This window comes from Marmota monax, unplaced genomic scaffold (genome assembly GCF_021218885.2).
Source record: "Marmota monax isolate L192 unplaced genomic scaffold, Marmota_monax_Labrador192_F-V1.1 WCK01_AAM20220418_F8-fsc00127, whole genome shotgun sequence".
In the NCBI taxonomy this organism is placed as follows: Eukaryota; Metazoa; Chordata; class Mammalia; order Rodentia; family Sciuridae; genus Marmota; species Marmota monax.
Genome location: NW_026692894.1, coordinates 950217 through 1019700, shown reverse-complemented (window position 1 = coordinate 1019700; position 69484 = coordinate 950217). Strand labels below are relative to the sequence as shown.

Below are 69484 nucleotides of genomic sequence, written 5' to 3'. Positions count from 1 at the left end.
AGGGAGGAGAGAGTGTGTGGGTGGGAGGGGATGTGAGACTGAGCCAAGTGTGAGACTGCAAATGTGCAGGGCTGTGAGCATGACCTCCCCGGGGTGGCCTCTGAGTGTGGCCACAGGGACGCAGGGGGCGGGGAGCCTAGGGGCTCATGCAGGGCTGTGTGTAAGACTAGGAGACTTTGGGATTGGGCGTGGGTGATCCTGGTAGCATCTCTGGGTAAGTGTGAGCTTGTGCTTATGGGAATGTGGAAGTTTGTAGATGGGCATCACTGTGGGAATACTGTATTGTGCATGTGAGGTTTCATGACCAATTTAACCACAGGGTTGAATTTCATTCCCTCCCCCAAAAATTTTTTTAAAAAATGAAGTCCTATTGCCCAGCACCTCAGAATACAATCTTATTTGGGAAAAGGAACAAGCAGATGTCATTGGTTAGGAGTTGGTACTGCAGTAGTGTGGCCCAGATACAGGAGGACTGGTGTGCTTATAAGACGTCCTTAAGCGCCTGGGGCTGTGGCGCACGACTGTAATCCCAGCTACTGGAGAGGCTGAGGCAGGAGGGTCGAAGGATCGAGGCCAGCCTGGCCAACTTAGCAAAACACTGTCTCAAAGTGAAAAAAGAAAAGAAAAAAAAATGTTCATGTGAAGACACAGAGGTGACTAGAGAACACTGGGAAAGATTGGAAGCCAAGGAGCCCCTGGGGCTACCGGAAGCTGGAAGAGAAAAGATCCTCCCCTACAGGTCTCAAGAGAAACCTTGAACTTGAATTCCTAGCCTCCAAAACCGTAAGACAGTGTCTGTTGTCTGATGCGACCCTGTATGTGGTACTTTGTTAGAGCAACCCCAGGAAATGAACGCAGGTGCAGATGAACATGTCGTGTGAGTTTCGGGGTGCAAATAAGTTTGAGAAACCATGGAGCATGCATGTGTGTGTAGGTGAGAATCCTGGTGAAGATAGGTGTGACCATGGGAGTGTACGAATATGGGTGCGAGACGGGGAATGTGTGAATGAGCACACACGTGCTCACCATCCTGGAGGGGAACCCGGCATCCATCCTCCATGTCTGTGTGCCTCTGCCCATCCCCAGAGTTCTTCTCTGACCTTGGGCAGCCCTGTCGGAGGCCAGGGAAGCTCTGCCCCCAGCCTGGCCAACAGGACCCAGGAATGTTCCTCAGAGGTCCAGATGAGGCCAGGCCTGCAGTCTGGAGGCAGCAAGGTGAGGGGTCAGGGTCTTTATGTGTGGTTCTGGGCATTCTTGCCTAAAGCCTGGTTTCCTTGTAGCTCTAGGCTGCTGTGCTGGTATTACCTGTCCTGCATGGGGCAGTTACGAGTAGGAGAGGCAGGCCTAGGTGCTAAGATTCTTCTTTTCTTTTTGTTACTGGGATTGAACTCATGGGCATTCTACCACTGAACTACATCTCTGGCCCTATTTATTTATCTTTAGACAGGGTTCTAAAGATAAATAAGTTCTGAGGCTGGCCTCAAATTTGTGATCCTCCTGTCTCAGTCTCATGAGTAGCTAGGGTTACAGGACTGTACCAGTATGCCCAGCCAGAAATTTTTTTAAAAATACTTTTTAGTTACCAATGGACCTTTATTTTATTTATTTATATGCAGTGTTGAGAATCGAACCCAGTGCCTCACACATGCCAGGCAACCACTGAGCCACAACCCCAGCCCAGCCAAAGATTCAGATAGATAGATAAATAGAGATAGATGATAGATATAGATAGATAGATAGATAGTTGTTGATAGAGCTTTATTTTATTTATTTATATGTGGCGCTAAGAATCAAACCCAGTGCCTCACACATGCCAGGCAAGTGTGCTACTGCTGAGCCCCAGCCCCAGCCCAGCCAGAGATTCTTGAAGCAACAGTGAGCTCTTGAGCAGCTGTGTCGACCAGACTCATCCCTGTAGACCACCGGTGACACATAGCCATCTGGAGAAGTAGCCTCCCAAGCCATTATCCAACCAGCCTGGATCTCTCTCTCTGCCTCTGCGCCCCCAGCCAGGGGCCATCACACCTGTTCAGTGAACCAACAAGGCATGTTTTATGAGACCGATGCCTTAGAATATTCAAAGGTGTCCCAGAGAAACCTTGCCATGAAACCTTGGACAAGTCACTTCTCCCTGAGCTTCTGTTTTCCTTCTGAAAAGAACACAGCCACCCTTACCCTGCCTACATATAGGGATATTGTCAGGATGAAGGGGCCAAATGGACATGAACTTGTCTTATAAAGAAATACCTTTTAAAATGCCTGCCACACTCAGTGACTGAAAGTGGCTAGGGATGTAGCTCCATGGTAGAGCACCATGGGTTCAAGCTCCAGCTCGAATAATAAAATAAATAATTTTATTTATTAATAAAAATAAAAATAAAATAAAATGCCTGCCATACCCTGAATCTGTCAACAGCACATCACAAAGATAACCCCATTCACTAAGACTGTGGCATCTATATCGTCTCTACCACCAGAGTGGATTGTCATTGTCTTTTCCAGCTCCATAGCTTCCTCCCTGGGGTTTGATTCCTATAATAGTTTGATTTAATTCAGGGGTCTGTGAACTATGGCCTGCAGACCAAATCCTGCCTGCTTTTGTATTTCAGACTATATGATTGTTTTATTGTTTTGTTTTGGGCTGTGCTGAGGATCCCACCTAGTGTTTTTTCTCATGCTAGGCAGGTGCTCTACTACTGAGTTACATCATGACCAGCAAGAATGGTTTTAATAGATAATTATTTGTCATCAATCTGATGATAGGGAGCATTGATTTTAACCCCAATTAAGTAAAATGTTACCTCTTTGCCCTAAATTCCATTCTTCTCATTAGCAGACATATATATGCTGTATTCAATTATTATTGTAATTTCATCAATAAAAATGACATGGAAATTTGTTCTCTCTCTCTCTCTCTCTCTCTCTCTCTCTCTCTCTCTCTCTCTATCCCCCTTCATTTTGTACCTTGTCCTCAACACCTGAAATATTTACTGTCTCTGAGCAGCAAGCCTGCTGTCCTCTGCCCCTACTCTTCAACTCTGGCACTGGCATAAAAATAGCCTGGAACTATGCATAAACAAATGGGCGTGGCTGTGTTACAACACAACTTTATTTACAGAAACAAGCGCTAGGCAGGATTCAGCCATAGTTTGCCAACCCCTGGAGCAGAACGCTGTAAGCCTTCGGCCATTTTGATCGGTGTGGAAAGGGGCAAGTAAATCCTAAGTGAGATCCAGAGGAGCCCGTGTTTCCTTGAATGACTCACTGCACTGGATTGGGCAAGATGTGAGTCTGAAGTGATGCGATGCCCTCCAAGGACTCTGAGAAGGAAGCCCACCCAGAGAAAGGCAGAGCTAAGCAATGGGAGGACCCAGGGGCATCGTTTTAAGCCCCTGGATCACACATCATCTGCAGCAAGCCCTACCCCTTGATTTTTCAGTTCCAGGAGCCAATCAATTTCCATTGTTATTTAAGCCTGTTTGAAGTGGATTTTCTGATGCTTGCACTGATATAACAGCACAAAAGAAGGGTGTCTAATCCAGCCTGAGGCATTCAGGGAAGACTTCCAAGAGGAGGCACCATCTGAGCTGGGTCTTAGCATGAGCAGCAAAAACAAATGGAAGAAAAGGGACACCAAGCACAGGCAGGGCATGAGAGGAAGCCCAGCTGCCTGAAAGAGCACAGCACACACCACAAGTCCCAGGAGGCAGAGCTGAGAGTGGCCAGGGATGAATCAGAGGTTCAAGAAAGGGTAGCTTTTGCTCTGTGCACCAGGCCAAGGTGCTTGGATCTGGAATGGGTCTTGGATAGAGCATGACAAGTCCAGGTTGTCACTTTACTTTATGATGCTGGGGATTAAACCCACAGGCTCCTAGATGCTAAGCCCAAGTGTTGCTAGAGGTTGGCACTTGGGACCTCTGTGGAGAAGACACTAGATGGGGGCACTGGGAGGGCATCGGGCCAAAAGTGGGGACCTCAGTTCATAGGCCACAGGAATACATCAGGTAGAAAATAATGAGAGTCCCGACCAATGGCAGGGGGAGGGGTGGGTGAAGAAGAGGGGATGACCCTGGGAAGCAGTTTGGAAGACAGGGAGAATCAAGGAATGATTCCAGATTCTAGAAGGACTGGGTAGATACGGTACCACCAATGGGAAGAGAATGAAGAGGCGGGGCATGCTTTAGATAAGGATGATTGAACTGGGGACATGTCTATATGCTGTCACCGGAGACCCGCAGACGTGGGCATAGGATCAAAATCTGAAACAGGGATGGTACTGGGAGCCTCAACTCACCAGGAGAGTGGGTGGGCTTATCCAAGAGGAGGCAGAACAAAGGGGCAGTGGGTCTCAGCCTTGAGAACGCCAAGGGTTTCTGAGAGGGGACAGTGGGACACAGATGAGTCCATGAGGTTCATAAAAAGGCAGAAGTGCAGGAAGAAGCTGGAGGGCAGAGTGCAGTAGGCGCTGGCACCCTGCCCACGTCTCTCGGCACTTGTCTCTGGATGCAGGAGGCTGCCGACTGCCAACACCTGCTCTGGGCCTGAGGGGGTTTTTCTGGCCATGGAAACACCCTTGGCTCCAGCCCAGGGCAAGACGGAAGTGCTGGAGAGTGAATTCACCTGCCAGCAGGCCTCAAGCAGGGCGAGGGGGCTGCTGAATAAATGGGCATGAGATGGGCACCCGGCCCTGGCCCCGTGCAGGGGTAACTGGAGGTGTGCCCCACACAGCTCCAAGGGTTCCCAGGGGGACTCTGCTCCTCTTGCTCAGCGTGGTAACTGGCGCAGTCTCCCTGTATGGGCTGCCTTCCCTTCCTCCCCATGACCCTACTCACTACTGGTATTTCTGGGACCATATCCTAAATAAGCCACTTGTGCTTGAATCCTTGTCCCGGAGTTTGCCTCTGGGGGAACCTAAAACCAAAAGGAAGGTTTTGTGAAATCCAAACAAGTAGAAAATGTCATATTCTGTCCAGATCAGGTCATCCCTGCACCCATCTCCAAGTCCATTGGCAGACCAATTTCTCCCAGAGTCCTCAGGGTCTCAGCAGGGCTCATCCCACATTCCTAGGATGAACAAACTTCACCATCAAGAAATCCTCTCTGCAGGGCACGGTGGCACATGCCTGAAATACCAGCAACTCCGGAGGCTGTGGCCAGGAGGATCCCAAGTTCAAGGCCAGTCTCAGAAACTTAGCGAGACCCTGTCTCAAAACTAAAAATTAAAAAGGACTGAAGATGTAGCTTAGTGGTAAATCACTCCTGGGTTTAATCACCACTGCCAAAAAGAAAGAAAGACGGAAAGTCAAATAGGGGCTGGAGATGTAGCTCAATGGCAGAGCACCACTGAGTTCAATCCCCAGTACCACCAAAAAAAAAAAAAAGAAAAATAAATCCTTTCCTAGTCTGGGGTTATAGCTCCGTGGAGAGTGCTTGCCTGGGGCACTGGGTTCAATCCCCAGTATGGCAAAAAAACCCCAAATCTCTCATATCCCCTCTTTTGAAGACACACACTGCTGCAAAATGCAAAGGCTCGGAAGGATTCCTCAGTTCCTGTCCCTGCGCCTGCCTTTCCCTGTACCCCTGGTACAGCCCTCTTCTGTTCTGGCCTCCAAGTGGCTTTCACTTTTTTTTTCTTCATTTGTCACATCTCCAGCCCTGTAGGTATTCACCCCTTCTCTTTCTGTCTGCCTTCTGGGGACTGGTCGTGACTGTTGGCCAGTGGCCCACAGGAGCTATGGGAGGCTGAGCAGCCTGGGAATCCTCCCTGCCTTCAGTGGGTGTCAGCCTGACTAGTCTGCTTCTCGCCTCCTACCACCCAGGGAGGAAGCCAGTGGGATGGGGTGGAGAAGGTCTTGAACCTCCTAAGGGGGAAAAGGTCCTCAAGAAGCCACACAGGGGAGAGATGAAGGGTCAGCTCTGCTTTGCAACAAGCCCCGGTGTGAATACAGGCACTCACTAGGAGATGTCATCGTGGAACCGTGTGTGAGTTAGTCGTGGAACCGCGGGTGAGTTTCAGCTCTGCTGCGCTGTGGTCTTGTCATTGGCAGAATAAGGATGATCATAGTCCCCACCTGACTTAGTCTGGGTTCCTACAGAAGTGGCCCTCATGCATACAAGCAAATGCTCTACCACTGACCTGCATTCCCAGCCCTTGTTTTGTTTTTTGTTTTTTTATGGTCCTGGGAATGAAACCAGGGCCTCATGCATGCTAGGAGATGCTCGATCACTGAGCAACACCCCAGCCCAGAACAGGGGTATTTTATACCAATTCCCATTGATCATGGGTGGAGAGCTCCCCCGGGGTGTTACCCAACCCCAGCAATCCTGGTCTCCCACACAGTGGCAGTGTGGGCTCCAATGGCCAGAGGGAGCCAGCCCCCATGGAAGAAAAAAGCAGGTCCTGGTGACTGGAGCCTCAGGCCATAAGTGGTCAGGATGAAGGCACCAACAGCATGGTCTCAGTGAGCTGACGGGAGGAAAAACGAGGTCATCGGTGCCATGTGTAGCACCTGTGTGGTCACAGGAGGTTCTTTTCCATCAAGATGCAGCCTCACTTCAGTTTCCGGCTCCTGGCTCTAGGACTTCCTGGTGAGAAAGGTCTTATGGGCTAGAGGGCCCAGGGTCAAGAGCAAAGGGGATTGGGGGAGAGAGGAACCTGAGTGATACAGGGAAGGCCACGAAAAAAAGCAGATGCCAGAGGCCCAGGCCTGGCATAGAATATGGTTCAGATCAGTGTATGGAAAACGTACACCTCTCCCCAAGGGGCCCAGGGAGATGCCACGCTTAATAGGGATGAACGAAGTCTCTCTCTTACTTTACCTTATATCCATCCTACCTTATTTCTGTCATTTGGAGATCTGCTTTCTCTTAAAAAAAAAAAAATCTGAGGCCATTGTGGGGATCCAAGATATATCTAAAAAGTTCCTAGTGAACAGTAGAGATGATCAGCATGTGGCAGCTATTTCCATAAGCCTACCCAGACTTTGGTTTCCCTCCTTCACATCCTACTTCCCTTTCCCAGGGCCAATGACTAAGACCCCAAGCCCCAGGCCTTTAAGGTTCCAAGGAAAAGAATGATTCCCTTGCTGAGCAGGGAGTTCTGAAGGCAGAAAGGGATCGAGGAGGGGCAATGCAAAGAACAGAGAGCACTACCTTCAGGTAGGAAAGGATGGCTCTGAGGGATGGAGGGTACTGCCTTGTCCCATCTTCTATCCAAGTCACCCCATCCTTGACCACCAACTCTTTTCTTGCAGCAGTGAAGACTCTGGCTGGGTATGGTGGCACATGCCTGATATCCCTGCAGCTTGGGAGGCTGAGTCAGGAGGATGGGGAGTTCAAAGCAGTCTCAGCAACTTAGCCAGGTCCTACGAAATTCGTTGAGACACTGTCTCTAAATAAAATATTTAAAAGAGGGCTGGGGATGTGGCTCAATGGTTAAGTACTCCTGGGTTCAATCCTTGGTGTGTGTGTGTGTGTGTGTGTATCTCAACAATAACAACAACAACAACAAAATAAAAGTAGTGAAGACTCTGTTACTGCATACATTCTACAAACCCCAGCTGATACCTGCAGGTCCCCAACTTGTCCTAAGGTGTCAGACTATTTTTTTCAAGCAATGCTTTAAAGTATCACATCATAATCAGTTCAAATCAACATGCATTTACTGTGTACCTACTATGTAAAAACACTGAACTGAATGCAATGGGCAATCCCCAATTGACTAGAATCCAGGGCCCCTAACCTCAGCACTTTATTATAAATTTGGAGAAATGAGGCATACATGGCAAACAGTTTACAATGTGTTTAAAGTTACTAGGCACTTCTGACATAAAAGCTAGCCAACAACACATTGTAACATCAATGACACCTAAGTGCTAAAGGGGGGGGGGGGAGGTGGGAGTGGCCGGGTAATCCAGAGATCCTGCCAGGAGCTACAGTCTATCCAGTGCCTTCTGGGAGAGGAGCTCTGCACCAGCCCTGCTTCTCCTACCAACTCTCTGCTGGGCTCTCATGCAGTGGAGGAAACTGAGGTCCAGCCTCGTGCTTCAGGATTTCAGGCTAGGAAATGACAGAATTAGGATTGAAATCCAAGATTCTTCATAAGGGAGGAAGATGTGGGGTAGTTCTTTAAAACTGAGGAAGAACTAAGCAAGACTTGTAGTACACCTTAAGTCCCAGCCACTTGGGGGGGGGGGTGCTGAGGCAGAAGGATCCCTTGAGTCTGAGTGTTTGAAACACTGTGTTGAAAAGGGGAGGAATGTAAATAAAGGGAGAAGGGGTTCCTTCTGTTTCTTTTCTTGCAGTGCTGAGGACTGAACCCACAGTATGCTTGGCAGGTGTGCTACCATTGAGCTATACCCCCAGGGGCTTCTTTTCTCAGGTGTCTGCACCTTGGCCTTTCCCTGCCCCCATGCTGTCCCACTCCACCTCCCAACCCCATGAATGACAAAGGGGAAAGTTAAGGTGTGGGGTCTGCTTTCCTGATTCTTCCTACATATGTCTTACTCTCCCTACGTGGACATCCCATGGAGGGATCTCATTTGACCCGAAGATACTGTGTTCTAATTAATGGAAAATTGCTCACTGCTTGTCAAATTATGTTCATTTCCTGATCTTTAATGACTGATTTTCTACCCATCAGCCCAAAGTCTCCATGCCCACCACTATGAAAAAAAAAAAAAAACCGAGTCTCTGAGTCTTGAAAAGTGATCACAAGGGTTTCTGCAAACATCTCCCAGTACCCAGGCACCTGGTCAGCCTGGTACCCAGAGGAGCAATGGAACCTCCTCCTCCCCCTAGGGACCTTCTCCTCACAGCTCCAGGGGCAGATCCCCATACTACTACCATGGTCTTCTAACTTGGGTCAATGTGATGAACTGATAAATCTCCCCCAGAGGTGGGAGCCCCACTGAAAAGAGGGCCTTGAAGGAGTCTAAAGAGTGTCTTGACAGCTGCTGGCACAGTTCATTAAGACATCCACCCTTAGTGAAATAATTCTTTGTTTAAATTGTCATTTATGATGGGGAACAGTGTCCTTTCTGGAAAAGGAAAGGACTACCCTGTGCATCGTTCCCCTACCTCCACCAGGCACAGTCCTGGGTCTTGCAGAATCAGAAAGATCGGGAAGCACAATAGATAGGGAGGGGAGAAGATTTCAGAAAGAAGGAACTTGGAGGAGCAGGGGAAACCTGCTGAGCAGGAAGCAAAGGGGGGTCCCAGAAGGAAGCCCACTGCAGAGGGTGCACAGTGGCCTACTGTGGATACAATCTAACTGTCCACCAACGGGAAGGTGGGTGAAGAAACACAGGAGCTTGATAGGGTGGAATGCTCTCTGGAAGCCTCTTAAAATAAATGACCTAGAGATACATGTAACAAACCTGAATTCATCTTGACAACATGAAATTGAGTAAAATCCAACAAATAAAAGCAAGGAATTAAAAAAAAAAAAACACCTTTCACTTAACAGAGCTGGGTAGTACTAAATGATTGAGTATAAAACTTGGGCCAGGCACTGTGGCACATGCCTGTAATCCCAGAGGCTTGGGAGGCTGAGGCAGGAGGATCACGAGTTCAAAGCCAGCCTCAGCAAAAGTGAAGCGCTAAGCAACTCAGTGAGACCCTGTCTCTAAATAAAATAAAATAAAAAAAAATAGGGCTGGGGATGTGGCTCAGTGGTCAAGTGCCCCTGAGTTCACTCCCAGCCAAAAAAAAAGAAAGAAAGAAAATTCCTGGATCCCCAGAAACCCCCTTGCACCTCCTCTCAGTTGCTTCCCTGCCTGAAGAGGCCACTCTCTAGACTCCTAACACCATCAATCCATTGGACCAGTTTTAAAATTTCAGATGAATGGAATCAAACTATATGTTTTGTTGTCTGTTTTTGGTTTTCACTCTTGACACTATGTTTGTGAGATTTGTTGTATGTGGCAATGGTTTGATTATTCTTGTTGCCAGGTCCTAGCCCCTGTATGACACCCGGATCCACTGATCTATTCTACTTTTGGTGGCTATTATGAGTAGTTGGCATATACTAATAGGTGACGTAGCATTTTTAGTGTATGCCTTTTGGTGAACATATTTAGGTATGCATGTCTGTTGACATATACTTAGAAGTGCAGTTCTTATGTTTTGTTAATAAAGTCTTATTCCTTAAGAATCAGAAAAAGAATATTTGAGCCAGGTGCAGGGGTGCATATCTATAATTCCAGCAATTCCAGGAGGCTGAGGCAGGAGGATCACAAGTTTGAGGCCAGACTCAGCAACTTAGTAAGACTTTGTCTCAAAATAAAAACAACAAAAAATAAACAATGGCTGGGAATGTGGCTCAATGGTAAAGTGCCCTTGGGTTCAGTACCTAAAAAACAAAACAAAAACAAAAACAAATAAACAACTTTTAGAGGCAAAAAGGTAAGATTCAAATAGTCAGATAAATGGAATGATAAGATATCTGGGCCTAGGTGTTGGGACTATGGGAATAAAAGACTGTAGATACACTTCCACCACTACCACCATCTCCTTCCAAGTGGTGTCAAGCTGGATACTAAGAAACAGTTCATCTGTTAGCCAATTTCATACCCATGACAGGGAGGCAGCTGACCCAGGAGCCAGTCCTTGATGAATTACCTTCTAGCTGTGTGACCTGAGGCAAGTTTCCTGACCTCTCTGAGTTTCAGCTGTAAAATGGGGAAGAGAGCCACCCTAGTTGGGGTTTTGAAGCTAAACAGTCTGTTCATCAAGTGCCTGGCACACGGCAGGCACTTAGTAAGTGGCAACTCATGATTCACAACTTTCTGAAGTCAGTGTTCTTCATTTTTAAGTGAGGAAATGGGCTCACAAAAGGAAAAGTAAACATTTATGGAAAACCCTTGAGGAACAGGTTACCAAGCTTGAAGCTCCACCCATGCCTTTTCATGCTATCTTCCCAGCTTCCTGAGGAGGTATTCTCCCAATTTGATAGGTGAAAGAACTGAGGCTCAGACATCATGTCACTTGCCCAGGTCATACACTAGTAAGTGAACAGAGGCTGAAGATCAACTCACCACTTCCTGGCTCTGGCCCCTGTGTTCCCAACCTGGCCTCCCTAGTAGGATCAGGCTCTGAGTCCTGGTTCCTGCCACCCCCTGAGCATACGCACCTGTCCTGAATCCTATGAAGGGACAGTTGGTTGTCTCTCTTGCCTGGTCCTATTGCTCTCCACCAGGAGCAGAGGATTACTCTCAAAACTCATGAAGCCCCTGCACCAGGAAGAAGGCTCCCAACAGGATTCTAAGATTTGGAGGCATCTGTTCTGTGCCCGCCTTTGGAGAGGCTTCCACTCTCCCTAAAATGCCCAGTAGGTGAGGACAAGACAGGGCCTCCTGACTCCCTTGGGCCCTCCAGTGAGACTCCCAGGGTGCTGAGAACTGAGCTGGCCTGGAGGTCTAAACTGAAATGAGAGCCAAAGCATTTCCCAGTGACCCCACGTGAGTGGTGTGGAAGGCCGATGCAGGCATGTGGTGGGATGAGGTCTCTGGGGTATAAGAATAGCCCACTGGAAGTCACTCCATCCTCCCTATAGAAATCCTCTCTTTTGTATCCAAAGTCCCTAATTCTCACTTCACCCTTAGCCTTTGTTATATAAGGGATGGGAAGGGGACTCAGCTGTGCTGACACAGGACCTGCCACTACAGGCTGGGTCCAGGGTTGTTTGCACAGCATGACATCCACAGAGCTGGCTCGCCACAGAAGATAAACTGGATGGCGCTACAAGGGCTTTGCTCTTCCCCAAACACTCTCCTGGGCGGGGAACCCTACTTAAAGGTTCCCAGGGGCATCTTCACTGTCCTTGCCAACTGGATCTGGTTAAAATCCTGTTGAATCTCTTCAGCCTGGGCAAGTGACAAGGTCTCTTTGTGCCTCAGTTTCCTCCTTTAAAAAACAAAACAGAACTATCTGCTCATAGGGCCACTGTAAGATTCATTCAATCAATGTGCCCATGGTGTGGCATGACTCAAACATTAGCTGTCATTTGATGCCTTAATGCTAGCTTTATTGTTGCACTGGAAAGGTCACTCTGATGACCAAATAAATGGCACTGGGCTGGGGATGGAGTTCAGTGGTACATTATGTGTTTAGCATTCCTGAGGCCCCGTGTTCAATCCCCAGCACCACAATAAATAAATAAGTTAAATAAATGGCACAGAGTGTTCTCCCCCAACTTCACAACTACCTTTCAGAAAGGCTCTGGAAGGACCTACGTATGCCTGTCACCCCTGCCCAATAGGGCTTGTACAGTGTCCCTGCACAGAAAAAGGACAGCTTCCTCTCTGAGACCCCTTTCTCTCAAGCTCTATTGGAAGAGGCTTCTCCAGGAGCCTTTCTCCTCAGCAACTAGGCGTTCATTCTTGCCACAGCCCACCCTCCACAGACCATCATGTTTCTGCTCCTGGTCCACCTGCCTCAGGTGACTCGGGGCCAGGAGGCCTTCGGGAGCCATTATTGCTTTCCTGCCCTCATTCTACAGCAAGATCCTCCCTTAGTCTTGGGGACCTGGCATGGGGGGGGGGGGTTGCGGGTGGAGGGCACTCGTTGAAGATCTCTGAGGCCTTCTTCTCCTCTCCACTCCCTCAATACAGACGTGTGGAGAAGGAGGTGTGAAGATTTATTCGGATCCCCACGGATCTCAGAATGGGGCGTCTTCCACCCACCGGAGCCCTCCCCCCTTGGATAGTGGGCCTTTCCTCGCCCGGATGTCCCCCTCCCCACCCAAACACGCACCACGGCCACCAGTACAATCCCTCCAATGGGGCAGAAACAGTAGGCAGAGACGCTGAGTTTTGTTTACAATCTAATTTGTCCAGATAATTGCCTCGACTTTGCTCTTCGCTGTGCCCTCGTGGATCCAGTCTTGGGCGCCTTCTTCACTGGTTCTCAGAGCACTTTACGGGAAATTCCCCTTCCGCGAGGGAGGCATCGCGCGGCGGAGCGGCGGGGTGGGGGGTGACTGTTCACAACACCCAGAAGGAGCCTCCCCACCCCCACTCTGGTTCAAAAGCCCACCCCAGCCCCCACGCACTGGAGAGTCGGAGGGAGGCAAGGCAGGCGGGGGCCGGACGCGGGCTCTGGACTGGGGGCCCCGGCCACTCCCCGCGCCAGGCGCAGCCCGCGGGGAACCAGTGAACCGTGTGGGAGCAGGACTTGGCCGCACCTCCAGACTCCAGGGAAAGGCCGGAGTTTACAAAGCGCACCGTGGGATTGGTCCGAGGCCAGGGCGAATCTCTAGGGTCTCTCTGCCTATCGCCTTTTTAAATCTGTAGCCCCAAGTCCTCTCTCCACGTCCCCATTTCTCCTCCCCTAAAGTTTGGTCCACGTGGTCTCTCTCGCTCGCGGCAGGCTGCCTCGCGGGGTGAAAGTTGCTGCACCTGCTTTAGGCGAATTATGGTAGCACTAGAAGTTGGTCGCTCCTTCCTCCGCCTCTCGCTCGCTCGTTCCCTCCTCCCGGGCGCTCCGCGCGCTCCCTCGTTCCCCTCCGCCCCTCCCGTCCCCCGTCCCCTCCCGCCCCGCCCGCGCGCCGCCCGCTCGCAGCCGCTCGCAGCCACTCGCAGCCCGGGCTCAGTCGCAGCCCCTCGGAGTCCGGAGCCGGCCACCCCTGCGGACCGGACAGTGCGGCCGGCGGCCGGGACAGAGCCCCCAGCCCGCGAGGAGGGCGCGGCGCAGGCGGCGGCGGCGCGGCGGGGAGGAGCCCGGGCCGGAACCAGGGCTGGGCCGGGGGCGGGGACGCCGGGGTCCCGGAGCCCGGGAGCCGGAGCGATCTAACGAACGTCGCGGGAGGACAGAGAAGGAGGAGCAGAGCCGGAGCGAGCCGAGCTCCCCACAAAGTGCGATGCCCCGGCGGGGCTAAGGCGCGCGGCGGTCGGCGCGGCGCGCAGGGAGGACGCCCGAGAGCTGCGCGGCGCGGGGCGGCGCGGAGGAGCAGCCCCGGCGGGCGGCGGCGGGCCCGGGCTGCGACCCGAGCGAGCCCCATGCCCTGCGCGGGCTGACGGGCCGGAGCCCGCACGGAGCGGCCGGGCCGGACAGGTAGGTGGCGGGTCCGGCCCGGGGAAGCGGGTGGGGGCTGGGCCGGTGACCAGACCAACTCCCTAGCTCGCGCACTCTCTCGCCTGCTCACTGGCTCACTTTGTGTTTGCAAACTGCCCGCCGGAGACGCGCCGGGCGCCGGGAGGAGTCGGGCCCTGGCCGGCGCACTTTGTTCAAGCCGGGGCCGGCCGTAGTGCACTGACCCGGGGAGCCGCGAGACCCCGCCCCCGGCTCGGGCCCCAGCGGGCCGGAGCTGCCTTGGGAACAGGTGGGGGCTACTGCGCGGTGGCGGGGGGGGGGGTTTGCGGTGGCGGGCAGCGGGGGCCGGCCAGGGGTGGGTGGCTGGAGAGGCCACTGAGGCCCGCCCCTCCCCCAGGATTCTGGGCTCCGCCCCCTCCGGGCCTCGCCGCTGGGAATGGGGTGTTAGGGGGCGCGACCCCCCCTCCCCGAGTCAGACAAAGAATACTTCCCGGCCCGGACTTTCCTGAGCTGGGAAGGGAAGTAGTGAAGTGGGCTCCCCCATTTCCAGTCTCGGGACTCTCCAAGATAGGCCAGAGGCAGAGGGACTGGGGCGGGGGGTACTACAGTCCCACACGCCGCGTCGCCCTGGGTGAAGGGGAACTTGTCTTGCTTAGGTCGCACCTCGGAAGTTCTGAGACCAATCAACCCTCTTTCCCCCATCCCTCATTGAGCTCAGAGACAGAGCGGAAAACTTCTTGGGGACTTGAGAGCGTCTGGAAATGGCCTCTGTGATTTTTGTGCGCCTGAGCCACAGGGTGGGGGACCGATCTGGCGGATACCTCTATTCACCCGCTTTGGGGAAGCTATCACCCCACCACGTAGTGGGGTGGGGGGAAGCCCACCAGGGAAGAGGGTCCTAGAGTGACCAAGCAGGACCATGCCTCCCAGACTGAGGACTCTTATGTCCCCCATGAACAACCCCTTTCCTTCCCCCAACACCTCTCTGACCTGCGGCCACCCCGGCGGCGCTCCAGCATCGCGCTCCGCTTCAACGCCAAACAAACTTCCTTGGGCTGCGCCAGAGCAGAGCCTTGGGGTCTCGGTGGCCACCTGAGTAAAGGATCGTGTAATTTCGCGGGATGCGGATTCTGAGGCAGAGCCCTGACGGCGGTGGATTACCTCTCTTCCCCCAACTGGGGCGACCTCGTGAACACACCCACATCCCATCCCAACGTTATAGGCTGGGAGGAAAAGGGTATGGGGCCCTGAGCTAAGAGATCGCCCCGCTCCTCCTTTTGCACCCCCGACCTCTCGTGCCAACCCCGCCTGGATATTTCCTCGCTTACTCGGCACCTGGGATTGAAGGCATCTGGAGATCATCGCATGAGAAGCACCCCAGCACTTCTGGGTCTCCCCTCTGGCAGACCGCGGCGCCCTGAGCTGGGGAGAGGGGAGGGGGACCCAGAGGCGCAAACCCCAAACTGAAGCTACAGTTCCGGAGAAAGCCCAGGAGTGTTTGGCCAATGCGGGATTTTATCTGAACTTCAGCATCTTCACCCTGCCTCAGAGCACTCGCCTGGATTTGTCCCAGACCCAAATGTTAGGTGTTGAGGGCCTCGGGGAGCGCAATTTGAGGGGCAATTGCGGTGGTTAAATCAAGGGCCCCCTTCTGTGTCCCCGAAGGAGGAGCAGCGGAATGATCTGTACGGTCGTCGGTGGCTGTGGGAGGGTCTGAGCGGTCTCACCGCCCAGCTTTCCGGACCCCAAGCTCACTTTCCGGAGAGAACCAGGGCAGATCGGCCCCTTGGCCTCTGTGCCTTGGGTCACAGGCATTTGGAGCCCCCTTCCTCTGCTCCTCCAACACAACCCGAACTGAGAGGAGCTGTCTGAAGGGGAGCCACCGGCCTCAGACAACCTCTGCTCGCCCCCGCGGAAAACCGCTGTGGGGAAGTCTAAAGCCTTTTTTTTTTTTTTTTTTTTTTAACTTGAGAAACTTTTTTTGCCCCTTGGGGTTCTGAGGTTATTTGTCACCTGGTGGCTGCAGGGAGGGCACAAGGACTTTGTGGTGGGCACCTAGATGGCTTGCTGGCTCCCGCGGTGCCTTTAGATCTGAGTTGCTCTAAGGACAGTGCACAGGGGAGATCCCTATGTAGTGTGATTTCCACTCTAGTCAATGCAAGATGGCATGGGGAGGAGGTGGTGCTATCGGTGCCCCCTCCCCAGTCTCCCAATCTGTACTCCTGGTTCCTTAGACACTCACCGTATCCTTGGTGCTAAGGTGGGGAGACCACTGGAACCTTCTGTTCTAGCAGCCTAACCCTGGGCCCCTGGCGGGGAGTTTTCTGTTCTCCCAGGCCTGGGCAGGGTTCTCAGGAGTTCTGGAGTTGGGAAGCCCCTGAGCCCTGGGAAGGGAAAGGCCTGACACCAGAGCTGAAGAATAGCTGAGGCTGGGCTCAACTTGCAAAGAGACCTGCCCCTCTTCCTTCTACCTAGACACCCCCACCCCCCTTTCTCTGCCTTTGGCCAGAAGCCTCCTTTCTGGCAGTCGGCAGGTAGGTCCCTTCTTGCCTGGAATGTGTGTATCCTGCTGGGCCCCTACTCCAAACACACCTCTTCCCGAGGGGAGGGAAGCAGGACAACTTGGGGGGGTGTTCTTTTATCCAGTAATTCCCCAATATTTGCTGTGCCCCTACTCTGTTTGGGTAGGTCCCAGGCTGGGTATTGGGGTACCTACGTGATAAAGGCTGGGGTCTGCTCTCTGGACCTCACAGTGTTGGGACAGGAGATTCTGATAGATGGGAGCAGTGGGTGTTTCAGAGAAGGAGTTTGAGATGCGAGGGGAGGGAAGGGACAGGGGCGGGACATCTCCAGAAGCCTTCCCTGCTCCACAGCTGCCCTCTCCTCCCTACATCTTAACCCTTAGCCTTCCCACTAAGAGCTGGGACTTGGCGGTTTCCTGTCACTACCGCTGGGGCAGTACAACCCCTACACCCTCCTCCCAAGCAGGTGCAATGTCTTTACCTTTCCTATAGATAGAACTATGTGAAATAATTATTTCTTTCCAAAAAAAAAGAAGGGTTTTTCCCAGTTTCCCTTCCCTGGATCTTGCCCCATCCCAGTTGCCCAGGCCAAGGCAGCCTCAGGACTATTTTGGTCAGGACTCTGGGCTCCATGGGCTGGGATGACTTCCTCAGACTTAGTTCCAGAACTCTGGAACCCAGAGCAAGGAACACGGGCCTCCCCAGGGCAGAACATGTGTCAGAGTGGAACTTGGCAATAGAGATGGGACTCTGGAGAACTTAATTAAGCTCCTCGAACCTCAATTTTCTTAGGTTGTAAAGTAGGTCAGTAATACCCAATGTAGAGAGTCAGCTTGGGAGTTGAATGAGAGGTAAAGTTCCTAGCATGGTGCCTGGTGCCTGGTAGTGCCAATCCGGGGATGGCTTTTAAAAATTGTTAGTTTACCAGCACTGCCAGGCCACTTATTGGACTGAATACTGGAAACACTGGAGTATTAAAATTCATTTTATAGGCTGGAAAAAGAAGCCCAGAGAGAAGAGACAACTTGACTGAGGTTACACAGCTACTTAGCAGAGCTGAGACCAAGTGTGGGGCCCCTGACCCTAGTATAAACCAGCACAGCTTGAGCCTCTGCTATGGGGAAGGGATGGAGGGGCGGTCACTCCCCCTGCCTCCTCCCCTCCTCCACAAGCTAGTCTTGGTCTCCTCTCTTCCCTCTAGTATGAAGGCTGTACCTTCACTCCCTGTCTTCCCTTTAGAGGAGGACTTGGGTATAGAATCTGATGCCCCCCACCCTAGCACCTTGGAATGTCTCCCAGGTACTACTAAGATGCTCAGGATAAAAGTATAAATGAAAATTTCCCAGAACATGAAGGAGGAAAAAAATGATCAGTACCCTCTCTCTAAAAAGGGAGATTTCTCGTATTTGGAAACCATACCTCTCACATCCTTATAGAAGACATTTGGCAGCAAGTTTCAGACCAATTTGGGACCTAGTGCTGAAGGAATCACCTTTAGAGGCAAAAAGAAACATCCCCTGAGCCTGAAGTTGGCTTTCTTCAGTTTTGCCTTCTGGGATTTTCCATGGAAATGCACACTTGCACTCACTGCTGGTTCTGCCCAAACGGGATCACAGTAGGAACCCTCTTTCTTCTGTCCTCCAAAATTTATGTCTGCACTTTGTGGCTGTGGCTGTGGCTGCAGTGGTCTTGTTAGATGCTGCTCCTGGGCTCAGGCATGCTGACTGGGAAGCAGGAGCTTCTGCACAAAAGGTACAGTCTGCCTAGGGCTACAAGTTGAGGGGCCATGGAGTCACTCTGGTGCGTGGTCAGAGCTGGCAGGGCCTGGCCAGAGCCCTCCCTTGCCTTGATCCCTGCTTCCAGGGCTGCCCCCACCAACCCAGGCCAGGGTCTTTTTGTTTTTCTCAGCGCTTCCCTTCCATTGAAGCCCCTGCATCTTTCTTTTTTCCTGCCAATCCCAGCTGTTCGGCCCACCTCCTGGGCCTCTTCCTTTGCGCCCTGAGGCCCCAGGGTGGGTGGGGTCTATTGATGGTGCAAGATAGAGGTAAATGTTGTTTCCTTTCCCACCCTAAATTGGTTCTGCTGGCATCTCACCTGGGCTTCCATGTGAATGGAGGTTGGGTCGAGAGGGTTTTTCCAGACACTAAAGACTTATGTAAAGACCCTCTTGGCATTTCTCCAAGGTAGGCAGGGCTGGTAGGCGAGGAAGTGACCTAGAATTCTGACTGGCAGAAAAGGAGAGGGCAAAATGATGACCACTTGAGGGCAGGGCAGCTCAGGGAAGAGAGACAAGACTCTCGACTCCACTGTACAGATAGTGTGGAGTGCCTACTAAGTGCAAGGACAGAGAAGAGGTAAAGTAAGAGGAGTCTCGCTTGTTAACTTGTAAAAATCCGAATGGAGCAAGTGTGGGAGTGTGGATCTTTTGCATGGGTCCTGACCACAGAAGGCAGGCCTGGGTCCTGACAGGACACATGTACCAGTGGCACAGACCTTGGAAGAGCCCCACAGTAGGAGGGGAAAGTTGGGGGGGGGCAGGTATGGGGGTTTTGTTTTTTGTTTTCCTCCCTGGGGCAGGTCTGAGCAGGATCCCTGGGATTTGATTTCTGGCTTTCCATTCATTTCTGGAAGCCCACATTTCAAGGAGCCCCAGAACTAAAGAATTTGCTCCAAAAGTGGGCTGCAGTGGGCTTCCTCCTTGCCTTCAGGTGTTCCTTGGGCAGATTCTTGTCTGCATCCTGGAAGAAAAAGGTGCTGCTGGGGAGAATTTTGGAGGGAGATGGAACATCAAGATTTGTGGGAAACCCAGGAGGGGTCACTTGGGGAGCAAACCTCCAAGGCTCTCCAGGCTTCCCATCTCTAGATGGGAACAGGAGGCACTCCAAAGGTCAGGGGTGTGTTGAAGTGCTGCAGCCCACTGGGAGAAGCCCTCCTTCAGAGAAGCCTGGGGGGTTCCCCAGCAAGCCAGGGCTGCCTGCTCTTCTTCCCAGCTGAGGCACTACTTCAGGTTAGCCCTCTGGGAGCACTGCTCTGAGCTCTGGACACTCTTAGAGGTGTTGAGATCTGAGCTGAGATATGTTTTTGGCCCTTGCTGAATGCTGATAAAATGACTGGCACACGGGCTGGCTGGGACCAGGGCCCGGGGGTCCGCAGGGGTCTTGCACAGCGTGGACTATGTTTTTCAGCTGCAGGGAGTGCCACCCATAGTTCTGTGCTACATGCCTGAGTTCAGGAATGACTTGATGGGTCTGGGTTCTAAACGGGATCCAGACTTGCACACATATACCATAGGAACCCAGTAAGGCACTGCTACCAAGATCCGACCTCGCTCTCTGGCCTTAGGCACAACCTTGTCTTCCCAGTTGGCCCCAGATTTGTACTGTACAATTGGTGAGGGACACCCGCAGCCCCCTCTGCCTGGCCTCAGCTTGCCAAAGCTGGGCACCCTCTTTGTTCTGACAGCGACAGGAACCCACTGCCTCCCGGGTCTTTTCCAAAGGGGTGACATGTGGAGCTCAGGGCAGGGAACCCTATGACCCATGGAAGTCTCCTCCTCGCCAATTAGGCAGCTGAGCCTGATTAAAAGGGGTGCGGCCCGCCCCCTCCTGCCTGATCCCCATCTACGAGATTTCCCTTCATCAGAATCTCACATCCTCCAGAAATTAATTTGATGCCTCTTGTTATCAATTAATTGAATCTCCTTGGGAGAGAGAGCTGTGCTAGGCGGGCTGCAGCTTGGCCCTTGAGTGCTGCCATCCCCCCTCCCCCTCACACCAGGACAGCCTTCCCCTCCCCCATTTCCCTTTTTCTGCTTTGCTTTTAATTTCACTTACTTTCTAAAAGAAAATTGCTTTAGACCCCTTTGCTCAATTTGGCCTGTGTGGCTACCTGTGGGCTGAGTACTGTTTGGGATTCACTCTTTTTGAGGTGGGAGCATGGGGACTTCCTTTCTTCTGGTCCCTGTTTGATCTCTCCTTAAATAAACAAAATCTCACCCTTTGGGAATTTGGCCCTGGCCCTGACCCTGAGTGCTCCAGGGGCTACTGGTGATGAACTTGGAGTGGGGGACTGGGGGAGGGAAGGCTGGGGACAGCCTGTACTCTAGCTGGGGAGAGAGGGACAGAGAAAGAACCAGTTAGGGACCCTCCACTCCTTTGCCAGGGCTGGTCCATTAAATGTAGGGCAGAGGAGAGAGGTGTGGTACTTCCTAGCTTCCCAATAGCCAGGCGCCTGCAGTAACTAGCCCTCAGCATTCTTAAGGACACTTGGAAGCCCTGGCTCTGCTCTTTGCATGGAAGACCGAGTAAGAAGTTTCTAGAAAGTATCCCCATTAGGAAATCTGGGAGGGGTTTGTAGTGCGTAGAACTAGGTGGTCACCAGACTGACAAGAAACTGTGCTTTGCAGTTAGTTTCACAGCCCTCCTTGTTCTAATCCTCACCATCCCTGAGAGATTCACCAGATCTTGAGAATTCCTGTTCTCATTTGATAGGTGAAGGATCTAGGCCCAGAGAGGGGATGTGACTTACATAAGGTCACACAGTTAACTGGGACCTTCTCTTGGGAATGCTGGCCTGAAGGACTGTGGTCACAAATTGAATAACTTCACCTCTGCTGAGGTTTTCTGATGCCCAACACAGCTCAATGCTGTAGTAAATTTCTGTAGGTATCCCTACTGGGGCTTCTTTTGCACAATCCAAACCCAAACACAGCCAACACTGAGCCCATATTTCTGTGTGGGTAAGGAGGGACTGGGAATGAGTGAAAGCTGCTTCTCACCTGCCCTGCTGGTGACCCGCCTAGCCCCAGAGGGCATTTTGGTTAGCAACTTTGACAAGGGGACTTGCCAGTCTCAATATTATTCAAGGAAAATCTAGGAGGGGAGAGTCCAAAAGACTCTTTACAGCAAGGGCTTAGAGAAGACCAATAAGGACCCAAACCTAATTTCCACACTGCTGCTTACAAACTAATGGTGGCAGCTGGGCGTGGTGATGCATCCCTGAAATTCAGGAGGCTGAAGCAGGAGGATTGGGAGTTCAAAGCCAGCTTTAACAACTTAGGTGGGCCCTAAGCAACTGAGGGAGACCCTGTCTCTCAATTAAAAAAAATATATATATATATGTATGTATAAAAGAAGGCTGGGCTGTAGCTCAGTGGCAGAGCGCTTGCCTAGCATGTATGAGGCACTGGATTCAATCCTTAGCACCACATAAAAAATAAATAAAACAAAGGCACACTGTCCATTTATAACTATAAAAAATTTTAAATTATAAAAATGATATAAAAAAGTTTTGGGGACATGGCTTAATGGTTGAGTGCCCCTGGGTTCTATCCCTGGTACTAAAAATAAATAAATAAATAAACCCAAAACAAAAACCCCCAAAACTAAAACTGATGGTGGTGGATAATTCTTTTTCCTTACTTTATACCACAGAGGTAATTATAAGGTCTTGTGTCTCTAGGGGCCTGTTCTAAGCTGAAACCAGTGCACCTCTGGCAGGTGAGCCCCTCTATGAAGGTTATCTGTCCCCCATACTTAATTTCTTATGTGTTGTTGGGAGGAATAGTCCCCCTTTGGAACCCATCTTGACACAGAGAGAAGTGGAAGGACGCTGCTGAAGCTTTGCATATTCAAATGTGGTTGTGCTTTGGATACCCGTGAATTGATGCCCAAGATTTCTGTGAATGCCATGCCTAGAAATCATCTAGGGAGATGAAGAGGGGCCAGGGCGTGCCAGGGGCAAGGCTAGACAGCAGCCAGAGGCTAAGCAAGGGCCAGACCCAGTGGTCTGTTGCAAGCCCACTGAAGCCCCTCCTATGCCCATAGGAGGCCCTGGTGTCAAAGGCCACTACCAGAACCAGGCTCCAGGTGGCCATTCAGGCCCTGAGTGGGTTGCCCCTACTCCTTAACCAGCAGGCCCCCCACGTAAGACGTCACTATTTAATTAGCTGTCTCTGATTAACCAAACTTGGCATTCGGCTCCTCTTGCCCTCATCTTTCCCAGCTCCGAATCAATGGCTTTGATATGCTAATTAGGGAGTAATTTAATTTCAAAAGGCCGCAATTAACAAGGGTGTTGTGGACATGCTGTAGTTAAGCGGAGTAATCTAATTTGCATTAGTAACAAGCAGGGACTAATTAGAAGCTTAATTAGACACTTAGATGGCTCTTATGTTTACTTTCTTAATGAGATGGAGTGGGATCTTTGGTTCTCCCTCTTTTTCATTGTTAATTCTTCCTTTTGGTCACGGTGGTAGGAGGGAGAGCTGAGCCTGGCCTCTTTGCCAGGGCCTGGTGGGAACGTTTCAGGGATGGAGCCAGTAAAAGGTAAATTGGTAGGAGAGGTGGTGAGGAGAGGTTCAGAATCCCCAGAAATGCCAGAGCGACTGCGATCTGGGCCTTGCCGGCTCTGAGGTGGGATGCAGGGAAGAGTCCTGGTCCTTGACTCAGCCACGTAGCAGCCAGGTGACCTTGTCAAGTCACTTGGCATCTTTGAAGAGTGGTTCCTTCCTCTGTCAAAGTGAGCAGAGGATTGTGTGGGAGGGAGAAGGGACAGAGTACAGGGAAGGGCTTTCAGGGACTCTGAGTGCAGTGGGTGTTATTAAGAATAAGACACAAGGCCTGGGGATGTGGCTCAGGGGTAGAGCACTTGCCGAACACGTGTGAGGCCCTGGGTTCCATCTCCAATGCTGCCCAGCCCCTCCCCTCCCAATCACAAATTGTGCTCTGAGCCTGCTCTTGCCTTATGATAGCCCAGAAGTCACCTCCTCCAGGAAGCTGTTAGCAAGACCCTAAGCACCCCACTCCATCCAGGTTCTCATCACCCCCAGTGCATAACCTTTGTAAGATTGTATGTATGTGTTGTATAGAGCAGAGCTTCTCAACCCTACACTTGAAATTTAGAATACTTGAAAAAGCTTTGTGGGATACTCAAGACTGAGTCCTTCTCCCCAGGGAGCAATTTAACTGACCTATAGTGGGACCTAAGAATGGTTTCTTTCTAAGGCTCCCTAGGTGATTCTGCTGCATTAGAAAGTCTGCTTACCTGCCCCTTTGTTTGCCTCTGTCTCCTCCTTCCACCAATATGTAAGTCCCCCAGAAGCATGTCTTATTCACCTCCATTTACAAAGACCATAGTGACTGCTGCGCCCCACATCAGTTACAGGTGAAGACCCTGCCCAGCTGTGAACCCGGGGAGCTCACACAGGCTCCTCGGGGTCTGTAGTGTTTGATTTTGAACGCCTTATGCAGATCTGAGAATCTCTGGGGAGGAACTGAGGAGAATAGCGGGAAAACCACCAAAAAGTTGAGGGTTTGTGAGTCTTCTGAGATAATGGTCTCATTGCTACTGGATGGTAAAATTAGTACAAATTTTATGGCTATCAAGGATATCAAGAAAAGATATGCCAAAATATACCCTACTGTCATGTATAACTAAAAACAACAGCAAAAGAATAACCTAGAGAGAAATCGAGGACCTTAAAAATAGAGGCTGAAGTTGTGGCTCAGTGGTAGAGCACTTGCCTGGCACACGTGAGGCACTGAATTTGATCCTCAGCACTGAAAAAAAAATAAATAAAATAAAGGTATCGTGTCCATCTACAACTTAAAAAAAATTAAAATTAAAAAAAAAACTTTAAAAATATGTAGCCGACAGGGCTGGAGTTATAGCTCAGTGATAGAGCACTTACCTAGCAATGTGTAAGGCACTGGGTTCCATCCTCAGCACCACATAAAAATAAAAGAATTGTGTCCATATACAACTTAAAAAATATTTTTTAAAAATATGTAGCCGGGCGCGGTGGCGCATGCCTATAGTCCCAGAGGCTCGAGAGTCTGAAGCAGGGGGATCACTAGTTCAAAGCCAGCTTCAGTAACTTAGCAAGGCCCTAAGCAACTCAGTGAGACCCTGTCTCTAAACAAAACATTAAAAAGGGCTGGGGATGTGGCTCAGGGGTTAAGTACCCCTGGATTCAATCTCTTATGCCAAAAAAAAAAAAAAAAAGGTAACAGCCTAGATATCAAACTCTAGGGGATTGGCTACATAAATTCTGGAACATGCAGCCACTCAAGCAACTATGTGACCATTAAAAACTGTTGCTTAAAATATTTTATGTCATGTGGAAATGCTTATGATAGTAAGTGGTGAGTGGAAAAATAGGAAAATTCAGATCAGGTACCGATTACCCAATTTCACTTTTAAGCATTTGTATTCCAAAAGAGAGTGAAAGTGGATTGACTGGAAGGGTCACCCCCCAAGGCCAGTTCTCTGAGTGGTAGAGTACTCTTCTTCTTTTTTTTTTTTTTTCCTTTTACCTGCCTACCTGCCCCACTCCACACACATCAGAAGTCCCACCAAGATGTCTTTTTTAAGATTGGAAAATAACGTTATTTGAGACTTGGAGAGAACCTGGAGCAGGAAGCACAGGACACCTTCCAAATTAAAGGCTGTGTTGCTGTGTTTTAGACTAGCATCTCCTTGCCCTACCACTTGTACTAAGCCCCTCCAGCTCTGAAGTTTTGTGCCAAGAATTGGCCTTGAATGCTCCCTAGAGTTGGGGTGGGTAGTTTCCAGACCCAACACTCAGGTTCCAGTGTGGGGGAGGGGAGCAGAGGATGCCAGCCTCTGACTCACATAGTAGTCTCAGAGGGAGGGCAGGGGCTTGGAGAGGGGTTGTTGTTTGGTTTTGGTACTGGGGCTTTAACCTAGGGCCTCTCACATTCTAGACAAGTGCTGTACCACAGAGCTAAGTTCCTGCCCCAAGAGGAGTTGAGATTGTTTTGGAACTCAGTGCCATGTGCTGAGTAGAAAGACTGCTAGCATGATCAGCCACATAGTGCTGGAGGGTTTTGCAGTGCATCACCCAGTTCTGGTTTTAGGACCCATTTTAGAGCTATAGTCCCCCTACTCTACATGGAGGGGATCAACCCAGAGCCTTGCACAATGCTAGGCAGGGCTCTACCACTAAGCTATGTTCCCCAGCCCCATGTGGACAATCTAACTCGTAGGTCCTGCCTTGCTTTTTTGTAGTGCTGATCCAAGGACTGGGGTGAATTAAAAAAAAAAAAAAATATATATATATATATATATATATATATATATATATATATATTTAGTAGTAGTTGGACACAAAACCTTTATTTTATTTTTATGTGGTGCTGAGGATCGAACCCAGGGCCTTGCACATGCTAGACAAGCGCTGAGCCACAACTCCAGCCCCTGGGGTGAATTTTTAAACCCTAGCCCACTCAGAGTTGTGTTGCAACAGGAATTTTGGGCCCCATAACTAAGTAACTACCCTTGTCTGATTGTCTTCTTCATGCAGTGTGTCTTACCTGATACCACAGCATTCCTGGAGGGAAATTTTCTTGGTATTAGTCCCATATTACAGATTAAAAAAAAAAAAAAAAAAAAACAGACAGACTGGTAACTTCATTGCTTAATGTCACTAAGGTAATCAGAGGTCAGAGTTAGCAGGTAGGATGGCTGTGTGTGAGGCCAAGGCCCACAGTGGCTGCTACAGGAGAGCCCTCCTCCCACCTGGCCACCTGAAGCCAGTGGGAGGTCAGAGCTGCATGCGGGAGGGCTTCCCTGGGCCTTCCTATTGAGAGGCATCCTTCAGTTACTTGTAGGGCCAGTACTTCTGGCTCTGAAAAGCCCTGTGCTTTATGTTCTCTGACATAAGGAAGATCTGATAGTATAGTTTAAAAAAAAAAAAAAAGGCTAGAAAAGAAAGGAAAAATAAGGTGTCCCTCAGGGTCTTTCTATGAGGTACCCACATGTCTGTCTTTATATATCATCTACAAATTTCAAAGACTGTTAGTCATTTCAAAGACTGTTAGTTCTGGAAAAGTCTGAAACTGGTGACCTTTTTTTTTTTTTTTAGAAATAAAGGCCTTTGCACTAGGCAGGGTTGGTGGCACACACCTATAATCACAGCAATTTTGGAGGCTGAGGCAGGAGGACCACATGTGCAAGACCAGCCTCAGCAATTTAGGGAGATCCTTTCTCAAAGATTAAAAAATAAAAAGGGCTGGAGAAGTTACACAGTGGTAAAACACCTCTGAGTTCAATCCCCTGTAACAAAACAAAACAAAGCTAAAAAACCTGTATGTGCTGTTTCCCCTTCATCCAGTGTACACGGTGCCTGGCCAATGCCTACTTATTCTTCCTACCTAATCGTAAATGCTATTTCCTCAAAAGAGAAGGCCCTTTCCTTCCCTGCACTCATACTGGACAGAATGTATTTTATTCAAGCTTAGTTAATTTTTGTATCCTTATTTATTGTTTGCCTCCCAGTATGGGAACATAAGCTTGACAAGATCAGGGCCAGTGTCCTGTTCTGCTCCTGGAGAACACTGTGCGTGTTTAAATACTTGTTGAACCAATGAATGAATAAAGGGTCATTGCTAGGGGAGTACACTCCCAAAGAAACCACTGAGGGAGAGACTCCTAGTGGCTAAACTTTAAAAAAGATTTACCTGGGAAAAGGCAAGGGGTGGGTCCCCCATTATTACCTTCTACCCTTGCTGATTCTTTTACACATGGCTCTTAAAGCATCTAGGACACTCCTGCAGTTGCTTATTCAGTGGGGACCACGCTTGAGTTTCCTGAAGGTAGATCTCTGGGGCTTAGTTTAATCTGGCCCTAAATACACATGAATGAATGGCCTTGGGAGATCCATCCCTAATTTTGGTCATCAGGAACATCATAACTAGAGCCAGGGTTCATCAGTGGAGACCTGCTGCCTCAGACAGCAGCTCTAAGCATCCTCTGGGAACTTTTTAGAAATACAAATTCTCAGCCCCACTCCAGGCCTATTGAATTAGAAATTCTGCGTTAGTGAGCAAGGTGGGGGGGAGCAGCTCTCCAAGGTGATTCTGTGACTACAATTTGGGATCCATTATTCTCCCCTCCTTTTACTCTGTTATATCTTAAATTTATCTGCCTTTTATTTATTGCAATATGCTTCTTCCTAGTACTTGGAATTATAAGTTATAAACAGCCATCTCTAGCCGGGCACGGTGGCAATGCACTCTGGTAGTCCTAGTGGCTCTGGAGGTTAAGGCAGGAGGATCACGAGTTCAAAGCCAGCCTCAGCAAAAGTGAGGTGCTGAGCAACTCAGTGAGACCCAATCCCTAAATAAAATACAAATTAGGGCTGGGGATGTAGCTCAGTGGTTGAGTGCCCCTGGGTTCAATCCATAGTACCAAATAAATAAATAGCTATCTCTAGTCTAGTTATTCCCATTATACAGAAGAAAGTGGAGAATTAACTTACCCAAGTCACTCAGCAAGTTGGTGATAAGGCTTGGGCTAGATGCCGGTTTCCCTACTTCTAGTGTCAGGCTACCAGCGGAGGACAAATTCTGCTCTCTCCTGGGCTAGATTATAGGTTTCCATAGGGCTGGAAACTGGCTTCTTATTCTTATTCTAGCAATGACCCAACTCCAGCTACCACCTTGGCTCTGTGGACAGGTGAGCTGTAGTCACACCCGCAACGGTGTGTTTCCTTAAGAGCTGGGGATGCGTTCCTTCTCCAGCTGCTGGCGTGCACGTCTGTGCCCAGTGGACGCGCCCCCCGGGAGAGCGCTGGGGGCTGCCCCGCCACTCCCTCCCTCTTGGGTAAACCCCGGGCATCCATCACTCTGTTAATTGCGCTAATTAGAGATCGCGGAGGTGTTAATTGGAAAACCCTGGTATTGTGCCTGTTTGGGGAAGAAAACGTCAATAAAAATTAATTGATGAGTTGGCGGCGAGGGTTCGCGGCAAGGCGCAGGGTGTCGTGGCAAATGTTACGGCTCAGATTAAATGATTGTTAATTAAAAAGCTACGGTAATTAATATTCCCTATGCCATATGGACCCGCGAAAAGGCACAAAAGGTTTCTCCACGTGTGGGGCTCCCCAGTTTTTCTTCCTCTCCCCCTCCAAGCACCCCAGGCCTTGGGTGCCCGCTTTAGTCTCAGGTAGGTGGATCTTGTCACTTCCGGCCAGGGAGGGGACGGGGTGGACCTGGAGAGTTCGAAGGCCCGCCTTGGTCCTTAGAAGAGCCCCAGCATCAGGGGAAGTGGGAGCCCCCGACAGCCACAGAGCCCCCCCAGAGCGGAAGAGGCGGCTGCGGCTTTGACCCAGCTTCCTTCCTTCCCACAGCGTCTGCTGACGCCCGGGACCCATATAATCTCAAGCATGCCCCGGCTCCCCCAAAGAGAACCCTGAGAGAGGAGAGACTAGGACCTGCCCATGTGTCGTATCAGAATCCTAGATGGAAGTCCTAGACCACCCCCAAACTACTTGGCCTCCATTGCCCCCATCATATGGTGGGAGAGGGGTCTGGGAAGTGTTGGGTGAGGATGAGAGCCCCAGTTTTAGTCAATCCTAAAAAGATCTCTGATCCCCCTTCTTGTATGGAGGGAGAAAGCAGCCCAGTGACTGGGCAAGAGGCCGTGACTCTAATAAGGTCCCACAGTTGGGCCTTGAAAACAGGTGGTCCAATTCTCAGAGCTTCTGCCCTTTCCTGCAGGTGTTCAGCTGCTCCTGGCTGGGAAAGGGGTGATGAGGAGGAGTGTTGTGGGAGGGTAGGGGTGTATGGAGGCTGGAGGTGGGACTGTAGGGAGGAGGTGCTCTTGGAATGTGCATCTCCAGTCCCAGAGCTGGCAGCTCAGGTCTACACTGGGTGGGGTCCTTTGGCAAAGGGATTCCAGCAGTGAGTCCTCAGTGGCTCCCAGCAGCCACTGAAATACTGTGGCTTCATGTCCACATGCTGGACCAGGAGGTTTTGCTACTGGAGTTTCCAAGTCAGAAGAAAACTTCTCTACATGGAGGGGTGTATTGAAGGTGAGACCCCGAGAAAAGGCAAAAGACTCACAGCTGACTGTGGCTGAGCCAGGTTCTTAACACAAGGCCCCTGCTAGAGTCCAGGCTCTCATGGGCACTGACTGTCTTCCCCACTCCCTTGTAGTTACAGGGCATTGATACCAAGGGCTGCCCCCAGCACCCATCCCTAACTGCCTGGGCCCCAGGCACCCAGCATCTGCTCACCCACAGTGCAGGAAACACCCTGGTCCTATTGCAACACCCTGTGGAGAGGCAGAGGGATGAAGGAAGCTGCTGGTGTGCTCAGCCTTGGAGGGCAAGTGTCCCAGGGAACAGGTGAGGATTCTCAGGCGGCCTGGGAGTGCCTGCCATGCAGGTTTGGGGGGCCGGTGTTAGTGGGTGGGTGGGAGCATGGAAGGAGGTATAGGGCTGTGTGTCAGCAGGGCGAAGGCCCCTGGAGGGGGCAGAGCTTGCCACATGGGAATTAATGCCATTCATACACCCTGCGGAAATGACTTTTCAAATGCATATAATCTCAAGCATGCAAATGAGAGGCTTGCTTCACCCTGTTTAATATGAATGATCGGCCCTTGAATAGCTATTATTACATGCCACATTGCAGCAATTATGTTGTTCAGTGGGTGTTGCTCTATATCCCCCCCCCCATGAAAAGACAGGAAAGAAAGGGATACTTCTTTTTTTTTCTTCCTTTTTTCTAAACTTGCTGTCTGATCTACAACTTTATGGTGCTCTTAAATGTTGGAAGGGGACACTCTCCCTTACCCCGGGGAAGTAACTGCCAGATTCTCTTTGCTTTATCCTGTGTGCACACACATCCCTAAGGCTCTGGTCTTTGTCCCCTGGGGCCCAGGAGTTCTCAGATCTCAGAGCAGCCAGACTTGGATTCAGGGCAGGCAGCTGCTCTCCACCCCCAGCAAGGCCAGGGCTGGGGGAGTGGGAGATGGAGAGCAGAGTAGGCCCCTGCTGTCTTCCCTTCCCCCTCTTTGAGCTGAGGCCTGGCTTGAGTGTGGGGGAAGTTGCTTCTGTAGGCTACTAGGGTGGGTGGTTTCAGGGGAGGGGACTGGCGCCCTGTGCTGTGGTGGGTGGAGGATGGCGTCCACCCCATCCATCATTTGGCAGCCACTAGCCCTCAGGCTGACACGGCCATTAAGGCTTGAGACCTAGTGCTTAATCTCTTCCAAACCATCACCCCCATCCTTGCCTTCACCCCTGGCCCAGACCCTCTCAGAACCCAGGGGTGGGAGTGGAAGCTAGGGGTTGGGAAGTAAGTCCTTGGGAACATTCAGAAAAATTCAAACATGGGCACTCTAGTAGCATGGGGGTGGACAAGAGAGGCCACACAGACCATTGGGAAAGGGACACAGGGAACAGTGGTATGCCTCCCCATGGACCCTCGATCCGCTTTCTGTTCTCTTGTCCTCTCCCAGTCCACACTCCTCCCCTCTCTGCTCCTAGCAGGATAAAAAGAGCAAGTGGTCCATTGGAGTGAGAGAAGGTTCTTCCCTGGAAGAAAGGCAAGAATTTAGGGGTAAGAAGGGAAGCTCTTGAAATCAGCCACCTTGGCGGAGGAACTAGGAAAGTATTCTCTCCTCTTCCTACAGTTTCTTACCAGTTACCTGCGAGACCCTCACCCTCCCGTTGGGTCCAGGAGACCATGTGGTTATGGGCATTGGCCTGGGCCAACAGGGGTCAAGAGAAGGAAGAACATTGGCTGGCTTCCATGGACTTTGCTGGATGCTCATGTGGCTTTTACCCCTTAACTCTGTGATTTGGGCCAAGTCATTGACCTCTCTGAACCTGGGTCTTTGCTTTTTACAGTTAGGGTAGGTGGAGAAGGGGTTGGTCCATAAAGGATGCTTCCTCTACCAGGTGCATTGGTAGAGGAAGGAAATAAAACACTGGTTTATTTACTCCCCAAAGAACTGTAGGAGGCCGGGATTAAATACTTTAACAGACAAGGAAACTGAGATTTAGGGAGTTTGAGATGCATTAATAATCTGTGGTGGATGCCATCCATGTTCTGTTTGACTGAAATCCATGTTCCTCTGAAGGTGCTATCGCTTTAGGGGGAGTATTGGGAATTAGAGGACAGTTTTGCACACTAATGTTCCCCATTTTCATTGCAGTCTGTATGAGCCCATGGGACGTTGGAACCTCCATGACTCCTGGAAGGGAGCTCAGGCCTCTTCCTTCTCACTACCTTTGATTATCCCAGTCCTATCTTCTTTTTCTGGGGTAGGAGGAGTTTCAGCTACTTCTTCAAAGCCTTGTCTGATCAGGGAATCAGATTCTTTGTTTTGTGTGAGGCACTTAACTCTCTGAACCCTCAGTTTCTTATTTATTTATTTGGGACAAGGGATCAAACCCATAGCCTCATGCACTTTAAGCATGTAATCTACCACAGAGCTACCCCCCCCCCATTTCTGTGGGGTGTTGATTGTGGAACCCAGAGCCTCAATCATGCTAAGTGTTCTATCCCTGAGCTACAGACCTAGCATCATATTTTCCATCTGTAAATTAGTGTGATAATAACTATCTCCTGCAGTTTTCTGTTTGTTTGTTTCGGAGGTGCTGGGGATCTAATATAGAGCCTCCTGCGTGCTAGGCAAGTGCTCCACCGCTGAACTGCCCCCCCCCCCCCCAGCCCTCTCCTGCAGTTCTCTCAAGGAGGAATCATGGGCTGTAGTTAGTTTTGAGTGTCTACTTGGGGCTCTGTGCTGGGCTGAGGGACTTAGAATAGGAGATGGAATGAGAACCCAGGGCTTCTTTCACTGCAGACTCCTGCATTTGTTGAGTGTCTGCCTCCTTGGAGGGGCTGGGTGGATGGAAGCCATCTTTACTGTAAAACAAAAAATATTGATTAGGACCTCAGTGTGCTAGGGAGGCAGGTCCTGCCCTGAGGGAACTTCCTCTCTAGAGGGGAACTAACACCAAGTCCTCTACAGGTGTGGGGGCGGGGATACCAATGGGGTCCCAGCGAATGAATAGCTCGCCTGCCTTTTGTTGTGGGAACACCCTTTCCAGCTAGACCCCCAACTCTTGCCCCACCCTTTCCTGACCTGAAGGGAGAGGCCAGAGCTGGTTTAAGGCCCCAGGGGCGTGGCAAGGCGTTGTCTCCCCTCCCCTCCCTGCGGGAGGTGCCTGGGAAGTGTGGGAATGTGAGGAAGGGGAGCAAATGGAGGCCTCAGCTTGTCTGGATCTGTCCCTTACCTAGGCCTAAGGGAGGGGTAGCACCAGAAGGGCCACACCTGCAGGAGAGGGTCCCAGGGGTGGCCTTTGGGGAAGTTGAGGATGGAAGTTCAGAACCTGAGGGCACCCAGGCCCAGGGTGAGGGGAAATGGGGGGTTCTGTGAGGATGGCGATTGTATTTGGGGCATTTTGGTGGCCGCCCTGGGTAGGATCCGCCCTGCCCGTCTAGCCTGGAGCCTCAGCCCCTCCCCCGTGTCTCTCCTCCTTCAGGTCCTGCTAGAGCGACATGATGGTGGAATCCGCCTCAGAGACAATCAGGTCGGCTCCGTCTGGTCAGAACGGCGTGGGCAGCCTCTCTGGGCAGGCCGATGGCGGCGGGGCCGGGGCCGCAGGCACCGCTGCAGGCGGAGCGGGTAGGGACGCCGCGGCCGGCGCTGACAGCAATGGCGAGATGAGCCCTGCGGAGCTTCTGCACTTCCAGCAGCAACAGGTAGGAGCCCGCGCCCCTCCCCGAGGTCTCTCCCACTCCCTGAGGGCCACTGGGCTGCTGCGCCCACCAGTCAACCTCATTTTAACATTCTTGAGAAGGTACACCTCCAGGGACTCCTGCGCCTCTCCTTCTGGTGGCCACTGTAAGCCTTGGGGAGCCAGCCATCCCCAGGGAAAGAGAGAAGTGGTATTGGAGCCTGAGTCTAAAGAGCTTGGAACAGTCCCAGGAATGACATAAGGACAGACAGACGCTGGGCAGTAGGCTTCGGAGTCTGTTTTGAGTGGGTCCTTGCCTCACTCTCTGCTTGCGCCTGCGCATTCCTGGCAAACTGGCTAAATTAGCAGGATTGTGTGTGTGTATCTGGGCGGGGGGTGCTGTGCACACAGGGGTATCTTCACTTTATTTGTATTATAAAACATTCCCCGCCTCCAAGTCTGCCTGGATCTCTGATCCAAGCTGTGAAGAGATTAAACTTTGAGGCACCAGGGGCCAAAGCCACCAAGAAGAGGCCAAGAGAGGGAGGCAAAGGCAGGCCTCTATTTTTAGGGCTCAGACTGGCAACCCTCTGTGTGCCCCTTTCCTCTTCTGTGACCATTTTCCTACCTTTAAGTGCAGGGTTCAGGAGTTCAAGGCTAGCCTGCCTGAGGATCAAGAGGCACTAGGGTGGGGAACCTGGTTGGGTGATGACAGAGCAGGGCCCCCCAGGTCTCAGCCCCACCTGGAGTCAAAAAGGAAAAATCATGCTTGACAAGTTCAGGAGAACCGGCCCAGCCAGCCCTGGCCTTGGGATTCTCTTCTTATTTGACTGTGCTCCTCAAATCACTGTTGGTGGCACTGGCCCTTGGGGGCTCTTCTGGGAACATGGAAAATCAGGGTCTTTGGATGCCTGTCCCTGCCCAACATCCCAGCTCTGCCTCTGCTGTGTACCTGCTGTGCCTTCACAACCGGCTCCAGGGCTCTCCCTGTCTCCTAATAACCCCTAAGGAGCCCTTTCCCACCATACTTTTCAGAGCCAGAGGTTAGACTAGAAGCAGCACCAACCCAGGCCCCACAACTGCTCTAAGCTGGTCAGTAAGTTCTAAAGCAGGAATGGAAAAAGCCTGGGTTAGGTGCCAGCCCACTCCTTACCAAAGGCACCACAAATCATGGGCCTCCCTGAGCCCTGGCCTATTGGGCATCCAGTGTGCTGGTTTAGGATCAGATGCTATTGGGGTGTGAAACCTCTCTCACACTACTCATGGATGTGAACAAATCGAGGACTTTAAAAAATGACGTCCTCTTGCCAACAGAGACTGGAGTGGGAAGGGCCTTTTGTCCCTGGGGAGATGGTCCTTGGGTGTCTGCCGGCATCTCCCAAGCCTCCCTATGCAGGTTCTCTGGGGAAGAGACCCTCAGGGTCACAGTGCCTTCTGCTGGATACAGAAAGTCAAAGGGAAAAACCAGACCCTTTATCAAAATAATAAGGAAACACACCCCACCAGAAGTCCTCGAGGCCACCCATTTTGTATGACTAGCCCTTCCCCTCCTGCACCTCCATTCGAACAAAGCTATAAAAAAGTTGGGGGAGATAACAAAACTTTCTTTTTTAAAAAAAAAAAAGATACTTGGAATGAAGCATGAGCCCAGGTCTCTCAACTGGAGAGATGTTTGGGGTGGGGAGAGGCGGGACCGTCTGTACTGATCAGGTTTCTGGGTTCTGCATTGCCATGTTTTACCATCTATATTCCACATTCCAGTTATTCCTGTTTGTTTTGGGGAATATCCCAATGTCCTGGAAAATCCTATATCGGTTTCACAAATAAACTCGGGTGGGGATTTGGAGGCAGGAGGAGGACTGTTTTATCCATTTGGGCTCACTATGGGCGGAGTGCCCAGGGCTAAGGAAAATATTTGAGACTTAAAAAAGGTTTTGTTGGCTCTAAACTCTAAAAAGAACCCTGCAAAATTAAAATTACAAGATTTACAATTAAAAATGAAATAGTCTGTGGGCCATTCTTCCACCCCCCCACCACCATAGATGAATGCTACTTTGGGGGGAGCTTCAAGGGTCACCCCTTCCTGGTGCTCCAGTAACACCGATTTGTGGAGCTAAAGATGGCCCCTGGGTTCCTCCTCCCTCTTGGAGGCCAACTGTCGTGCACACTGTGTCATTAAATCCCACTTCAGATGAGGCAGCCTGAGGTAGACACTGACTTGTCCAGGTGACAAAGGCAGCAGCTACACCTCTGTATCCCAGGCCTGTGCAGGAGGTGGAGAGAGGAGGTTCTGGGGCTAAAACAGATGTGTGTTGGTGAGGAAGGTAAGAGGGTGTCATTCCCGACATAAATGTTCCCAGCCGGGCACCCTAAATGGCTATTCTGGTATCCACACGAACTCCAGAGGGAGAGTGTTGAGCGAGTGGGTCGGAGGATCATGTGCTGGCCCTGTCCTCCTTTTTGTGCCCCTCTTGGGTCTCCAAGGCCCTCTCCCTTTGTCTGTGTGTTGTTCCCTGTCCCTCTGCTCTGGGTAAACACACCAGAAATGCAATCCTGGCCTTTGGGAGTAATGAGTTTCTCTCTCTCTCTCTTTCTCTCTCTGTCTTTCTCTCTCTCTCTCTCTCTCTCTCTCTCTCTCTCTCTCTCTCTCTCTCACACACACACACACACACACACACTCACAGAGTCAGAAGTCAGGCTGGTGACAAGACTTTAGGCTGAAACAAACAGCACTAAAGAGGGCAGCCACGTCACTTCAGAACAAGAGCAGGCGCTTGGTTTCCATGCAACCAGCAGGCTGGGAGCTTATTTAAACAGAGGCTGGGGGTGACCCAGCACGCCTGCCAGGCCAGGTCTGGCTACACAGAGGGTCCCTGGCCAGCTGCCCCATTTCACCATTCCCGGCCCCCTTATTGGTGAGTGACAGAACCAAACCAGCTTCACTCTATCCCGGGGGCTTTCACCAAGGGTGTAGACTCAATCCCGCATGGACCTACTACCCCGAGAAGGTGGTGCTGGGGGACTGCAGGCCTTGGAGCTGGAAGTCATTCAGCAAGCAGTGCCTTGAAGAGTTGCTGATCCCCAGCTGCTACTGCAGAGTACCCCAGACTAGAGGGACATAAGGGATACATAAGCCCCCTCTTTCATCAAGGCAAATATCCTGTTGCCCCCTCTTCTGCATCTGTACCCCATATGATATTTTTTCTTTAAAAGTTGTCCTTATGATTTATATTCATCTGATATCACCTATATGAAAATGTTCCCAGTGTGTGGGGGCCAGCCCAGGGAACCCCACAGATACCCTTTGGGCTCTCTGATGGGGGACAGTGAGAGCTGGAAGAGGTGTGCACCAGATTTGGGGAAGGAGAGGACCTGGGGAGGTCTTGGAGACTGGTCAGGGCACATTGGCCCAGGAGGGCTGGACTTGGGGCCCGGACGGCTGAGCCGGCAGGCCTGGTGGGGCCGGCAGAGCTGCTGGCGGCTGGCTGAAAGGCTGCCTGGGCCTCCGGAGCGCATTCCCATTGTCCATGGGTTGCGGGGGTGACAGGTCAGGGAGGGTCATGGGAGGGTTGCCTAGCGTCTGGGAACTCCCACTGCAGTTGCCGTGACAACTGGGCCAAATCCCACCCTGTTCACATCCTGTGAGGAGATTCAAAAGGGTTGGGGGGCTCTACACATTAATGGGCTTTTAACGTTCCCCCCTCTAAAGAAATGGGGGGGGGGCGGGGAGTAGGGGGAGGGGAGAAGAAGAATGGAAGAGACTTTCCTCCTCCATCTGGTCTCCTCTGCTCAAGCTACTTTAGGGGGATCCGATGGGAAGGGAGGTTCCAGAGGGAAGTCAGCCCCTCCCCACAATGCATGTGCTGTCAACAGTTGTCTGTAGTCTGTCTGGTCCAGCATTGGGACTTTCAAGACTCCCAGCCTCATGCTTCAGATTCTGCCTTTGGCCCTGCACCTTCTGGCTTCTTGTCCTTCTGCAGACAGAGCCCCTTGCTGTGCTGGGTTATGGAGGGAGGGTTGGGGTCTGAGCTCCTCAGAGGAGGCACTTAGAGACTTGGCGCCTATTCACATTCATGCTGGCTGCTGGGAAGTGCACAGAAACCTCACCTCGGCCCCGGCCTGGAAGCCTTGTGAGCAGGGCAGGTGAGAGGTGCGGGGACTGAGGGAGGGTGTGTCAGAGATGCTGCTTGTACTCTTCCTGGACTACTCTACCAAAGGCCACCCTAACGTTTGCCCCAGGAGGGCATTGTGTACCACACGTGCAGAGGAAAGAGCCCTGGTCTAGGAGAGGGGTCTCCTGGCCCCTGCTTTCTTGGGACTACAAGAAGCCAGCCCAGTCTCCCAGCTGGAGAGCCTCCTACCTCCCTCCTCCTTGAGTTGCTGAGGCCTCTGCCTGCCTCTCTCTCCTTCCCCCTCCCTACTTCACCTCCCTGAGGATGGAACCCAGGGAGCTTTACCACTGAGCTGCTTCCCTGCCCCCCTTGTTTGCAGTGTTGGGGATTGAACCCAGGGCCTTGCACATGCTAAGCAAGAGCTCTACCTTTGAGCCCCATCCCTTTTTATTTTTTTATTGAGACAGGGTTTCACTAAGTTGCCCAGGCTAGCCTGAACTTGTGATCCTCCTGCCTCAGCCTCCCAAGTAGCTGGGATTATAGACATGTGCCACCGTGCCCAGCTCCTCACCCCATTTTGTTGCAGAATTCTTGTTCCTCCTGATAAGAATTTTGGGGATGAAGAAGAATGTGGGGAAGGTGGGTGAATGTTTCTGCTGAGGGTGTAGGGTTTATGAGGATTAAAGTGGGGAGGGCTGTACCCAAGGCCACCCCATCAGGTCAGGACTCAGCCTGGAGCCCTCAGTAGGTGAGCTGGGTTTTCTCCTGGAGGAGGAGTACATGCTTTTACTCTAATGCCACTTTAGAGTCCCCGGCAGTGTCCAGGGTACTCACTTAGCAGGCCTTGCCATAGACCTGCTTCTGCTTCAGCGGTGTCCACAGATAGAGCAAGCTGTGTATCTGGAGACATCTCCAAGCGTCTCCAAGGAGGAGGAAAGCCCCTGCCTGCTACTACCCCTCAACCACCGCCTCAGCTTTGTGACTTCATTCCTTGCCAGTGCGCATAGTCCCTAGCTCCTGGCCCTGCCTCTCAGCACCTGGTGAAACTGGCTTCCGCTGGTTGAGGTTGGGCAGGTGGATGCTGTCACTGGAAGTTGTTGAGGCCCCTGTTGCCACCATCCCCAGCCCTCCAGCATTTAGGAGCGGTAGCTCTAGAAAGGGGGAGGATAGAGGAGCCCTGCAAAGGATGGCGGTCCTTCTCTGGACTGCGTCTCATTTGCTAACTCTCATCTTTCTGAGGCCAGAGGGCCAGTTCCTTGTGGAGAGAGGCGCCTTCTTAACAGATGCGGGGCTGGGTCCTGAAGCCAGCAACGGGGACCCTGCATGTGTCTCCCACCCACGTGGGCCCGTCTGTGTCTGTGCCTTGCTGGTTTTCATTTTAATGGTTCTAATTTGAGAATGTGCCGATGTCATTTTTACGAGGTTGGTGTAAAAAAAATTTACAGCCTTTTCCAAAAAGCTTTTTTTTTTTTTTTTTTTTCTCTCCAAGGGAAAAAAGTGTAGAATCACTTCGGGGGTTTTATGGTCTCTTCTCCCCAACCTTCCTTGCCCCCCCTCTTCTCTGTGTAATTTCATTTTTATGTTTCTGTGTTGGAGGACAAAGCTTGGCTGGTCAAGAACTTGTGTCTCCCCTGGTCAGTTCCCTCAGTGGTTGTGGCCACTGACCTCCAACCCCTTCTCCCTATACCCCTTTCATCCACCTTCTGATCCCTGGGGAGTTGCATGTTGAAGGGTGGGTGCTCATTTCAAATCAGGCAGTGCTTATTAGGTACCTGCTGTTTACTCAAGTGGGCTAGGTATCTGTCCTCCAAGATTGTATCACTTTCTGCTCAAAATCCTCCACTGATTTTTTTTCTCCTCAAGTGTAGAAGGAAATTAAAAAAACAGATCTATCATTGTCCCTGTGGAACCTGGCCTTGCACACTTCTGGGGCTTTGCCTCAGGCTGCGCTTCTCAGCCACACTGGCCTTTTTAGTTCATAATGCACCAAGTTTTTCCTACCTTGGGGCCCTCGTACTGTCTGAATTACACCTTGAATCCTCTCCCCTGGACCTGGCTGCCTCCTGCTGCTGCCAAGGGTCTCCTCAGAGACCTCCCTGGCCACTCACCTGAGGTAGCCCACCGTCGCCCTCCCGTGAGGCCAACGTTGGCATGTGGTTTGTTCTCGTCTTTGTCGAGTGTCCGCATCAGTGCCTTAGGAGATAAGCCCCTCAGTGCGGCACTGCAGAGGCCTCCGGGGTGCCATGACTACTTGAATTTTTGGTCTATGGGTGGTGAATCATCCTGGGTAGAGGCCGGGGCTTTCCTGGGAATGCTCTTCAGGTTTGAGATAGGATGAGGGAGCCAGAAATGCTTCTAGTCCCCTCTTCTAAATTCAGCTTACCCCAGAGAAAATTACATTATCACAATAACTTGGATATGACTGAATCCCAATTATGCCAAAATGTACCAGAGACACAGCTTTTGGGTTTTACTTTGGCCGCCTCTCACCACAATCCACATTAACCCCCTGGTTAGCAGGGCCTTATTTCCATCCTGCTGGCCAGCTTCTGGCTCTTGTTGCTGTGCAGAGCCTCCTCTGTTGTCTATTCAGGTTCTGCTTTTGCAACTATGTCCCTCTGGGCACGTCACTGTCTCTCCCTGGATCTCCATAGTCTCATTTATAAAGTGAACTAGATCAGTATAAATATAAATTGTGTGTGTGTGTGTGTGTGTGTGTGTGTGTGACATTTCTATTTTTTGACACACTAAATTGATATTATGACCCGCCATGGGGTCATGACCAGTAATTTGAAGGACACTGGCTTGGATGCCCTCTTTACCTGCAGCTCAATGGGGCCGCATTTGTGACAGCCCTTTCTAGCTCGTCTCCCCAGTCAACACATTCCCATTCTCCCAGGCACACAGAGAATAAGGCGGGGGACCCCAGAGGGGACCTGGCACCCTCCAGACTGGTGAAAGGACTGGTAACAGCCCTGCACCCGACTTCCTTGGGGACAAGGAGCCTTCCTCCCACCTCCCAACCCAGATCCTCAGCTATAGAAATGGGGAGGTGGTCTCCTCCTGGAGGTGAGAGACCCCACTGCCCCGGGTTCCATCCATCACAAGCCATTTGTTCCTCATCGTGGAGATCCTGCTAATGACTTGGGAATGGGAATGGAGGAGGAGAGTGCGGCTTCATTAAGGAGACAGTTCTTAGGCTGTGGGGGCTGCCGGAAGAGGATTTGGTGAGAAGGCCTTCTGGGTGGTACTGGGCAAGTGACCAGGTGCTGCCTGGTAAAAGAAAAATTAGTAACAATAGTTAATTCACCCAGGACCCACTGGGTGCCCCGTGCTGTGCCAAGCCTTCCGTGTGCACTGTCCCGTGTGGGCCTCACAGCAACTCTGAAGTCAGTGTGGCATTGACCCCGTTTCACAGGAGGAGGAACTGAGCTTCACAGAACTAATGTGACTCAGCCAAGGTCACTCTGTACGGTGGAGCCGGGACCAGGATCCAGGCACTGCATGGATGGAGCGGCTTCCCCTTGAGGAAAACGGACCTTGAGCTCCCAGACCACAGAGCTAGGAATTTGATTTTCAGTCCAAGGCGTGAAAGGAAGAAGATGAAGTTTAAGGGGCCAAACGGCTTCTAGTTTTCCTCTCTGCCCTCAGCCTCCCTCCCTCTTTCCCTCTCTTCAAGTGTGCCCCATGGCCTACCCCAGTGTGGGCTTCTGAATGCCTTTCCCACCAGGACTGTGTTCGGGCGCCTCTAGTTCCCAGGAGACGGACACTGAGCCCACCTTGTGCCTGGGGATTCCTTCCTTGGTCCCCTCCCAGAGCTTCCTCTCCCCTCCACACCAGAGAGCTCGACAGTGCACAAGACTCGGGGAGAGCAAATGCCAAGACCTCTCTGGACTCTGTGGGGTCACAGAGGCCCCTCAGTGGGAGTGATATGGTGGCCTGGGCAGTCAGAAGTATATGGATTCTTACAACTTCTACTCTTGGGACCTAGGGCCTCCGTTTTCTTGTCTATAAAATGGAAACAGTGACACCAGCTCTGCCTGATTCAGTGCTGTGAGACTTCTGTTAAATGCTAGAAGTACTTTGAAAACTGCAAGGCACTGCGCTGCTGTTAGCTCTCGAACTTGGGCTCAGCCTGTGCTTGCCTCCTGTGTTCAGCCTGGACTAAAGTGAGTATTGCTGATAGGCATTGCTTGTACGCCCTGGGCTGGAGCTGGGGGCTCACAGCTGCATTTGAAAACATCCACGATTTTAAGGAGGCTCCAGTCTGGTTGGCACATCAAAGAAGGTGGGGTTGGATGAGTTGGGGTCAGGGCCTGCTGTTTCTATCTCTGGGAGGTAGGCAGTCCAATGACTTTACCAGGCCTCAGTGTCAGCAGGGAGTGTAGACATGGCCCTGGTGCATTTCAGTGGTGGATGTGACTCAGATGGGGCTTCAGAAAGTCTCAGGCCTACATCATCCCCAGGGTGACCGACCACTCTAGGGCATCTTAGGCCAGAGGGACCCCAGTTTCCCAAGCACACCCTTGGCTGGGGAGCTGGATGTATGGATGGTGAGGCCCGTGGAAGTAGAACATGGAGCAGTACTTAAAGGACACTGAGCAATGGGGGAGGGGCCATCAAAGGAGGGATGCTTAGGCCCCAAGCCTGGGATTGTCCCAACACTCCCACCACATGGCACATGCAGCATGCTCTTCAGGTGATACTAGATCCCACCTAGGACCACCCAGTCATTGCTGGGCTGTAGGCAAATTTATATTATATTAAATGACCTCTCACAGTGTACCACGAGCTCCCTGTTTCCTCCAGGTCCAGGTCTATACTGGTGGGTGACTGAATGCTAGTGAAGAATGAATGAATGAAGTGCTTGGATGAGGTCAGAGCCCATACCTGGGGCCCTGGTCTTCTCCAGGCTCCTGCTGCTACCAGCACTGCTCAGCTGCTCTGCCTGCCTGAGAATTGTCCCAACACCCCCTCTTCCCCCTATTGCTCACCTGTGTGGGGTGTGTGTTGTAATGGGAACGCCTCCTTGTCTACTTGGTGAGCTGGCACTTCCGTTGGCCCTGCCTCCTCTGGGAGGTCTCCCCAGCAGAGGAGGCCCTTCCCTGGGCCTGGTGTGGAACTCGGCACCCCTCAGGCTGCCCACCTTACTGGTGTCTGCAGAGACCTCATCACAGCACTGGAGGACTTGGGGACCAACCGCGTACCTTGTTTCTGTGTGTCTCCCATCTGACATGGCCCCTGGGTATTTCATAAGTGAGATGTGAATGAAAGAGGGCAGAATGGGAGAAGGAACAGACAGCCATGGGCCTGGCCTAGGTGCTTACCTGGCTCTTTTCATTGGGCCCAGGGGAGGGCAAGGTGGGAGGGGGTGGAACCTGTCGCAGGGAGGGAGGCCTCACAGGAATGAGATTTCAAGGCCCTATCATTTTTTGTCTTGTAAATCTTGTAATTTCATGCTCCAGGGGGTCAGTGAGGAGTGAATGCAACTCTCCTGACCACTCCCCCGCCCCAGGAAACCGAGTGGGGCTCTCCCTCACAATGTCCCCTATAAACCCTCCCCTACTGTCCACCCCCCCTCACACAGGGATCTGGGGTGCTTCATCTTCCAGCCCTGACCAGTGCCCCCTTTGGATCAACTGGGCTGGCAGGTTCCCCTCCCACTGCCTTGCCCTCTGGCCTCTGACCCCTATGCCCCCTCCATGCTAACTCCACCTTTAGATGACAAAGGACATTTGTCATTAGACCTGGAGGAAGTCAGTAAAAGCCAGGGGCTCTTTCCTGATGACCACCTGGCCACCTCCTTGCCTCTCTGCACCCCACCCAGCGCCCACTTCTGGGGGGCTCCAAGAGCCTTTAGACCTGGGTCAGATTTCTGCTTTTCTGAAGTGAACCTTGAGGAGAAACAGCCTCTTTCTGGAAGCCCAGGAGTTTCTCTGGGTGTGGGGTCCCAGGAGGGACCAGGGGGCAGTCTGGAGACTGCTGAGGAACACATATGTTCCTATGTAGATGTGAGGGTGCATTGAGGGACCATCCTCAGGCAAACTCAACCAGAGCCCCCCGGAGGCGGGCTGTGGATGTGGGGAGGGAAGGGCCAAGATGGGTGTGTCTGCTGCTGGGCACACAGCTGGGTTGGTTGGGTGTGAGGGTGGACCACACATCCACTGGAAAGGCTTTGCTGTGAAGGTGACTTGGTGGGGCGGGGGGGAGGTCGGTGAATGGCAGTGCACGTGAGGGGAAGCACTTGTGTGGACACAGATGTGAGAGTGAGCCTCGGGCAGGTGGGCAGGCATGGTTCCTTTAAGTGTGTGGCGCCAGGCTGTGCTGGGGAAGGCGGGTAGAGCGCAGCTAAGAGCAGCCAGGAGGGAAGGCTGGACACCTTCCGAATGCCAACAAGTTGCCAGGCGCTGCTCCCTTAATCCCCCTAGTCGTTCAGAGGTAGCTAGTGTCCCAGTTTTGCAGATAAGGAGATGGAAGTGCAGAGAGACAAAATGACCTGCCCAAGGTCACAGCTGGTAAGTGGTACCGTCGGGATTCCAGCCTCATGCCAAAGCCTGCGGGCCTCAGGGGCCTGGACACTGCGCTGGCTCCTGAGCAGGTCTTCGAGGAACCTGGAGGCAGACAGGCCTTATACTCCTGGAGGGTGATTCAGGACAAGCCCCCACAATCCTGCTGACCAGATGGAGGCGTGGAGGGCGTGGCTGACCTCACGGAGAATTTCCTGGGCCTCCTAACACCCCGCCTCCTGCTAGACTCCTCACTGCTCAGCTCTCAGGTCCCTGACTCCCTGATGTCATACTGACCTGCTGTAGCTGCTTTTCCCATAAACTCCATACATGTCCACTCTTAGGACCCTCCGGCCCCTGCACCATGGCCCTCAAGCCCAGACCACTCGTGCATCTCTGCTGATCATTCAGATGTAGCCTTCAAGACTCGATCTCATTCTCCCAGTGCAAGGCTTTGTACCCACTCTCCCTGGATTCAGCAAGCCACACAGTGCCCAGACCCTGTGCCCTTGACCCCTAGGCTCTGCCTTCATCCCTTCACCTATGTGCTCTCACTCCATAGTGACTGCTGCCTTAGTCCCAAACTGATCCCTCCCCCTAATATGTCAGATGGCCTTGGAACTAGGCTCCTGGGTTCACTCCTGTTTCTGATACCTCCAAGCTATATGGTCTTGGTCATTTACTTAACCTCCCAGAGATTCAGTTTCCTCATCTGCAAAATGGGCCTGACAATCCCCACTTCACAGCCTGATGAAGGAAGATTCAGATCCTGCCTATAATGTACTTGACACATGGCAGATGCCACTCAACCAAAAGTGCCTGTTGTTAATGCCCTGAGCCCACCCCCTGCACTTTCCCCTCGAGTCCTTTTTGACCACTGACCCTTCCATTTGCTGTCCCCATTGAGTCCTAACAGAATCTCAGTGGTCCCAGGTCCCTTTTTTCTAATGCTATGATTCCTATAATGACTGTCCTCAACCCAAGTCTAGAAGTCGATGGGACCCCCGACCTCTCACCCTGGGCCTTCTGCCTTCCCTCGTGCTCCTTCCCTTACTGCCCTGAACTCTCCCTGCGCCGACCCGCCCGCCTGCCCTGCTGTTGCTGGAGTGTGCAGCTGACTCAGCCCTGTCTTGCAGGCTCTTCAGGTGGCCCGGCAGTTCCTGCTGCAGCAGGCCTCTGGCCTGAGCTCCCCTGGGAACAATGACAGCAAACAGTCTGCCTCTGCTGTGCAGGTGAGGGGGGCACCAGCTGGCGCAGGGCTGGTGTGGGGGTGGGGCCAGGCTGAGGGTGGTCCTGGCACCGAGGGAGGTCAAGGACCCCATGGAGAACTGCTCTTGCCAGTCCCCAGTGCCAAAAAAACGGGCAACTTTCCAGAAGGAAACAGAGTCACCACAGGGGTGGAGCCAAGACACTTCCACTTTGTCCCCAGTGCCACCTGATCACCCAGGCCTTGCTTCGTCTCTTTCCCTGGGCGCCTGTGCCTGTCTGCCGTCCTCTCTGCCTCCGTACCTCTCTGGCTGGGTTCCCCTTCCCTGCTTCTTCCCCTCGGGGTCTCTCAGTCCTCAGGTTTCTCTGTCCCTGTGGGTCACTCTGTCCTCCTTCTCTTGTCCCACACGTGGGTCTGGCTGCCTCCTGCGTCTCCCTTGCAGGGTCAGTGGGTCTCCCCTGCTCTCCTTCCTCTCACCCATGGACTCTCCACAGGTCTCCCCATGTTTCCTGTCTCTTGACGTCTCTTTTGTTTTCCTTTGCACAATCTGCCCTTTTTTCCCCTCTCCCTCCCCCCCAGCTTGCCGGCCCATCTGGCTGGCTGGCTGGCTGGGGGAGGGGGGATCTGGGGGCCGGGGAGCCAGGCCTTCTGTTTACTTTTTGTGTCACAAAGAACTTCGGAGACTCGTCTGAGTCCTGGATGGGTCACCACTGGGGCAGCACTCCCTCCCCTCCCCCAGCAGTGGAGCCCCCTCCCCCCCAGCAGCAGGGGCTGGGGACTGGGGAGAGGATTAAGCTGGGTTTTGAAAGGAAGTTTATCTAAGGGAGGAAGGGTGAGCGTGATGCCCGGCCAAGCCAAGCGGATCCGGAGCCACATGCTCTGGAGTCGGGGGTGGGGGAGTTAGAGGGGTGGGGTGTGATGCTCTGTGAGGTACCCAGTACTGGCCTTGGTCCTGGGGGAGATTCCAGTGCTCCAGCAAAGTATCTGGATTTATACAAAACAGTATGTTTAGGAACTGCTTTGGAGAAGCTCAAAGTGCTGGACAGCTGAGCAGCTAAAGCAGTCCGCAGCCTCTTTGAATAATCTGGAACCTTTGAGACAGCCCTCACTGAAGAGGGGTTGGGCAAGTGGGGGTGAGGACAGAGTCTGGAAGAGCAGCAGAGGGGAAGAGACTTCTCATATGGAGAAGGTCCTCACACCCAGGGGGTGTCAGGACTGGGGGACCCCGTCTATACTTCCTGCACCGGCAGTGATCTTCAGGCTGCTCTTCTGAATCCTCCCCACCCTTAGGACCTCCTTCCTCCAGCAGGGAGAGGTGGGCTGTGGAGCAGGAGTGTTCCCCAAGCCAGCAAGTGGCCTGCAGACCTAAAGCAAGAGGGAATGAGCTTGGTGGTGAAGGGACTGGAGTCAGACATCAGGAAGAGCTTCCCAGCTGGGTGTTGGGGTAGGAGATCTGAAATAACTGAGAGGGAGGGAGGCTATGGAATATTCCTCAGGAGACTCTTCCCCCTGCAAAGTGAGAGCAGCCTGGAGGTTTGGGGCTCAGACAGACATAAAATGGTCCTTTTCTGGGACTGTTTCTCTTGCCTCCTTACCTCCTATTAATCGATTCATTCCTTGATTCAACAGCTACTCAGTACTCCCAAACAACTGTCATTTACAGAGTACTTTACATGAGGAAGATAACCAAGCAATTGACAAGTATTGTGTCATTTTTTTTCTCACATCTGATGGGACAGGTGATGTTATTAGGACCGCCTTGCTGATGAGGAAGCCGAGGCCCATAAACACTAAGTAACTTGGGCAAAATCACACCATTAAGAATGGGCAGAGGGGCTGGGGTTGTGGCTCAGAGGTAGAGCGCTTGCCTAGCATGCATGAGTCACTGGGTTCGATCCTCAGCACCATGTAAAAATAAAATAAAGATATTGTGTCCATCCATAACTAAAAAATAAAAGTATTAAAAAAAAAAAAAAAAAAGAATTGGGCAGAGCCTGGACTTGAGCTCAGAAAACTTGTCCCGGGACTCACCCTTTCAATCCTCACACTGTGATGCCGCCTCATGCTTAGCCTAGGTCCAGAAGCCGGGGCCAGTGGTTTTCTAGGACCCAGGGAGGTGGCTGTCCTTGGCCCTGTGTTTCCCCTAGAGTGCCTTCTGCTGAGCTCTCTCTCTAACTCTGGGTACCTTCCTTGCCTCCCATCCCCACCCTGAGTTCACAGTCTCCAAGGAGGTGGGATCTCTGTCCCCCAGTAGGGTCCAGGGATTAGAAATGGCTTTTCTGTGAGCTTCAGGCTGGTGGGGAGAGGGTGGAGCGAGGCTGTGCTCCTCCTGTGAGTGGAAAAGTCCATGTTGAAGATTTGACACTTGAGTGAAGTGGGTCATGAGGGAGGTTGATGGTGGCCCCTTTCCCAGGCTCCTCGGGCTGCTGCTCTGCTCCCCAGTGGGTTGCCTGCCCACACCCCTCCCAGCCAGGTTCACCACCACGCCTAGAGCCAAGTGCAGAGGAGCCACCACATTAGGGCTCCAGCTGCAGCCTAGGGAAGATGCCTGGTGTGGCCAGGCAAGGACCCCAGGCAGTGCAGGTAGCTGGGAGGTAGGGGTGGGGATGGCTGTGGCCAGGACCAGGTCCTTGGCTTTGTCTGCTCCCCGTCTGGCATTTCTGGAGGTTCTTCTGGTTTGGTTTTTGTTTTCTTTTTGGTACCAGGGATTGAACCCAGGGGCACTTGACCACTGAGCTACATCCCCAGCCCTTTTTATTTTCTATTTTGAGACCAGGTCTTGGTAAGTTGGTAAGGCTGGCCTCAAACTTGGCATCCTTCTGTCTCAGCCTCCTGACTAACTGGGATTACAAGCATGTGCGTGGAAGTTCTCTTAATATCCCATGACTATCTTGTGCTGCTCCTGCACAGAATAAGGCTAAGGGCTGGTTATTTGGAAGGGAGCTAACCCACACCGTGCCCCAACCTGCCCTCTGCATTGCTTCTCACTCACCTAGGGTCCCACACTGAAGATGTAGAATTTGGATCTTTCACTCTAGCACCAAATTGCAGCCACCCCAACTGTCAGCCCCCAGAGAAGCTTCCTCTGTCAGGCACTGTACCTGATCCTTCTGGTCAGGTTATCTTTATCCTGTATTCATGGGCTGGGGCTTGAGGGGTGCTGGGGGGGTGGGGCTGCATCAGCTGCCAGCATCAGGCTGCTCCCCCTGCCAGGGCTTCAGTGAGCATTTAGCTGCCCTGGCCACTCTCTAGACGAGGACTTGCAGGCCATGTTGAACAAATGCCTATCCTGACCCAACCCAGCCTAGGAGGCCCACGGGGATGCCAGGGGAGCTCCAGCTCCAATCTCAGAATCCCAAGGGGCAGGTGGGAGGTAGATGGGTTCTGCCACCCCACTGACACTTCTTGGATCCATTGGGCCACCTAGGACGAGTACACACAAGCCAGCCCATCCAGCTCTACAGAGCGGCCCATGGCCTGTGCAGGCAGCTGCTCAGCCAATTGGCAGGAATGGCAGGGGCCAGGGAGGCCTTCCAGGGCATCTCTCCCATTCTCCTGCCTCCAAGTAGGAAAGCCCCAGGGGAAAAGGTCACATCCTTTCCTGAGTGCTACTGTCAGTGACTCACAGTCCTGATACCCGGAAAGATCCTGTGGGTGTGTCTGGCCTCAGTCTCTCTTGCTGTGGAACATGTCCGTCTCCTCCAGCTTGCTTCTTTACGCGATGAGCTGTGGTCTTCCATGACCCTTCCCATGCAGTGCCCTTCACTCCCCACTTCTATATCCCTTCGGGAGCAGGACAGGTTGCTTTGCCTCTCTAGGCCAAGGATGATGGTGCCCTCCTCACAGGGCTGCTGTGGAGAGTCATGGAGATGAGACATAAAGAGCTTAGCCAAGTGCCTGGCCCCTGCTCAGTCACCAGTGTCCTCTTGTGCAGCTGTGGGGCAGGGAGGGCAGGTACTCTAAATCTCAGTAAGCAAATAGGGAAACTGAGACTGGGTGACTTCAAAGAATAGGAAATAGCAGGGACAAGAGCCTAGATAACTGGACTCTGATATTCAGGGCTGGGAGCTCACCACTACATAATGCCTCTCTTTGCTGGATGTCCCTGTGGGAAGAGGAAAGAAAGGAACAGCCTGTGATACCTACTCAGCATTGGACACTGCCAGCCTGGGCTTTGCGACCCCAGCCTTTGATAGCAAGACCCAAGTTCTCTGAGCAGCCACCCACAGATGCATCATCTGGTTCTGTAAGGGGGATGGGCATGTGCCATTGTCTGACCCCAACCTTAGGTCCCCTTGGGTGTAGGTCATGACACCCCAGCACCCTGGCTTTCCAGAGAGTTCTTCTGGAATGCAGCTACAAAAAGGGCAGCTCACCTTTGGGATCTCAGCCACAGTGACCCTTTCTGCCCAGGGGGGTCCAGGCCTGCTCTAGAAAACTAGAATCCACACAGACGTGGACTAGAATCCCTACCCTGCCACTTAAGGCCACCAGACCTCTCTGATCTCCTTGAAGGTAGAAGTGGGGTTTAAAAACAAACCAAAAAAGCTCACATGGGCTCATGTGCACATGCCTGCTGCCTTAGTGGCCCCTGGGGGCCTCATGCACATGGTACATCCACGTCTAAAAACAAGGTCAGGTTGTTACCTGTCCCAGGGGCTTTGGACAGGGGTGGACTGCGGTACAGGAGTGACGCCCAGGTAAGGGCCAAGCTGCTAGTTATGGGGTACATAAGAGTTGGGGGCAGTGGCACCTCCCTGGTTGCCCTTGAGCCTGGGGATTCCTTGATCCATGGCTTAAGGGGTGGCTGGGTGCTGAGTTGTGGCCCTGACAGGGATTGGGAAAGGAAGCAGCTCCTCCTTCCCCACCCCACAGGTGGGGCTGAGGCTGGGGAGGGGTGTCCCCTGGGGAACTCACCTGTCCCGCTCAGAACAAGTCCTTGCGTGCTACTCCTCCCTGACTGGGCTGGCCCACACCTCTCCCTCCAGCCCCAGGCCTTCAGAGGGGCCTCTGGTCTGCTGGGGAAGGCATTTCAGCTCAGAGGAGCAAACACTTAGTGCCTGCTGTGTGCCAGGCCCTCTGCCAGGGGTTGGGGGTGCTGTGCATACAGGGTTCCGAGGAGTAGGGGTGGCAGCCCCTCAGAAGACCTGTTCTGCTAAAATGGGGTCAGGCTGACACTGTGACACAAGCCGGTAATCCCACCTACTTGGGAGGCTGAGGCAGAAGGATCACAAGTTCCAGACCAGCCTCAGCAATTCAGTGAGATCCATCTCAAAATCAAAAAATAAAAAGAGCTGGGGTGTAACTTGGTAGTGAAGCACTCCTGGGCACAGTCCCCAGTACCACAGAGGGAAAAAAGAAAAGAAAGAAAATTATTTTTTAAAAAATAAAAGGGCTAGGGGTTATTGCACAGTGATAAGAGAACCCTTGGATTCAATCCCTAGTACTTCCCCCCCATCCCCCCACCCCCACCCCCCCAAAAAAAAAGAAAGAAAGAAAAAGAAACCAAAACAACCCTAAAACCTATTGGGTTGGGACAGTGTAGTGGCTTGGACCTGCCTGGCTATGACTGCACAAGCCTGGGGGTTTCAGAGGCTGGGAATAGTAGTACCATTGCCTCTCCCTGAGCCTTCTCCCTGCAGAAGGGTCCTCTGAGCCCCCTGGGGCAGAAGACAGAAAGCTGCTCTGCTTCGGGAATCCGGGGTGCTCCTGGTAGGAGTCAGTTCTTGTAGTCCATCCCAGAGTTTTATGTTTGAGGAAACTGACATCTGACTGGGCAAGTGACTTGCTTGAGGCTGCACAGCAAGTTCAGCCCAGAGCTGGAAGTAGAAGCCTGCCGCCCTAATTCTGTTCCTGCTGTTCTTTCCCTGGCATGCACACTCATAAGTACAGCACCAACAGAGCTCACTTTGCCTAAGGTCTGAGCCACTGTGTGTGCTATCTAGAGAGTCGTGCTAGAGTGCGTGACATGTTTGTGAGCAGGCCGAAGTTCAGATGGGCCAGTTTTTTAATAGTTCCAATGGCTGCAGACTGCCCACTGGCCAGGCTTGTCTTAGCTAGTGGTCTCAGAACAGACTGCGCAAGAGCTGGGGATGTGGAGTGCTGCTCTTTCCCTCCTTGGGTGAAACCCCCCCAAAGCATGGCTTCCCCAGTGACCCAGTGTCACTAGGGTCTAGTCTTCCTGCACCAAGGACAGCACATCCTGCAGTAATAGGCAACCCATCTGCAGTAATAGGCAACCCGTATAAACACTTGCTATATGCCAGGCTCTGTCCTAGGATTAATTAATCTTCATGGTAACCTTATGAGGCAAGCACTATTACTATTTCCATTTTAGACACAAGAAACACAGAGATCAGGACGGTTAGTCACTTGTCCTATTAGACACAGTCAGTAGGCAGCCAGGCCAGAATCCAAGCCCAGCTACTCTGGGGGACTCTGGGTGCTGCCTCTACCTAACAGGGTAAATCCCACAGGTGCCCGTGTCAGTGGCTATGATGTCGCCGCAGATGCTCACCCCCCAGCAGATGCAGCAGATCCTGTCACCCCCACAGCTGCAGGCCTTGCTCCAGCAGCAACAGGCCCTCATGCTCCAGCAGGTAAGTCTGGCCCCAGGGCAGTGGCCCCTGCCTTTACTGGCCTGGCCTTTGGCCTCGCACCTCTCTCCTTGTTTGCTACCAGCTTCATTGAGGACCCAAGCCATGGCAGAAACCAGAGAGACTGCTCAGGCTGGCCTGGCCTGCACTCCTTCAGGGCAGTAGGGAGAGGCCAAAGGTCCAACCTCAGCAGCCCCTCACCCCACTCCACCCCCATACTCCTTTCCTGTATTCTGGCCCCACTTCTATCTTTTGGAACTCCAGGAAGGGACAAAGTTCTGGAACATCCTGGGCTCCTGTCCCTGTGGCCTGTTCAGGAGATCCACCAAGAGGTTGGGAGGGTTCACAACTGTGGGATCCCCTCCCCTCCCTCTCTATTCCCTCCCTACCCAAGTCCTACTCCAGTATCCTCAAGGCTGACTGGAGAGAATAGATCTCTCCCCACCAGGTTGTGTTTCCAAGAGACCTCCGCCCCTGCCTCGCCTGCAGGAGCCCAGGCTGGGGTTGCCGGTAGCAGCCCCTGCTAGGTCACCATCCCTTTGTTCCCCACCAGCTGCAGGAATATTACAAGAAGCAGCAAGAGCAGCTGCACCTTCAGCTCCTCACCCAGCAGCAGGCTGGGAAGCAGCAGCCCAAAGAGGTGAGAGGCTGCAGCAGGGCCCCTACCCAAGGCACTGGATGCCCCCGTAGGAACCCCCATCCTTGCACCTACAACCTAGCTCTCCTCTGCCCAGAGTCTGACAGTCTAAAAGTGGTCAGGAGAGAATCCCTTTGCAGGAATAGAAAAATTGGGAAAAAGTTGGGAGGAGTCAATGTAATAGGGGTTAAGGCAAGGGCAGTCCACTCGCAAGCCCCCACCCTGTCCCCCTTCACTCCCTCCTATGTCACGTGTTGTCTGGGCCACACTGTAGGTTGCATCCTGTCATTGGTGTGTCTTATTGTCCAGCTGTGTCGTGGTCATGCCATCTTCCTGCCTACTTGTCTCTCTGTGCTTCTGTTCCTCAGCAATGCACCTCCCCCCACTCAGCCTGTCCCAACTTCTGCCCTTTCTAATAATGCCCTGCCCGTCTGTGCCACAGTGCCTCCTGAGCTTCTGTGTCCAATCCCCGCTGTCCATGACCTGTGCCTCCCTCCTGCTGGCCAAACCACAGCCCAGGTTCACAGCAGCCTCTTCCTAGCAGGCTTCCCTGATGATGTCCAGGCAGTCTCCAAATCCTGTGGGCCCTTCTGGGTCTTGTAACGCTGCCTGTCTGCCCTTAAACCTCTGGGCTGGACTGATCCTCTTGTCTCCTTACTGAATAGCCAGCCCCGCACTCTACCTCCCCCAGGACAGGGAGGCAGGCAGACAATCTAGCCTCCAAAACACCCAGGACACGCTTGGCTCTGAGGGCTCAGAAGGTTTGCTGACAGCCTGACTTGTCAGTGCCTGTGTGAAAACTAAAGCAGGGGGTGGGGGTGGGGTGGGAAGGGGGTGCTGCCTGTGCTGCCCGCCAGGCTCAGTGTGCGCCCGGCCTACCAGGGCCAGCTCCTGCCAATTGAGTCCCATTGGACTACTAGATTCTCTGTGTCTAAAAAGCAAGAGAGGGCTGGATCTGCATGTGGGGAGACAATCCCTTCCCGCAGCAGAGCCCCGCCCCACACACCATGTGGGAAGGGTGCCCTCCAGGCAGGAGTGGCCCCCACATCTGACCGGCTCATCTATCTTGGTGACGAGGGCCCCGCCCCCAGGCACACAGCTGCGGGACTGAGCCAGCAGCTGAGGAAGGAGGGGAAGGAGGGAGGGTGTCTTGCTGCGTGTCTGGGTCTGGCTGTGTGTTTGCGCGCCTGCGTGCGTGCGTGCGTGCATGCGTGCGTGTGTTTACCGCGAGGAGGCATGCAGCCCTATGGAAGCTGGGCCGGGAGCAGAGAAGCTGCAGACGCCACCACGACAGCTCCAGGGGCTGACAGGCCCTGGGAGGGGGTGGCCGCAGGGTGGGGGCCAGACGGCACCCCTGAGGCCGCTGGCAACCCTCTCTGCCCGCCCCCTCGGGCACCCTCCCAGGCCCTGGGGAACAAGCAGCTGGCCTTCCAGCAGCAGCTCCTGCAGATGCAACAGTTGCAGCAGCAGCACCTGCTCAACCTGCAGAGGCAGGGACTGGTCAGCCTGCAGCCCAGCCAAGCCTCGGGGCCCCTCCAGACCCTCCCCCAAGGTGAGTGCCCCCCAGCCCCTCAGATTTCCCTGGATCCAGGGGCCACGCGTGCGCCTGGGGCCCGGCCAGCCTCCCCTGTCTCTCCCACAGCAGCGGTGTGCCCGTCGGACCTGCCCCAGCTGTGGAAGGGTGAGAGTGCCCCAGGGCAGCCTGCTGAGGACAGTGTCAAGCAGGAGGGGCTGGACCTCACTGGCACGGCTGCCACCGCTACCTCGTTCGCTGCCCCCCCCAAGGTCTCCCCCCCACTTTCTCACCACCCTCTGCCCAATGGACAGCCCACTGTGCTCACATCTCGGAGAGACAGGTAGGGGGGCTGGGCCCTCAGGGCAGTATGTTGAGGGCTGGGGAGGGAGGGCTTGGGACTCCGGAACCCAGGAGTTCACCTCCATCCCAGGGCATAAGAAACGGTGCAAGACCCCCCGGGAAACCTGTAGCTGGGACAGAAACGTCACCAGCAGGGGAGCTGGTGCTGAGCTGGGCCCAGGGCTGCTGGGGTCTTTAGAGTCTCCAACCACCACCTCCCTCCTGCCCTCCCAGCTCCTCCCATGAGGAAACCCCCGGCTCCCACCCCCTCTACGGACACGGAGAGTGCAAGTGGCCAGGCTGTGAGACCCTGTGTGAAGACCTGGGCCAGTTTATCAAGTAGGTGGTACACCAGTGGCCTTTCCTCACAGGGCCCCTCGCCCTCTACCACAGAGCTCACCCCTTCTGGGGCTTCTGGTCACCAGCTGTCCTATGTCCTCACTCTAGGGGAGCCCAGGTTCTCTCCCCCTGCCGTCTATCCTTTGCCACCCCCGCCCCATCAGTACTTCCGGGCTTGCAGCCTCCGCACCCCCTCCCTGGAGCACTCTGAGGGCATTTCCCTAGCCACCACCCTCCCCACAGCCTGGACAGTGATGGCCTGAGACGTGGGCTGGGGACAGGCAGGGAGGGAGGTGGACAGGCGGCTGGCAGCAGGCCGCCAGCTGCCACAGCCGTGCCAGGCTCTGTCACTGACTGATTAACTCCGCATCAGGGTCAAACAAATTGTTTTCACGCTTCGTCAGAGGTTTACTTAATTAGTTCATTTGCAATTAGATCTCTCTGTAGAGGGGGTTTTAGCAAAGACATCAAAGAAGGCTGAGGAGAAGGCTGCTTCCGTTGCCCCCTTTTCCCACCCTTTCTTTGTATCTCTTGGTCTGTCTGCTCTTCGGGCCTTGGTGGGAGGGGTTGGAGGATGACTTGGGAGGTGGGGGACAGCAGGGCCAATTCTTTCTTCTCTGCCCCTCCTCCCCTTGAAGACACCTCAACACAGAGCATGCCCTGGATGACCGGAGCACGGCCCAGTGCCGGGTGCAGATGCAGGTGGTGCAGCAGCTGGAGATCCAGGTGTGGCCCGTGGGATGTGGGAGGGCCCCTGCTCGAAGCATCTTCCAGGAGAGGTCTCTAGTCTCATGGTCAAAGCCATAATCTTATGCTTTCTAGGTCCTAATTAACTATGGTGAGAATGAGGACAGCTGGATTCTGAGGGGTGAACTAGAGTTGTGGGCATCTCTGCTGGGAGGTGCAGAGAGCCTCACGCTACATAAAAATAAAAATGACACGAACAGCTAGCACATCAGGCACCTGCTTTGTGCTGTACTACATGCTTTATCTAAGTAGCTCAAGGAGTCCTTCCAGCAACCTGTGAGGCGGGTACCTTGATTCTCCCCATGCCACACGGCACGCAGACATAAAAGAACCAGTCACTTGCTGGTGCTCACTCGGCTGCTGAGGGACAGGGCCGGGTCTAGAACCCAGGCAGTCTGGCCCCTGCATTGAAGCTCTGGAACACAATCCTTAAGAGGTGACTCTGGACAGACCATCAATTAACCAATCAATATCTACCCATCTCCCTCTGACTCCTAGCAGAGCGCCCTGCCTGAAGAGGGTAGTCGAGAAAGATCCATTGAATTTATGAATGGGGTGAATGAACCATTCATCCATCCCTGCATCTCCATTCAGTACTCGAAGGCCCTCACACACAGGTGCCACCACACTAGGCACTTGGGTGCTGTTCAGCCACAGACTCTGAGTGCTGGTTTGAAGAAGGCACCCCCCCCCCCCCATGTGTAGGGGTGATGCTGAGCTCCAGCCTGGGACACACAGGGCAGACTCTGATGGCCATGCGCCAGGGGAGAAAGGGAAAGGCTTCACAGAGCTGGCAGCCTCTAGTCCCGGCCTCTAAGGTTGTGAAGGGTCCAGAGGAGCAGAGATTTGCTGAGGCTTTTGGGAGCGGGGTTCAGGGAGCCCGGAAGCTGGCGTGTGGAGGCGAGTTGGGGGGAATAATGGACTCTTTGAGGGGTCTGGTGGAAGGTGGGGTGGGGAGGAGGAAAAGGAGCCCACTGCCTCCTGCTTACCTCCAGCCTCTCCACAGCTCGCCAAGGAGAGCGAACGGCTGCAGGCCATGATGGCCCACCTGCACATGCGGCCCTCTGAGCCCAAGCCTTTCAGCCAGCCAGTGAGTGACTCTCCTGTCCCTTCAGCCTCCCCAAGTCCCACCACAGGCCCATGGGCCCTCAGGACCCCTCGGGTGCTGGTTCTCAGCCCCTCCCCATTGCTCACAGCTGAACCCGGTCCCCGTCTCCTCCTCATTCTCCAAGGTGACCGTCTCCGCAGACCCGTTCCCAGATGGTCTCGTGCACCCCCCGACCTCGGCAGCCGCCCCTGTCACACCCTTGAGGCCCCCTGGACTGGGCTCTGCCTCTCTGCACAGCGGGGGTCCAGCCCGCAGGAGAAGCAGTGACAAATTCTGCTCTCCCATCTCCTCAGGTGAGGGCAGGTGGGGCTGTGGGGCCACTGCTTGGAGGGACGGTGTCCCTGGAGGGCCCCCTCTGGCTACCTCATCCTCTGCCTGTCTCCCCCAGAGCTTGCCCAGAATCACGAGTTCTACAAGAATGCTGACGTCAGGCCCCCCTTCACCTACGCTTCCCTCATCCGCCAGGTGAGCGTGGGAGCAGAGGTAAGGCTGGGGAGCTCCCTACAGCCCACCCCTAGACCCCAGCCTCTGGGGGTTCCTGGGCCAACATCCCCCTCACATATGTTCTCACATAGTCCTGTGCTCAGGGTACCCTGTGCCCAAATTGGGGAATTCCAAACAGCCCCCACCCCATGGCCGCGGCTCCCATGCACAGTGCTTTCCAGGAAGCCACACGCCCTAGAAGAAGCTCCTGTTTCCCCACACAAGAGCTAGCCCCTAGAGTCTGGGCTCTGGTCAGCCTTGCTGGGCCATGCCCAGCCTGACCCGTGTGGGTTACAGCAGGCCTCCTCCACTCAGAGGCTAGTTAGGGGCCAGGTAGAAGGGAGAAGGCACAGAGCTGTGTCCCTCCAAGGCCCAGACTGAGGGTTCCCTTGGCCCTTTCCTTGTCCACAGGCCATTCTGGAAACCCCTGACAGGCAGCTGACCCTGAACGAGATCTACAACTGGTTCACCAGGATGTTCGCCTATTTCCGAAGGAACACTGCCACCTGGAAGGTGAGGCATGCCCCTGCCACCTGCCCGCCCCTGGGCTCCAGTCATGCTCTAAGGATCTGGATATCCTGGGATGACCACCTGTTCTGAAGGCAGCATGCAATGGAGTAGGGGGGCCTGGACACAGGGTGGACCAAGGCCCATGGACCATATACTTGGGCACAGACAGGTGCTCACACGTCCCCGTCACTGCTGCCAGTGGCGGGAGATAATTGTCTATATCCAATTAGTCACTTCAATGCCTTCAGCTAGAGAGTTTTCCTGGGGGACCAGAGGAAGGCAAGAGGGGGAATCCTAGAAAAATGGGACACAAAGATGAGGGCTAGGGCACTAATGCATTTATTTATTTGCTAAAATAAGGTGTGTGTGCATGCACGTGTGCCTGTGTGTGTGTGTGCTCGGGCAGCTCAGTGGGAAGGTGACATTTAAACTGGGATGGCGCAGAGGGAAGGAGGAGGAAGTCTTGGCCCCTGTGGGAAGGTTGGAGGGGGTCCATATCTCAGAACCTTAATTGGATCCCTGGTTCTTGAGTCCCCCTGCTGGCCAGTGCAGAAACTGCACTTCAACAGGCTACCTCCCCCAATGTCACCAGGTTTCAACAAGTGTTTTGGGAGACCTCCCTCCCTACCAGCAGCCCAGCTGGGTGGGGTCTGCACCAACAGGCTTCTCTGAGTGCAGCCGGAGGGACTGCTTCCCGGCTTCTGTAGCCCCATGCCTAACTCCCAAAGCTTGGAAGAGAGGCTGTGAGGCAGGGGCAGCTGTTCTGATTGGCTATGAGTGATATCATTTCCTGCCAACCACAGACCTGCCCTCTTTCCAGCATGGCCTTCTTGGGACTACCTGGTCCAGTCTCCAACCTCTGGGCCAGATCAGATACCAGGTTCTAAAAGTGATAGAGTCCAATACCAATGAAAAGGATCATTACAATTATTATCTAATGTTCACTTTAATATTACATACTAATCCTTTGCCCTTAGGAGTAGCAGCACAGAGCCTCATTTCCATAAGACAGCAACCCCCTGAGGATGGTGTACTAATCACCGCCCCCCCCCCCATCTCTCTCACCTGCCCTACTTCACTGCAATTTTCTACTTCTGGCTTCTGTGGCCATTAAGAGGAACTGGCTTCCTCTTCACTACTCAGTGACCGTCCTGAAGCCACCCATCCCTCATATTTCAAACTGAACACCTTGGACTGGTTATGCAGCCTGGTCCTCACCTCCATCTCCCACACCTAGCTGGGGTCCCAGTATGAGGCCAGCTGGGCCTGGGGAAAGTGAATGGCTGAGTGAGTGACCTTCCCAATTGGCAGTGCTTTGCTGTGCCGCCTTTGCCACTGGGGGGCACTGCATGGCCTGTGCCTTCCCTACAGCAGAGCAGAATCCATGTCAGCTCAGGTCCACTTTGACAGTCAGGGTTTTTATCCTAAGCCAAGCTTCATTCATGTTACTTGGGAAATATGCCCTCTCTACCCTCAACTCTCTTTCCCTTCCATTTCTACTTCTACCTGTTTATCTGTCCCTTGAGGTCCTTCCTTTTCCTCCCCTAAATGATTTTGACTTCCTTCTTTCCCTCTTCCTTTGCCCTCCCTGTCCCCCACCTTGAGATGCTGTCTGCTTCAGACTAGGGCAGAAGGGTTGGGAGCCGGTGTGGGCCAGGCCAGCTGCTGTTCCTACGGGGACAGAGCGACCATCTGCCGGGCTGATGGTCCTCGCTGGCCCTCCCCATGTCCATCCCCTCCCAGGGCCCATGTTGTGGGCCCATCCTTTTGTTTACGCAGCCCCCGCCAGACCCCTTAAATTGCCGTTAATGTTTCAGCGTAACGAATTAGTCTCTCATCACGAATCAGGCTTCGAAATGAGGGAAAAAAGCCCCGGTGAGGCCATCCTCGGAAATTGGGGTCATTCTCATTTGCAAAGCGGAGGATCGGAGCCCCGTAATGCGGGCAAATTTATTCCGAGGCAGGAGCCCCGGCGTGATTAGGCCCTTTGTAATTATCGCTCCAAGAGATTCCACTCCAGCCGCCCGCCTCCCTCGTGGATTAGCAAGCGAGTCGGAAAAATACACAGGATTTAATTAGAGGCAAATTAAAATTGGTAATGAAATCGGGCCAGTTGCAAGTGGCAAGAGTTGGAAGGGAGAGAGGGAGAGGGGGTCTCCAGGGGCTCGGGCTGCCCGCCCTGCCCGCTTTCTTTCCCGTTTAGAAATGTAAAGAGGAGACAGGAATGGGGTGAGGCGGGGGAGGTGGAGGAGGACAGGTAACAGGGACAGGGACGCAGGCAGGGATGGTGATGGCTGGGGATGACCAGTGGGGCACTGAAAGCTGAGCAGAGAGCACAGGGACAGGATTAAGGGACGTGGGTGCCAGGCAGTGGGTGAACTGGGGCCCTAGCCCACACTGGGTGGGCGTTGGGCCTAGCACCCCATCCTTACCAAGTGTCCTACAAACCGGGTGACCTCAATTCCTGAAGCTATCCTGCCGGGAGGAGTTAGAGTGACAGGGAGACTTCCCCGCTCTCCGTTCCTTCCTGCCTTAGGCACACTCGCACCCTCCTTCCTCCTGGCTTCTTTATTTCCACAAGCGTGGATCAGGCCTCTGCCATGTGCCTCATGCTCTCAACGAATAAGTCACAGTCCCCAGACTCCCAGGGCTCCATGAGGGCAGCAGTGAGGGTTCACGAGTTATTGCCCAAACTTGTAAAGGCTGCGTGTATTGTGCATGGGCCCGAGCGGATCACACTCATCAGAAACCGGCTCCCTGTCTCTGGTGGGTGATGATGACAAGATGAATTATTGATACCTAGACATCATGTAGTTGACAGACAGAATTTTCCTAAGCGTGGCAGGGAGAGGAGGAAGGTACTGAAAGGCTGTCTGTGGTGAGCAAGCTGGGAGCCCACCCCTGCCCGGCCCGCCCCCTCCCTGTCCCTGACTTGGGACAGGTGACTATTGTGCTTGGGGTGTGGGACTGGACCAGGTGCCTGTGCTCACCTGAGCAGAGGACAGCCCAGCGGCTGCCTCTGAGCTTCTCCTCACTGCACCCCCAGAATGCCGTGCGCCACAACCTCAGCCTGCACAAGTGCTTCGTCCGTGTGGAGAATGTCAAGGGCGCTGTGTGGACCGTGGACGAGCGGGAGTATCAGAAGCGGAGACCACCAAAGATGACAGGGTATGTGGGCCAGGCCCCGGTGGGCCACACCTGGCCTGGGTATGAGCTAGGTCTCTGCAAGACTCTCCAGGGGACCTGTGCCGCAAATGCCTCCCAACTCGGGGAGTCAGGGAGAGTGAAGGCAAGTAGGAGCCCAGTGCTAGCACAGGGACAGCTGGAATCAGAAGGTGGGCATTTACATGGTTTTCTATCCCCAGTTCTGACTGAGGGGAGTTAAGGGGACCCGGTATCAGAGAGACAAAGCCCACGGTAGCCATAGCCAGAGCTGGGTCATGGGCATCTGGCAGCCAGCGGGTCAAGGGTGAGGGGGCTGCTGTCCCCAGGACCTACTCCCCTACTCATCATAGGATGAGCCAATCTCTGAGACCCCTGGGCCGGCCTCTTTATTTGATGGGGAGGAAGGGGAAGAAGGCAGAGAGCACGGAGGGCTGGCAGGAGGCGCACAGTACTGTGAATGGAACTCACTTGTCTCCCCTCATGGCACCTCTCTCCCGACCCCCAGCATCCCCACCTTGCCTGTGTGTCTTGGCCAGAGGCCTCGGGTCAGGAGAGCGAGACCTGAGGCAAGTTAGAAGGATCCCTCTGTAGTTCCCCTTCCCCTGGAGGATTCCTTCTCCCCAGGCAGTTGTGTGTCACTCAGGAGAAGCCGTCTCCCCCACACCAGTCTCCATGCTGGTTACTGTCACGTATCATTACCAACTTGGAATCAGAAGAGCTGGGTTCAGGGCCTGGCACGGTGGTGCACACTTGTAATCCCAGCAGCTCGAGAGGCTAAGGCAGGATGTTTGTGAGTTCAAAGCCAGCCTCAGCAACTTAGTGAGGCCCTGTGCAACTCAGCAAGACCCTATCTCTAAGTAAAATACAAAAAAGGGCTGGGGATATCGCTCCGTGTTTAAGCACATGGCGCAGTCTGGCTGGGCACAATTCAGGAGCCACTTGTCAAAAGAAATCGAACTTTATTTTTAGAACACACACCGCACCACACAGCTCTTCAGGAAAACCCTCAGAGCCCAACTGCCACCACCGGCTTCCCACAAGTGTCTCCACCTCCCCTACTCCTCCTGCTCTTGAGGCCAATTGGCTGGGGTGTGTGGGCAGAGCCAAAAAAAGTCCCCCAATGAGCAGCTCCCTGGTCTGAAAGGGCGGGGAAACAGCCCAATGAGCATCACCTTAGAGGAGCCAATCAGTTGGCAGCTAGAAGTTTGCTGGCAGCTGGAGGTTTGCTGGGGCCCATTGGCTGTGGCTCTCAACATCCACACTCTGGGTTCAGCCCTCAGTACCAAAAAGAAAGACCTGGGTTCAAATTGCACCTTGTATCTCATCAGCTGTGTGACCTTGGGCCAGTTTTTTGACTTCTCTGAGAGGTTCTGTAAATGGGGTCATCATGGTGGTAGAGAAGCAGCCTTGAACCATTGCTTTCTCCAGATACCTTCTGGTATCTAAATACACACACACACACACACTTCCTTTTGTGTGGAGTCCCCAGGGACAAGCTGAGCAAATGGCTTATTGCATAGTCCCAGAGTTCAGAATGGCAAGAAAGTAGATTTTGCAGATGTGGAACTATGGCATTCTGGAAGATACAGCTCAGGCTTTGACACACATGAGAAAATCCAAGCCAGAGAGAAAATAGGCTGAGGTGGCCTGATGTGAAGACAGACATTGGGAGGGCTTCTGCTTCCCACCTGACAGTTCTGAGACTGGCCAGGTCCCAGTGCCCCTGTGAGGTTTAAGCACCCTCCCCTAGGCAGGGCCATGGCTGCCCGGGGCCAGGTGAGTTTCCCAACTGACTATGATTAGAACACATGAGACTGGGCAGACAGAGGCTGATCCCACTGTGGCCTCCCAGGGTAATGGAGGGACAGTCCTTGGCACAGCACCAGCCCTTGGGATTAGGAGAGTACATGAGGAGTGAGGGGGTGAGCCAGAGTCTGCCTTCTCTTCCCCAGGAGCCCCACCCTGGTGAAGAACATGATCTCCGGCCTCAGTTACGGAGCACTTAATGCCAGCTACCAGGTGACTGGGCCCTTCCAGCCCACTCAGCTCCCTTCTCCCTTCCCACCTGGGCTCAGGGTGGGAAGAGACCCCCTGCCCTCCCTACAGAGGGCCCACGGGAGGAGTGGCGGGTGGGAAAGATGAAGACCACTACCCCACTCTGACCCAGGGCCCAGCTTCACCTCAGCTTTCAGGGCTGGTTTGGGACCATGTGGGGCAGAGAGCAGGGAAGCTGGGATGACCAGTGATATCCCTTCCTGGGTGTGAGGGTGAGCCAGGCCTGGTTCTCAGAAAAGCTGGGACATCGGAGGCAGGGCCAGAGCTCTGACCTTGGGATAGCTCTGTGTTCCAAAGCCCTGGGGTCAGGCCCTGGGGTTGCCCAGGTAGACACCCCAGGGCCACCCGCAGACTGCCCCACAGGGGAGCCCCCCCCCCCCCCCCCCCCCCCCCCCCGTGGGGAGGACTGGTTCCCTGAGCCCGCTCACAGGCTCAATCCTGTGTGCCCCAGGCGGCCCTGGCCGAGAGCAGCTTCCCCCTCCTCAACAGCCCTGGAATGCTGAACCCCGGCTCTGCCAGCAGCCTCCTGCCCCTCAGCCATGATGACGTGGGCGCCCCCGTGGAGCCGCTGCCCAGCAATGGTAGCAGCAGCCCCCCTCGCCTCTCCCCACCCCAGTACAGGTAAGCACCCAGTGCAGACCCTTGCCTCTTTTCTTTGCAGAGATGGGGGACATCAGACCTCAGGGATACTGGGCGTGGGGAGGACGCTGGGAGCATCCCCTGTGCCCCATGTTTGGATGAATGTGGAGGGCACACGGATGAGGGATGAGGGAAAGGCCCGGGTCCACCTCATCTCTTCTGCCCCTAGCCACCAAGTGCAGGTGAAGGAGGAGCCGGCTGAGGCGGAGGAAGACAGGCGGCCTGGGCCCCCACTGGGTCCTCCCGGGCCCCCACTGGGTCCTCCCAACCCCAGCACTGTGGGGCCTCCGGAAGACAGGGACCTGGAGGAGGAGCTGCCCGGAGAGGAGCTGTCCTAAGGGCCTGGAGGGGCAGGCAGGGCAGCAGGAGATTCCTCCGCCCAGTACCCCGGCCCACCTACCCCCACTCCACGCCCCTCCAGCCTGAAGGCACTTCCAGGACTCAGATAGGGAGGCCTGGGCCAGCACCTCCCACTGCGACCTGACTGACAAACGCTTGGGGGCAGGAACGGTCCCGCCCCCAAGGGGACACCGAACTGAACCCCTGGTCTGGGACCGGCAAAGGACACGGAGGGCCCAGACCCCTCTCAGACCCTCCCCTACATCTGACACCACCTCCCCCAACCACCACCAGCAGCAGGGCCCTCCTCCCCCACCAGCTCCCCCTACAGGGCCCTCAGCGCCATGGAGACCCGCAGGCGGGGCTAAGCCACCTCTCGGGGCCCTGGCCCACACCTGGCTGAGGCCGAGGTTTCTGGCCAGAGGCCCCTCCCCACTTTGTGCTTCCTTCCACCTTCTTTTCTGTACTGTGAAGAAACAACTCTCCAGCTCCAGCTCCTAGCCCTGCCCTGGCCTGGTGGGGGAACAAAGTTTCCCACCATCCCCAAGAAATCAGCCCTTGGGCTGTTGTGGGGGACCAGTGTGTGCCCTGTGGGGGTCTGTGCCAGCCGGGCCACCCGGCTCCAGCCCTCCCCCAACCTGAGACCAGGTCCAGGCTGACGGGCCTCCTGCCACACTTCGGCTGGGTGCCCCTCCAGTGCCCCGCACCAGGGAGCACGGATGTGCCCAGTGCCACCACCCCTTGGGTGGACTCCTGCAGGTGGAGCCCAGATTGCCCTGAGGCCCGGGCTGGGGCCAGGTAGTGCCCACTGCTGGGAAGCGTGGGGCGCGCTGTGGGTGAGGCCGGCCCCAGCCTCCCCTTCACACCTGGGGTCCCGCTGCAGTCCTCACCCACCCACAGCACCCCTTCCCCACCCCCCCACCCCCAGTTAAACGGATGACCAAAGACCTTTCTTATGCCGGAAGCAAAAACCAAAACTTTTTGTTGGCTTTTTCCTTTGTGGCCTCCCCAGACACCCCACTCTCCCAGCTCCCACCCTGGCCCCAGGCTGGAAGCCCTCCCTTCACTTAAGTTATTGTTTTAAACCAAAGTTTACAGTGTCTGTTGGTGGCAAGACCCTCTCCCTCCACCCTGCCCCGAGGACCCTGGGACCCCGAGAGGGCCCTCTGGCCTCCCCTCTGCCCTTGCCCTGCCTGGAGGAAGGAGAGAAGGCAGAGGGGAGTGGGTGGGCTCGAGTCCTGGTCCCCAAACCTGGGCTGCTTCCTGGGGGCTCTCCAGACCCCTCTCTAGGACCAAGTCCCCCGTCACGCTGGGAGTGTGGATTCCAGCAAAAAAGCTGGAAAAGTGAGACTCCACAGACCCCCTATGGGGGACCCCAACCTAAGGCCAAGGACAGGGTGTGTCGAGTGCTCAGAACACCCTGGCCAGGCCCTTTTGCTGAGAAGACTCCTTGGATGTTTCCCAAGAGACCCCAACATACCCCATCACAAGCCACCCCTCCTGAGAGGCAGGGGCCCTCTGCCCTTCCCCCATGTGTCCCCACCTGTGTTCCGTGTGACCAGCACAGAAATATTAAACGTCCTCTATTCACTGGGCCCTGTGCGTGTCATGGAGGGGAGAGTGGGGAGGGACGTCCAGCTGGAAGGCTGCGGTGGGAGGATGGCACAGTAGGGCCCCTGCCAAGGTGGCTTCTGCAGGTGCAGCACTGGGCATGTCGGGCACCAGGCCTTGTGCCTCAGGTCCGTGGACCAGGGTGTCTGGTTCCTCCACACCTAAGTCAGGCCTGCACCGCCCCGTTTTGTCCCTGAGTCCCAGCCCCCTCTCCCCAGTTCTTCCACAGGCTTGAAATCCAAGTTTCTGCTTCCCGTCTTCAGCCAGGGACTTGCTCTGTTCCTGGGGTGAGCGGAGGGGGGGTGGCTGCAGGGCTCTTTTCCCCTGGCCTCCACCCCTGCAGGTACTCCCTCCCCATGCCTTGGGTCCCTTCAGGGCCCACCGTCCATGTGTCTGTGGGGCCACCTGGATAGGCTCATGCACTGTGGGGTGGCATCCTGACACCTGTGACGGGGCTCCAGGGGAATGCACGCACACCCATGCAGGACGCTGGTGACCACAGTACTGGTGTTTGGAAAAGGAACTATTCAAACCCACCCAGAGGGACCCTGGACAGCCAGGAGAGGAAAAGGAGAGAGGAGGTAGTCCAAGCTGGCACACCAGGCGGGTGACACCTCCCTCGGCCCCATTGTCCCAGCCCGGGTCTCATTCCATGTCGAAGCCTAGTTCCTCCCACCTTCTCAGACACCAGTGCCCCTTCCCAAGCCGTCCCTCCTCAGGCTGGGTGGGCCCCTCCAGTCCCTGGGGCAGGGCCCCAGAAGGAGGTGTATGGGGGGAGGTTGTTGAGAAAGCAGCAGAACTGGGATCCATTACCCTTCCCCCAGATTTCTCCCAAACTGCTGGAACTTTCCGGAAGCTACATTTAAGGAGAAGGTGGGGCAGGAAAGGGGGTAGGACCAGAGGTGGGGTCTGCTGGCTTCTGTACTGCTCAGGGCTGCCTGTGTCCTTCTCCACCATCATCATTTCCTCCTGTCTGGCTCCCTGGCCTGCCTCCTCCCCACCCTAATGAACTCCTGGTCCCTCATCCCTACCTTGAGAGGGGCTGAGTGGGGGGCAGGGGGTGTTCAGCTTGGAGTCTTAGAGTTTCCCTGCCCTCTGCCCGCAGTCTGTCCCCCCAGACACTATAAGGGGCAGCACTGCTATGTATTGTAATCTGCCCTCCTGGTCCTCCCTGGAGGCCATGGGGCCCTGCACAGTAGAATTTAGCTGTGTGTAATCCGTGGACAAGGCATTCTCTAATGCAATAAAACAATAACCCTTGACTTTGCTGCAGCTGCTTCCCCTCCCCCTCCCAGCTGAGACCCACAGGGCACCTCTGGCTCCAAGAGCCCCAGAGGATCCAGGGGTGTTGGCTGCCAAGCACCCAACTAACTCCCTTACCCTGCCCCTGGAAGCAGAGTCTGTTCTGTAGGCTGGTCCCAGGGGACTTCTTCCTACTCCAGACTCCAGAAGAGGTGGCACCCAGCCTCACTGGCAGGACAGTTCCCTCAGCAGAGCTTCAGTTTCAACCACAGTTCTTTTCCTTTTATCCTTTCAACAGAGCTATGGTAAAAGTCTGGTCAGTTCACCTCTGTGGGAGGTGAGGCCAAGAACTATCTCAGGCACTGGCAGAGAAGACAGTCTTACAACATAAGAAACAGGCTGGCGCACACCTGTAATCCCGGTGACTTGGGAGGCTGAGGCAGGAGGATCCCAAGTTCAAGTCCAGCCTCAGCAAATCAGTGAGATCCTGTCTTAAAATTAAAAAAGAAAGAAAGAAAAAGCGGAAGTGTGGCTCAGTGGTAGAGCATTTGTCCAGGATAAGTCAGCCCTGGATTCAATTCCTAGTACGTGGGTGGGGTGGGGGAGGAAGAAAGAAATAGGAAGCTAGACTCTAGCAAATACCTGCAATCCCAGAAATTTGGGAGACTGAAACAGGAGGATCACAAGTTCAAAGCCAGCCTCAGCAACTTACTGAGATCTTGTTTGGAAATTAAAAAAAGAATAAAATAAAAAGGACTGGGGATGTAGCTCAGTGGTTAATCCCAGGTACAAAATAAATAAATAAAAATAAAGAAAAGAAAGACAATAAATGAGAGAAACAGGAGACTGCCAGACCTGGTGTCCCATCCCTGTAAACTCAGCTAATCAGGAAACCAAGGCAGGAAGATTGCAAGCAAGTTCAAGGCCATCCTAGGTAAGTTAGTGAGTCTGTCTCAAAATAAGAAATAAAAAGGGCTGAGGATGTAGCTCAATGGTAGAGCACCCTGGGTTCAATCCTCAGTACCACAAAAAACATTCATTACATTTTAAAAATAAGAAAAAAGAAATGAGAGGCTACCCTGGATCTCCACCTTCGGGGTGCATGGAGCTTATAGACTCAATAACTAATTTTCCTACTGATCTGACAGACCCCACATGGGGCAGCACTCCCCCCGCACACTGCCCCTCAATCACACTTTGTTCTGAGGAAGTCCTGCATGCTGTTTTGCTTCTCTCCTTAGTTATCTGTGGCTTGTGTCTTATCCTTATCCCCTAAAGGGGGAGCTATATTTGGAATATGTTCTTAGGCTGGAGAGAGAGAGAGGGCGGGGAGGGAGGGAGGGAGAGAGAATATGAATATTACTCGAGCTGGACATTTTAAGGGTAGGTCAATACCCCCCTGGGCTCTGCGCAGGTAGATCTCTCCCTTGCAGTCAAGGCTCTTCTCCTGCCACCCTTGCCAAAGGCCTTTTGCCAATGGCCAGCAGAGGGCGCTTTAGACAAAGCGGACCTGCTCCTCGGGACGAACTTGCTCTCACCATCCTGGGAGAACTCCCGCCCCGCACAGCCCTGCCTTGGCCTAAGGCTGAAAAGGGTTGGTTTTGCTGTTGGAACGTGCCAGACCCTTCCAACTGTGACCTGTGAAACATCTTAAATAGAAATGGGAGAATACAAGAGGGGGGAAGAGAGGGAGTGGACACGAAGAGATCTCTGGAAACTAGCACAATGAAGGATTCCAATCTTTTTGATAGTAGCAATAAATGTTAACACTTAATGAGCTCTTCTTATATGCCCAACACTCCTCCAGAAGGCTTGTATTTCATTTAATACAACAGCAACTCTGAATTAGATACCATGATTATCCCCATTTTACAGATGAGGAAACTAAGACAGGAAGTCAAAGAGGGTAACAGGTAAAGAATTAAGAATGAGGTATCTGGTTTGCAGTGGGACAGGTAAGAGGGAAGCTCCGGGCTCTGTGGCTTAGTCCCAGCTTCCTAGTGACCCTGTTGACTTTGACATTCCCCCTCCACATCCACTGCTTCTAGAAATTCAGCCCTGGCTTCCGAGTTCCCCGGTCTCTGTTCTTCTCTAGGTAGCACGAGGTACATTTGGGCTTGGGACAATCACCAAAGGACAGAGTGAACCAGAGAAAGAGACTGAAACACCCTAAAAAATAATCACACAGGGCCCTCGGGATGGAACGGGGAGCCAGGCCAGCGAAGACAGAGAGGCCCTTATCCGAGGTGGGAATTCACTAGGACCACCCCCCACACTCACGCTCACACGTGCACACCCCTGAGCACAACGGAGACACACCCAGGCCACTACTCAGGTGAATTTATGCCAAGAGGCCCCTCCCATCTGTAGCCATCTTCAGATGATGAATCTGTGGACAGCCTGGGGGGGTACACACGCCTCACCGAGATCACAGTGACACCCGTCACTCAGGCCCTGGGACCCCTCCACTGGCCTACAGTTTCCATCCCCAGATCAAAAGTTCAGAAAAACAGCCCCTGCCAAGGAGGCAGCCAGGCCCACAGGCCCTCTGTCCTGGCTGGGGGTTGCCAGGTGGAACGTGGAGGGCTGGCCACCTTCAGAAGGCAGCCCAGGGAACCTGGGGGGGGGTGACAGTGCTGAGATGGGATGGCACTCAGTACCCCAGGGGTGTCTGGCACAGCCATCAGGCTCCTTCTGGGGCGTAGATTCCGTGCCCCATTATATCAGAGAGCCGCCTCTGCTCAGGAAGGGGCTGGTGGCCACCAGAGGATACAGGACAGGCCTCTGGTCTCAGAGCCAGTTCTCTGGCCAGGAAACGGATGGAGATCTGGAGTCCAGGGTCCATAAGAGAGTAAGTGCCGGCCCTGTGGGGGTTGGCCAGGCCCCTGCCAGGGTCCCAGCCCTGCCTCCGCTCCCACCAGCCAGCTCTGCGGGAGCCTTGGGGAAGCCTCTTGGGAAGCTTCTGTAATGGCCACTGATAGCATGTAGTCTTGAATGTCCATTACCATACAGGCCCGGAGACGGAGTGCTCACCCGGGACCCGAGTGTCCAGCAGACTCTTGGGAAGAGCCCTGGAGCTAAGGAGGGAAAATTTAGGTAGGGAAAGGGGAGAGACCTGCAGAGGGGCTGAGGCTGAGCCTAGGGAAGTTAATGTGGCAGAGAACAAGGGGCGGAACCCAAGTAGGAGAGGCAGAGGCAGGGAGGCCTATGGGTGCCCTAAACCTGGCCTCTCTCTGGCCTTACCAACCCACAGTAGCATCCTTGCACCTGGGTCTTGGGTAAGTGAATAGA

General features: G+C 53.6%; 1 protein-coding gene across 2 annotated transcripts; it reads left to right on the top strand.

The window, feature by feature from the left end:
* The first annotated feature begins 13583 nt into the window (after window positions 1–13583).
* Window positions 13584–64935, top strand: Foxp4 (forkhead box P4). Of its 2 annotated transcripts, none has more exons than XM_046450644.2 (17): window positions 13584–14052; window positions 32848–33067; window positions 44797–44892; window positions 51344–51466; window positions 52017–52103; window positions 53505–53652; window positions 53746–53956; window positions 54190–54294; window positions 54933–55020; window positions 56048–56131; window positions 56274–56442; window positions 56538–56614; window positions 57044–57145; window positions 60189–60310; window positions 62260–62326; window positions 62814–62983; window positions 63171–64935. In XM_046450644.2, exons 2-17 carry the CDS (start codon window positions 32864–32866, stop codon window positions 63337–63339), a joined length of 2022 nt encoding a protein of 673 aa, XP_046306600.1. In that variant the 5' UTR covers window positions 13584–14052; window positions 32848–32863; the 3' UTR covers window positions 63340–64935. The 2 variants fall into 2 exon arrangements, with proteins under 2 accessions (XP_046306600.1, XP_046306599.1); XM_046450643.2 differs by having other exon boundaries at window positions 13586–14052; window positions 53743–53956.
* Window positions 64936–69484: the final 4549 nt, after the last annotated feature.

What these genes read in the sequence shown, in the direction of transcription:
- Foxp4 (XM_046450643.2), top strand. Translation starts at nt 32,864, where the DNA reads ATGATGGTGGAATCCGCCTCAGAGACAATCAGGTCGGCTCCGTCTGGT. An exon ending in AGTCTGCCTCTGCTGTGCAG is followed by an intron (nt 44,893 to 51,343) that starts GTGAGGGGGGCA and finishes TAAATCCCACAG; the next exon opens with GTGCCCGTGTCAGTGGCTAT. An exon ending in GACCTGGGCCAGTTTATCAA is followed by an intron (nt 54,295 to 54,932) that starts GTAGGTGGTACA and finishes CTCCCCTTGAAG; the next exon opens with ACACCTCAACACAGAGCATG.